General features: G+C 39.6%; 2 protein-coding genes across 4 annotated transcripts; one reads left to right on the forward strand and one right to left on the reverse strand.

The window, feature by feature from the left end:
* Nucleotides 1-3,971: 3,971 nt before the first annotated feature.
* On the forward strand, nt 3,972-7,916 carry tcea2 (transcription elongation factor A (SII), 2). Its single transcript, XM_042492122.1, is given in 11 exon segments — nt 3,972-4,329; nt 5,132-5,194; nt 5,763-5,868; nt 6,077-6,170; nt 6,319-6,329; nt 6,332-6,406; nt 6,409-6,477; nt 6,830-6,886; nt 7,223-7,377; nt 7,582-7,728; nt 7,818-7,916. Coding segments are annotated over 11 exon segments (930 nt in total). The 5' UTR covers nt 3,972-4,260; the 3' UTR covers nt 7,902-7,916.
* Nucleotides 7,917-16,964: 9,048 nt separating this feature from the next.
* Nucleotides 16,965-51,401, reverse strand: rgs19 (regulator of G protein signaling 19). 3 transcript variants are annotated; one of them, XM_042491626.1, is made up of 6 exons: nt 51,156-51,206; nt 43,697-43,807; nt 25,909-26,081; nt 23,779-23,865; nt 22,659-22,893; nt 16,965-18,158 (listed from the first exon to the last, which is right to left on the reverse strand). In XM_042491626.1, the coding sequence occupies exons 2-6, from the start codon at nt 43,709-43,711 to the stop codon at nt 17,970-17,972; spliced, it is 699 nt and encodes a 232-aa protein (XP_042347560.1). In that variant the 5' UTR covers nt 43,712-43,807; nt 51,156-51,206; the 3' UTR covers nt 16,965-17,969. The 3 variants fall into 3 exon arrangements, with proteins under 3 accessions (XP_042347560.1, XP_042347559.1, XP_042347561.1); XM_042491625.1 differs by lacking the exon at nt 43,697-43,807 and having other exon boundaries at nt 51,156-51,401; XM_042491627.1 differs by lacking the exons at nt 43,697-43,807; nt 51,156-51,206 and adding an exon at nt 41,163-41,317.
* Between the last annotated feature and the right edge of the window lie 20,688 nt (nt 51,402-72,089).

Below are 72,089 nucleotides of genomic sequence, written 5' to 3' on the forward strand. Positions count from 1 at the left end.
AATCTGATCAGTTCATTGCTGAGTTCAAGTGGACGTTTGTCCCAAATTTGAAGATAATCCCTAAATATCTTGATCAGGAGAATGTTAAGGACGGGCAACCCGACAACTCAATGGCTCCGGCCACAGCTGAGGAGACGAAAGATGAAGGAAAGACGATATGAAAGAGGGAAAGAAAGATGAAAAAGAAGAATGATAAAAGACCTCATTGAAGAGCAGATGAGCAGACGATTGGAGGTAGAAGAAGGAAAGAGGAAGAAGAAGCTGCTTTTGTTTCTTTTCAATCAGCTCTTGGATCAGTTTCTCTCCTCTGCATCTTTTTCTGCCCCGAGCTCCTCACACACACACACACACACACACACACACACACACACACACACACACACACACACACACACACGCACACACACGCAGCTATCTCACTCAGCAGCTGCTGATGTCGCTGCCAGCTCGGCTCTGCAGCTCCTCAGCTGGAGGAGGTTCTTGGCTGCAGTCATCAAGCAGCGAAAATTCATGAGACCGAAAGAAAAAAAAAGTTTCTCTAAGAATTATTTACTCGTCTGGAATGCAGAGAAGACGGTCTGACTTAAATTTAGAGGGAGAGAGAGACGGGACCACTGGGTTGAGTTGTGGCTGGCAGGCACTGTCGGGGAAGTTTGTTTAAGAATGTGATCTGGACTCGATTACAAGACAAATATGGGACATTTCCATTTATATTTGCTCTTCATTGACATAAATTAATACCCTCTGTCAGCCAGGATGAATCTCTGGCTGATTTCAGAGCCGTGGCTTCAAACCCTTTTGGGTTGAGACCTCTTTAACCCTTTGAAATCTGGATCAACATCATTTTTCTTGTGCTGCATTCAAATACCGTCACAAGTATTTCAACCTTTGGAGTGACGGTATATGTGTGTATATATATATGTATATATATATACATATATAATATATATATACATATATACATACAGACGTGGACGTAGCCTTCCATGAAAATAGAAGAACCAACAAATTTTCTCTGAAATAACTTGACACTGACAAAAGTAATTGGCATCCATTATTGTTAATTCCATATTTAATGGAAATCAGACATTTACTTAAATTTTTTACTCTATGACATACCAAGGGGACACAGGTATACACACACACACACACACACACACACACACACACACACATCTATATATATATATATATATATATAAAGAAGGAAATAAGAAAGTATTAAAATAATAACAAACAGACCAAAAACAAAGGGGTAATTACAGACTATGAAATACACATAAAGTAAAAAAACATGGCCAAATACATAATGACTTTATGTATTTGCTCCTCTTCTCAAAAAGGAGCGAGAAGAAGTAAAAACGTATTTAATCCCACCCCTTCCCCATAAGTAATGGCATTTTATTCATTTAAACCTATACTACAAGTAATTAACTATATACATAAACCCACATACTCAAAATTACATTTCTACAGTTTCCATCATTATTTACAGGAAAAGGAGAAAGATAAAGCAGGTAAAAAATGAAAACACCCAGTGAATGTCAGAGCCCCTCTCCATCCCTGTACCTTGTCAAAATACCTTTTTCATATATATATATATATATATATATATATATATATATATATATATATATACAAAGTACTGTGCAAAAGTCTTAGGCCAACATAGATTTGTTGTTTCAGCAAAGCTGTAATGTGGATATGTATCTATACATTATTATCTTTATTAAGATATAAACAAAAAATACAGACAAACACAAACACCCAAAAAGTCAGAACAAATCGGACTCTTTGGACTGAAGTCAATAAGTGTGAATCATGGAATCGTACAACCATAGCAAAAGGTAGCTAAAACAATCAATATTAAGCTTTGGACGTGTCTTGAATGCAGCCTGAGTTTAGTCATGTAAATCTCATATTTTCTCAGGAGTTCAAGGCATGCTAAGTGGATAAGGAGGTCACACTAAAACTTGCAACTTCAACCTGCTGAAGTCTTTTTACTCTGAAATATTTGTGTTTTTAATGCTGAATACAGATTTCCTGTATGTTGTGGTTATATTTTTGTAACAAGACTACTGGGAAATAAAAAATTACTGCTGTAACATTGCAAAATAAAGTTTAAGATGGCCTAAGTCTTTAAAACAGTACTGAGTATTTAATTATTATTATCATTATTATATAAAATATAATAATAAATAAAAATATATATACAAAAAAATAAAAATAGAGGAAAAAGTATTCTGTGATAAAGCCAATATTCAGTGACTGAACCTGCATCAGGTTGCACTAAAATCTTCTTTTCTCTAACTGACTAAAACTTTCTGTGAAATCAACTTGGAGACAACAAATGGTCCAATAGTCTCCAAAATAATGGTGTGTTTGCATAATTCGGTCTCTCACAGAAACGCTCACACTCGAGTACACAATAATGAAAAGTAAATAACAACACTGACATCTAGAGGAGGCGGCGAGCAGTAAGTACATGCAGGCTGTGATATTTGGGGCTGCTCCTGTGTGACTGTCACACTGACTCAATATGAAAAGACTTCAGTTAACTGACAAATGCGTCCAGACATCTCAGATCAGCCCGGCTGGTGTTGACGTCCTGATTTCAACTTTCTCAGAAACTCCATTCAAGTATTGATTAAATTATTGATGAAATTATTGATTAAAATGCTCTAAAATCGGCCGGCTTGCTCCTAATGAAGCGTCACAGCGGTAGCTTGCCTGGTGTTTGACCAAATTAGACGCATGTCTCCCACCTGTCCACCACACATGTAGGATCCCTCTAGTATAAATATACATCAAGATGTGTGTGCGTCTCTCCAGTCCTTCACCCTTCAGTTTTCAATAGCCGGCCTGGACATCAGCATCTACACATTTTTTATTTATTTATTTTTATTAATTAATTAATTAATTCATTTATAATTTCTGATTATTCTTATTTTTATGTACCAGTACTTGCACTACCTTTATTAATGTTCTGTCTAAGATTATTTTTATTTAATTTTCTGTTATTTTCCAAATTTTTACTGTACATTTACTGCTTCATAATTCCACTGTTTCTACTCATGAAAGAGGTGTGTGGGATGGGATGGTGTTGGACTGAATATGATTTGATTCAACTGTTTATCCCTTTTTTTCAAAAAACAACATCATCATGTTGAAAATAGTAAAAAAGTTTACCAATTCAAAGGCAAAAGCCCAGAATGACGCCCAGGAATAATAAATGCACGTAACCTGAAAAAAGGCGCAAAATTGAGCAAGAAATAAGCAAAAAGTTACAAGTACTTTTAAAGAGGCAAAAAAGAACAAAAACAAAAACAAAAAAAACACAAGCAAAGTAAAAAAAAAAAAAAAAAAAAAAAAAAACGTTTTTCATAATATCTAATAATTACTACTTAATAGTAATAATAATTTAATAATTTTGCAATTTATGGGACTTTTCTTCTTTTCTATCTTCAATCTTTCCATTTTCTCAGGTGTCACAGCTTTCACTCTTTAAAACCTGAGCACATTTCTTTTTTTAAAAACACATGGCGAGAAGCCACCGAGCAGCTTAAAAAGAAATGTAAATTACCTTTAAATAAACAAAAATAAAATAAATAATAAATAAAAGCAAAGTTTAAAAAAGAGAGAAAATGATAATATAATTATAAGAATTATACATGTAGCTTTTCTTTTTTGTAATAATATCTAATAATTACCCCAAAGCTAACTGTCAGGTCACTTCTGTGTCACCTTCAAGTGGTCTTAAAATTCACTCAGGTTTCAGAGGTTTAATGGTGTCAATGAAAGGGGCAAGAAAGTCCAGATCCAGGTGTCAAAGAGTTAAAAAAACAAACAAACAAACAGGATCCTGATGCAACAGCCTCCAATAATCCCTCCACAAATTCTGTCCAATAATATGGCAGATTCATTTTTCCAGTCATCGCTTTTAACGATGAATGAGGTGCTCACCTGGAAATCAGATGTCTCCCCAACAGGTGTCCTCTGTCTGCAGGACTGCTGAGTCTCCTTTAAAAGTTGTCCAAAGTTGTCCCAGGCTGCAATTTGGGGTTTAAAAAAAACTACATCTCCCAGCGTCCCCCAGTGACACACAACAACAGGCGAGAGGGAGGCAGCAGCCGGCAGAGAAGGAGACAGACAGACTGCGTAAAGACAAGGACAGAGTGACACGGGCAGAGTTTTTCCTCCATCCATGGGGGGTTCACACCGCGCGGAGGAGGACAAGTGACGGACAGAAAGCCGCGCAACATGCCGAAGAACCAGGAAGTGGAGCGCATCGCCAAAAAGCTGGATAAAATGGTGCACAAGAAAAACACGGTGAGCGCGACACAGTTGCTGCATCCGCACAAAGCGCGCGATCAGGTGATGAGCTGTGCCTTTAACTGCTGAGAGAGGGAAATTTCTGGAAACCCGCTGCGTTTAAACTCTGCGCGAACATTTCCACTTTTCTGCTCTAATGTCGCGCAGAAAAAATCCCGATGCTGCTGGTTTGGGAGATTTTTGAAGGAAAAAAAAAAGTTTGGCAGTAAATCAGTGCAGCTATTGGTCAAGAAGCTGCCAATTAAATCAGCCGCACCTTGAATTCATTATCTTGTCAGCTCACTGCAGAGTTTGTTAACCCTTTGAAGCCTGGACATCACTTTGTTGTGCTGCTTTCAAACGCTTTAGGTATTTAAACCTTTTCACTTGCAAATTTCTTTTTAATTTTTAATAAATGGGAAAACAGACAGTGAGCAACTTGAGGAGAAATGTTCGACAAATTGCTAGAAAAAAAACTATATTTATAATTATAACAATTGCATGTTTAAAAACATGTTACAAAATAATGTAATTTCAAGCACTTTTTTCTTTGTGTTATTTGCCCTGTTTAACTTCCTTTTTTCTTTTTTTAATTTTCAATTTTCAGGTACTTTTTTTACTTTTTACGAATTTCCTGCTAATTTTTAAGTCACTTCTTTCGTTGCAAAATAAAAAAAAATTAAAAAGTTATCTCACTAAAAAGTTCCCTTCATTTGCTGATAACTATTTACCTTTTTCTGCACTGAATATTAAAATATGACCAGCGAGGCGTTCTGGGTGAGACGGTGATGTGAAGGTTCGCCTGTTGTTCTGTGTGCAGGACGGAGCTCTGGACCTGCTGCGGGAACTCAAGAACATCAAGATGTCTCTGGAAACCCTGCAGGTAATAAACTCTGTCCCTCTGCATCAGGGTTTGACCAGTATTCAGGGCCAGTACACATACCGCTTAATAGTACTTAATGCCAGCGATAACTGATATTTGGAACCGATATGCATTTACAAAAACAATGAAAATATTTGTCGAAATGTAGGATTTGGAATATAAGAAAACTCTGACACAGAACTTTGTTTAAATGTCTTTTTGCATATGTGTAAAATTCCCAGAAACATTTTTTAAAATAAAGTTCAATGAAAATTCCAATAAAAAATGAATAAATCAAAATATCTCCCTGAGGTTTTAGAGTAGCAGGTCCTCCCATGCTGACATTTGTTTGCATGTTTTGCAGACAATATGCAAACTTTTTAATTCATTTATCGGCAATCATTAAAATAAAACAGATTTTTTTGTTTTGGTCACAACCTCCACCAAATACATGAAAACAAACTCTAAAGTTCAAGTTTTTGATTTCTTGGGGATGAAAATTTCTTTCAGGTGAAGTTTAAATTTTTAAAGAGGAACTCATGAACCTCATACCAGTTTTTCGTGGTTTTTATTCGTCCCTCCTGCTCAGTCGACCAGAGTCGGGATGTCGGTGAACGCGGTGAGGAAACACAGCTCAGATGAAGAAGTTCAGACTCTGGCCAAAGCTCTCATCAAGTCCTGGAAGAAACTGCTGGGTGAGTCCTCGTCTGAGCTGTTCTTCTGCCTCCATGAGAAACGGACTCATTCGAGTCTCAGCTCACGACCGTCAGGAGAAAGTTCGGCTCCTCACGCGTTAGAACAACTCATTTATCAACATGTTCGTGAATCAGCCGGTGGCGTCATCATACTGTGAGCCACAGATGAGTCTTTTCGGCTCGAGCTCATCGTGTTTTGTGTCTGCAGACGGTTCAGAGGGGAAGTCGGAGGAGAAGAAGAAGGAGGCCTCTCCGGTGAGGTCATCGTCCACCTCCAAGGACTCGGGCAGCAGCGAGAAAAGGTCTGTCGCACGGTGACGGTTTGTGAAAGTTTGTTTTTCTCACGTCACGGCGCTTTTATTGACAGAAGAGGATTTAAAGTGGAATTTTGTCGCATTTGTCTCACTCCAAAACTAACTTTTTCATGTTTTTCCTTCTCTTACTCGGCAGTAAGAAGTCCGCGACGCCCCCACCACGCCCACCACGCCCACCTCCCTCACCACCGCGACCCTCCCCCCTCGGGTCACTTCCTTCCCCCCCCCCCCGTCACCACCGACAGCGTGCGGAACAAGTGCCGAGAGCTGCTGGTAGCCGCGCTGCAGACTGATGGTGAGAAAATACTCTTTAAAAAATAAACTGTCTGCTCAAAGTCACTGACTGTGGCGGCTCAAACATACACTGAGAGCGTGAAAACCTTTTAAAAAATCTTAAAATGATTAAATTAATCTAAAAATAAAGCCTTAATTGGTATTAAAATGGCTTAAATATATTTTTCAAAAGTCTTAATAATGCTCAAACACAGGATGTAGAATTTTATTTATTTTTTTTTTTTAAGTGCACTGTAAAATCTTAAAATTTCTCTTCTTAAACTCGTCATGATGAGAATCGAAGAGGTGGAATCTCACACGATATAAAGCGTTTAATTTGCAGAAAGCTAAACAAACGTTTGTGTGTTTTCCAGACGACCACAAAAGCATCGGAGTCGACTGTGAGCACCTCGCGGCACAAATTGAAAGAGGATATCCTTTTCTGTCATCAACAGCTTTAACCACACACACACACACACACACACACACACGTGAACAAACACACACGTGAACAAACACGACAGGATTTCACACCTGAATGAAAGATCTTAATCTGAGTTTGCCGACAGGGCGTGTTTCGCTCCTTTAGATCAACACAGTGTGACTCCGTCTGCGTTCTGGTTCGACATCTTGTTCACCTCATTCACATCAACGTACAAACGACACTCAGATTAAAAGCTTTCCGTCTCCTGATGTTATGAATGTTGGATTCTGTATGTGTCGTCATCCATAGTGGGTTTCAGCCCTTGACTGCTCGTCGCGCCCACAGATCTTCCAGGAGTTTAAGTCGACGGATATAAAATATAAAACTCGTCTACGAAGCCGAATCTCCAACCTCAAGGACCAGAAGAATCCTGAACTGCGCCGCAACGTCCTCTGTGGAAACATCTCTGCTCAACGCATCGCCTCCATGACCGCTGAGGTCAGGCATGATGAGAGTTAAGAGGCTGTTTGAGCCAAAGGGCCTGATTTAGAGTTTGACGTGTGTGTGTGTGTGTGTGTGTGTGTGTGTGTGTGTGTGTGTGTGTGTGTGTGTGTGTGTGTGTGTGTGTGTGTGTGTGTGTGTGTGTGTGTGTGTGTGTGTGTGTGTGTGTGTGTGTGTGTGTGTGTGTGTGTGTGTGCGCAGGAGATGGCGAGTGCAGAGCTGAAGCAGATGAGAGAGGCTCTGACTAAAGAGTCCATCAGAGAGCATCAGCTGTCGAAGGTCGGAGGAACCGAGACGGACATGTTCATCTGCAACAAGTGTCACGGAAAGAGCTGCTCGTACACACAGGTACACACACACACACACACACACACACACACACACACAGAAGCGTGTGTGTGTTTCGATGTGAATGCATCATGTTTGGTGTGTTGCAGGTGCAGATCCGCAGTGCCGATGAGCCCATGACCACCTTCGTGGTGTGTAACAGCTGCGGCCACCGATGGAAGGTAAAAAAATAAATAAATGTTTTTATAAATAAATATTTTTTATATATTTTATATTAAATACAGCGGAGACGGCTTATATGGACTTTTGGACAGAATAATTCGTATACAATGCTGTTTCAGTAAATCACTGATACTCATCAAGCAGTCCATCTACAGAGTTCATTTGACAACAAACATCAGACATGACAACAAATTTTAAAAAATTAACTACGTAAATATAAATACTTTTTTCTAGACCTACTGTACTCGTGTTACTTTGCCTCGCAGTAGATGGCGATACAACAGTGGATTAAAGTAGCCGAGGCAGGAACAAATTACAACCAGGGAACAAATAATGTGTGATGCAAGACATAAAATGTCAATATAAAATTATACAAAGAAACAGACAGAAAACAACAACAGACGCAATAAAACCACAAATAAAAAAAATTAAAAAAAAAATAGGTAAAAGAAATAAAAAGATGCTGTATGTTGTAAGAACTAGACACGTGTCTCAATGAGATTAGCCGTATAAAGAACCGAAAAAAAACGAATAAAACAACAGAATCTTTCAAACCTGTAACAAATCAAATGGACCTACAAATATAATAACGTCCCGAAATATATCAAATTAAAAAAGTAAAATAAACTCAATCTATAGAATAAGGGTATACAGGTTGCTGTCTAAACACATCTATTAAATAAAATGTGAACTTTCTTAATCAAAAGTTCAACACTTTTATGTTGAAAGGCACTCTGGGATACACAGGAAATGATTACTGAGGTAGACGTGCACGAGGCTACAAGAGTTAAAGAGCTTCATATTTCAACAGGGCTTTAAGGGTTAAAATAATGGCGCTGAATGTCAATAACAGACTTTCACCACGAGATGGCAGCAGAGACCAGACGCTTTATTTCTCCTGCAGTGCAGCTGCTTCGTTCACCTTTTCATGTCCTCTTCTCTCCCACCTGCTTCTCTCCTTTCACAGCTTTTTCTGTTTTATTTTCTTTTTTCCTTCTTCACTTCTTCCCCTCTTTTCTTCTCCCTCCTTCCTCAGATTTCACCCTCCCTCCCCCTCCTCTTGTTTACACCTCCTCCCTTCCCGCTGCCCTTTTCACCCTCCTCCCTCCCCCCGTCTCACTCCTCACCTTTCCTCTCCACATTCATACTCCCCCCTCCTGCTGTCGTTTTCCCCCTCCCCTCCCTCCCTCCCTCCCCCGTATTTGGCTCCTGGCTCTGGGTCAAGGTGAAGCCACTAATTTGAGAAGCCGATGGTTTGTGTGTGTTTTTGTTTCAGCGCGCTGAGAATGTAAAACATGGCAGGGCGCTCTCCGACATTTTCAAACAAAATAATTCAGTTTAGGAAATAAAAATTACGTTTTTTGACCTCTTTGACCTCGGAAATCTTTCAAACGTTTAAAAGTTTGGACAAAATTTTAGGAGATTCTGACAAAAATGACGCACATTCTTAAATTGTTGTGTGAGTTTTCATTGATGAATCTTTAATCGCCATGTTTCTGTTTTTCTTTCAGTTCTGTTGAAGAGTGACGTGTGTGTGTGTGTGTGTGTGTGTGTGCGTGTGTGTGCGCGTGTGTGTGTGTTATTCTATCATGAAGCAAACTGACTAAAGTAAATTGAATTTTGATTTAAAAAATCTAGTTTTTTGTTTTGTATATTTTTTCACTATATATATATATATATATATATATATATATATATATATATATAAAGTAAAAGCTGTAAAATATTTGGAGAAAATTATGCGAGTTTCATGTTGTCTATAAGTTTCTTTTGTTTTGTACGGAGCACTGAAGAGTATTTTTTTTGCTTTGAGACGGATTGAAATCACATTAAGGCCTTGTGGAAACAGCAGATGTGCCTTTCTTTGCCATGTTGTGCTGCCACAATATTTTGCCTTTAACATTTCTAATAAAGTTGCTCTTGGATCAAAAACACAATAACTGAAGTTTCTTTTCTTTCTGGCTTGTTGGGTTTCATTAGTAAGCAATATATCTTAATTATTTGTCTTAGAGGACATGTCTTGGACATAATTCTTTCACATTCATAGATAATGGATCGTTTGTGGGTTTTTTGTATGTACTTAAAACAATAAAGTTTATCATCTGGTGTATTAACCCCTTTAAAACCTGAGCAAATAGGTTTGATTTCTTTCAGAAACATGGCAAGAAAGCACTGAGCAACTTAAAAAGAAATGGCCCCAAAAAAGAGCAAAATTAATAAAAACGTTACAAGAAAATTTCCTCAAAAAAAGCAAATAAAAAGCGTTTTAAAAAACAGAGACAAGAACATTACCTTAAAGTGTGAAAACAAAAAATTTTTTTTTGATGGAACACAATTTGAATATAAATTTTAAGAACTATATATACAGTTAGTCACCTTTTATTTATTTATTTGCAATTTTCTTTCCAAGTTGCTCATTGTCTTTCTAAACAATGAAGGTTTCAGAGGTTTAAAGTCTAGTGAAAATCGTCTGAACGCAGCACAACACAACTGAGGTCAATCCAGGGTCTGAAGGGTTAATGACACGATTCATGAAATCAATATTTGCATCAGAGATTTGGATCTGGTTGCAGATTTTCTTATATTAAAAGAACTGTTTTCTTTGCAGAAATTTATTTTTTTAAATTGCATTGCTGCCACGGCAAAAAAAACCCAAAAACCTGCCATTTAATAGGATAAACTTTGAAGATTTTGAGTTTTGTTTGCGTATATTACGACAGTGACACAAGATCCACATGATTTTAAAATCAGAATTTTAGGGCAGGTTTCATTAACCTTTTATTTACACATTAATATGCCTTTTATATTTATAATCTTATTATAAATATTTATAATATAACTATAAATATAAACTTTATGATGGGAATATTCCTGCAACATCACAGAGTTAAAGTTGAATCAGAGACACTTTCAACTCTTACTTCGAGTCAAACTCAGAGAAAATATAAATATGATCTCTGTTGATGATAACAGCGCGCTGAGTGTCACCTTTACTGATTCTGAATTCATAAATCACTACAGACTCAAGCGTAAACCAGAGTCTCTGTGTCGGTTTTCAGACTGACGCTGGCGGCGCGAGCATGTTGACAGAGGTGATGAAAAGTGGTGAGAAAGCCGAGCAGAGAAAGCTCCTGTTGTGTTTGTTGTGGAAACACCGCTGAGCTCTTTCCATACATGAGCTAGCGAGAGAGAGATGGAGGAGAGAGAGATGGAGGGAGAGAGTGATGGAGGAGAGAGCGATGGAGGAGAGAGAGCGATGGAGGAGAGAGCGATGGAGGAGAGAGCGATGGAGGAGAGAGACTGCAGTGGTGTTTCAGACAGAACGCAGAGCAGCTGGATCTGACAGTGAAGTGGTTACTTAGTGAACTACCAAACAGGTTACAAACTGACCGTGCAGTTCTCTCTGAGTCTGATTTTGACCAGATCTGGTTTGCAGCATGGTCGGAGTGAGAAATCATCCCTGAAAGACGAAGTCAAGGAAAATAAAAGCTGATAATTTGACCATAAATTAAAGAAAAATTCTGTTTTACAAACATTTAACTAGCTGCCATCATTCCCAGCTGACAGCGGACGTCTAAACGATGTCAGAAAAGTCTCTTTTGTTTGACGGACGATCAACTTTGGTTTGAATAAAAATCGGGTTGACCAAATGTTAAATGTGTAACAGAATATGTTCGAATTTCATGTTGTGTGGAGATAAAAAGCCTCCAGAAACTCGAATCACAAAAAACTTTCTTAATATGTAGTTTGAGGTCTTACATGCAAAATAAAAACCCTAACACTAACCCTACAAAATGATCAGAAGTTAGCTTCAGGCCAAATTTTTGACAACTGGTAAATGCGGAGCGCTGGATGGATCTGTTCGGTTATCCAGAGCACCGCACTCTGGGAGCGACGTCAGAGTGACCGCACTCTGGGAGCGGCGTCAGAGCGACTCTGGGAACTCTGTAATGCTACACTTTGCTGCCTTTGTGATGAGGTAGAGTGCTGCAGACAGCTGAAAGCCAGTGAGCGTTTGGAGGTGTTTTTGCAGTCGAGTGTGGAGCAAGATATTTTGTAAAACAAAGGTCGAGGGCGCAGATTTATTTATTAAAACTGAGGGTTCAAACATCCTTTCTTAGAAAAATTTGTATCTGTTGAAAGGGCCTTAAATGTTTAAGTTCAGGAAACTTTGAAGCAGTAAAGAGCTAAAACAGAGCCATCTGCATGTTGACAAGAAACCGCAGTTTTGAAAGAGTGATGTGCAGAAGAAGTGATTATCAGGGTTCATCAACTGAAAACTAAAAAGTGGAGTGCATGGAAAAAAACCTGGACCGATAAGGAACTGTCAGTGAGTGTGGGAGTCTGTGTTTGTTTGAGGATATGGAGGCGTGAGGCAGCGTGTGTCAACATATACTTCATATATATGTCGGCATGTATGTGTCTGTGTCACACAAAGAATTTCTGCCAAACACAACACACACACGAGTTACACACACAACACACAAAAACACACCACACACACACACACACACACACACACAAAATCAAGTGTTTCACAGGTTGTGGGTGTGTGTGTGTGGTTTCCTTTAGGAACTGAGTGTTGGGACTATCAACACAAACAGCTCTGTTTGTCTCTGCTCAGTTCATGTTCACTTGCAGTTCAGGAAGAAAACTAAAGATCTGTTTTAAAAGCTCTCAGCGGTTCTAAATGTGCAAAATAATTAATAAAAATAATAAATAAGTGTTTGAGCAGCAGCAGCAGCAGCGTCAAATAAGCAGAACAAAGCAGGACAGGCTGTTTATGTAGACTCACACACTCATCACAGGTGATTGTGATCTGCATGATTGGGAGTCAATCTGGAGCTGGATCAATCATGATCCCACATGTGGGACAGAGCATGAAAGAAACTAGAAACATTATATTATACTGGCATTTTTTAAAAACATTTTATCTCTGTTTTTAAATGATATATGCCTTTAAAACATTTATCTTGTGTTTCTGTTTTCTTTCCGCTGAGGCACACTCTGTCCACCACATGGGAGCGTCAGTGTCGTTCAGCTCAGCGCTGATTAGTCCAGCTTGAGACTGACTCTCAATCATGCAGATCACAACCACCTGAGTGAGAACTGTGTTTGTGTCGGTATACAGGGATCCTAAAGCTGAACCCTTTTAAACCTGATTTCTGCCAAAAAAAAAAAAAAAAAAAAAGAGAAGAAGGCAAATAGCAACAAAAAAATGACCCAGAAGTTAGAAAGGAATTATTTAGAAGAAAAATACCTGAAAATTAATAGAAAAAAATAAACAAAAAAACTAACATCTAAATTATGATAATTACAAATTTAGTTTTTCTGTTTTTTTCTCTTGAAATTTTTCCCTAGTTTTTTTAAGTAATTTTCTAAATGTACATTTTTTGCAGTTTGTGAGAAATCACATCAATTTGCTTAAATTCAAACTTTTAAATACTTAGAAATTGAAAACTTTTCCTTTCATTTCACTGCAGTTAGCATGCAGACAAATCACCAAAATGCAATTAAAAAGATAAGCTTCCAAATACGTAAAAACCATCAGTCTTGTGAAGCAAGTACCTCACAAGAGTGAGGGAAGTACGTTAAAGATGGACGTCACGCCACATTAAAGCAGCACTGACTTAGTTTCACAAAGGACAAGAAAAGCCAACACATTCTCATCGCCACAAATCATTACATATTGCTGCTTTGCAGCGGACTTCCACGTCTACATATTACGCTCAGCACACGCACTGAAGTCCGTGACAAAGTATCTGACGACCTGGGAATTAGAACGGGCTCATCTACCGAAAAAATATTGTCTCAAGACTGTTTATTTTATTCATTTTTGTCATAGAAGCAGAAATCTTTTGGCTGATAAATATCAGATTTTTTTTAAGCTCTCTAATATCGATATTCACCTCAAAAATCCAGTATTAGTTTGGTTATAAAAGTAAGACACAAGTTGTAAAACAATATAATTATTCTGTCTTTAACTTTTTGTTGAGCTGGGAAAACTGCATTTTTATAACTCAAAATAAAACCTACTTATACACAAACACTGAACAAATGAAGCAACTTCTCGTTGGATGTTCAAGGGTTTCCGTTTATATATGTACAATTAAAATCACAGTTTTAACAAAATATAAAATAAATAACATTAACAATACTAAGATAAATGCATTCTGAGCGACCAGTCTGGTAAAGACCGAGGCATCTCTTTTTTTAAAATCTGTTGTTTCTGCTTCCGCAGACAACTACAAACATTTGTTTTCCTCAAACTACATTTCCCATGAAGCACTGGGTGTAAGCATCTCATCTCACATAACATCTTTTTTTTCTATATAGAATTTTTATTAGTTATTTTTCATTAATATATCTATATATATATTTTTTTTTGCACCTGGGATTTCCTCCCACCCCCCTTCCTGAATCGACCAACCACAGTTCAGCCCAGCAGCCCCCTGCAGCCAATCAGGAGCAGGCTTCCGAGTGGGCGACAGACAGTGGTGAGGTCAAAGGTGAGAGGTCACAGAGGCAGAGGTCAGCAGCAGCAGTGCCCAGGTAGGCCACCCTGGTGTGTGTGTGTGTGTGTGTGTGTGTGTGTGTGTGTGTGTGTACAGTATGTGTATATATTTGCATTACTATACTTTTAAGGACAACTTTGACATCTAGATTTCAAATTTGAGGATCTGAAGAGAAAAGAGAATACTTTATCTTCTTTTGTCCTTCTTGACCATTAAAACTTAACTTTAAACTGCAGGATGAAGGAAAAGCAGCAAATACTGATAACGTTTTACCCAGCGGCAGCCTAAATTCATGTGTCGGGCAAAATCAGATCATGAGGGAATCTTAACAACACTGTCCGTCAAAATATTGAGCGACGAGAAAGTCAAACGCAAACACTAGGCGGCTGTGTTATGATGAGCGTCAACTTTCAGAGTCTTCGCTTTGTGCAAAATACGTGATGTCTTTTTTGGCTCACACAACCGTCGAGCCAGTCACGACGGCATAAACCTAGCTTAGTAAAGAGAAGTGCCACTGAGGCATTCTCCAACCAGGTCGCCTGCAACTGATGTGGAGCTTTCTGCTGAAAAACTATTTTCAAATTTTGATGATAAAAAAGGCAACAAAAGGGTTGACACACACATCGATGCTACGCCACCACGCTGTAGTCCGGAGTTTACCCCTGGCTGTTGGTCAGCCCCACGTCAGATTTCGGCGCTCTGGTTGGTTGCAGAGCAATTCAACTGCATCCAAGATCTTCGTCTGTTAGTAACATCTCTTGGAAATCAAAAATAACTCAAGTAATGCGTAATTACAAATTGGTTTGGCGATGCCACGGTAATAAAATTCTGATATGGTAGCTTTTGTAGATTTGTGGGAACTACAAATACATCTAGCTGAGGGCTGACGGTTTGGACGGGGAAGTAAGAAAGCTCCCCTGAAGTATAGTAACACAAATTTTGTAAATGTATGCTTGTTTGTGTGTGTTTTTCCAAACTCCAGTGTTTTATTGCACCTGTGTGTGGTGTGTGTGTGGTGTGTGTGGTGTGTGTGTGTGTTGTGTCGGGTGGGGATCAGTACAGTCTCAGAGGAAATCTCCTCTTTGCAAAAAAAAAAAAATCCAGGAAGGAGAAGAGAGTGGGATAAACCAAACAAAACAAAAAAACAAAAATCAATATAAATTAAAATGTTCCATATAGTTTTCTCTTAAAAAATAGACGTCTCGTCTGTTTGTAAATCAGTAGTCGGAAGGAAGTGACATCCATCCATTCGTCCGTTTGTTTATCACAGGAGTGAAATGATTGATCCAGCAAACAAGAGTGGATAAATAAACAACAAAATAAGAACTTTTTTTGCCATTGGCGGGGGATGGAGAGAGCACCCTGTGTTTTCCAGTTGAAAGAGAGAAAAGAAAGAGAGAAAGAGAAGGAGGGAGACAGCATCCATCTATTTCTTTTGCCTTTCTGTCATTCTCAAAGTAGAGAACCGCAGGATGTAAAACAAGGTGATGAGGTGGGCGGCGACATCCACCTTTAATTGGCTCTTAAAGGTGATTGGACGGTCACGAGGAGCAAATTGGTCAAAGTCCTCTAAGACTCCATGGCACCGGTGAATATGTCTCCCCTTGAAATGCATTAAAATCTCCCAGGTAATCATGTGCATCACACATATCCCAAAGAAATACTTCAGCAGCCAGATCGCTTTCTTCTCTGTTTAGGAGTGTTCGAGGTGAAAAACGGAAAAACGTGAGGTAATGAGGGAGGAGAGGAGGTCTGAAGGTAGAAAAAGATTTAGGATTTACAAGACAGGATGGAGGCTTAAACTCAAACTGACACCAGCAGATTTCTTAAATACAGCCTGACTGATTCATCATCTCTAACTGTACGCCCTGCTTCATATAGATTTTGGTCAAAATGTGTTAACCAACATATAGTAGTAGGACCTACATTTCAACGTAAAGGCCAAATCTAGAGCCTTTGTTTGGTTTGTCCTTTCTGGGCTACTGTAGACACATGGTGGAGGAATATGGCCGACTCCTCGAATGAGGACCCATAGAGTGGTGAAGAAATGAGTCCTAAAACGAGGAAGTCCGTCAGCATTTTTGCACTTCCGGTTCCCTCGTCTCAAAGTCTCTGGGTTTTTTAAATGGGTTTTCTAACTATATTTAGACGCTTTGTTTTGCAACAGAAAATACGTCCGTAGAAACCCGATTTTTGAACTTTAAAGGTTTTGACTCGTCTTAAAAAAGGCGGTTGCTAACAATTGGCTAAATCGGACTACAGTATTTGTTTGACACAAGACGTCATCACACCGAAAAAGAAACTCATTCAACCAACTCGCCGCCTTTACAGCTTTACAGCAACAATCGCTCAAACATGTAGATTTATCGGTTAATAATATTTTTCAATCGTGTTTTAACGTGTTTTCACAGTGTTTGTAGTTGTGACGTTTAGGTCGTGCGACCACAATGTAGTTCGTTTATAGCCTAACGACAACTTTTTGTTTCCGGCGATTTCATTTATGCTTCAAAACACACAAAGTGAAGTTCATCTGTGAAGATTATCGTGTTGAACAAAACCTGTAAGTATCATAAACTGGTGTTCGTCACAGAGCTTATTTCTGGCAATAATCGAAATTCCCATTCAAAAATCCCATCAGGTTTTTAACGAGGAAACCGGTGCGATGCTAACTTCAGGGTTGGCCGACAAAGATACGTCATCCCTTCGCTACTCTATTCCCTATGTAGCTAACAAAAACACAAGGTTCCCCCGTTTCAAGAGATTATACACCCATGAAAACATAGTTAAGTATATCATTTTCCATAATATATATATATATATATGTATATATAGATATATCTAATCATATACCATTTTTGCCAATAGATTTTCCTAAATCCTACCCACTACTCCTTCAAGATTTGTTGTTGAACTGTTTAAAAATGTTCAAGTTATTACATGTTAAAAAACACAATATTGGCCCATGTATAAATGTATAAAAAATAAGAAATTGTTGATTAAAATGGTTGAATTTAATCTTATGTCCAATGATGGTCTTTCAGAGGCTTTACCATTCTTAAAATATCAAATTATGGACTTTTTTAGTATTTATAGGTATAAAATGGTTAGGGTTAACACTTAGAGATATTGTTGTTTATGCAATTATTACCAGGCAACTATTTTTAATCAATTACGTTATTTTATGTTGTAAACTGCCTGAATTTTTGGAGTGAAAAAGAATGGAACGGAGGAGACTAAATAAAGAAAAAAGGGTGAAAGGAAGATTTAATGAAAACAAAGAGACAAAAAGAGGAATGCAGAAGTCATAAGTCAACTGGAGGGGGGAGACAAGAGGAGGACAGAGAGGAGAGGAGGGGCGTCTTGGCAACAGGACAAAAAATTGATGATATGAAGTAGAAAAATAAAGAAGATATGAGAAGAAGGTCTTGGCAGTAATCGGAGCGATTTGGGATTCGGAGAAGTGAACTAAGGAGGAGTTTTGTACCGGGAGGAGGGTGCTGGAGGAGTGATGAAATGATCTGGCATCGATCCCGTGAGTGCGGGATCAGAGGAGGAGATTTGGGACTAGGATTCGGAGGAGGTACGCGAGCCGCCGTGTAAGAGCGACTTGTAGATGCTGGAGGAGAGGAATCGTGGGTAGGAGTCCCTGTGCATCAGCGTGTAGATCTGTAGCTGGGCGTCTTCGAACGCGTGAGGCGTTGGGTCCTGCATCTTCCTGTTGATCACCTCTCGAACCCGGGCGTCCAGACTCACCTGCAGGGAAATTCAGTTTAGTTTACTGAAGAAAGAAGACAACAAAAGCCGAATCTTGGTTTTATGGCATATCAGACGCTCATCTTTCTATTAACGTCATACTGGAGAGGCTGCAATGAGGATATATTGTATGCAGTGCACATCAGGCACCACTAGAGGTCAGTCTCTACTGGTGGAAGTAGGAACTGAGCTGAGAAACAACTCTGAGTATTGGGGACAATGTTACAGGACTGTAAACAGCCGGCCAGCAACAGCAGAGAGAGAGGGATAAACAGCATGTTTTCACATCTAACTCGATTATTCAGGTTTTATATAGACAAAGTAGATGATTGTTTGAACTAGAAATGTCAATGTTGGTTAATTTTGCTGTCAAAGAACACACACCCATTAACTGGTAATGTCCAAGTTATTTTTTAAGAAAAATAAAAAGATGTAAAACACAAGAGGCCTTTTTTTATTTTTAGACTGGCACTGCATTCCCACATTGAGCTTTTGAGCTTTATTTCGAAGCACTATATCTAGAGGTGGTGAGTCACATCTTTTGGTCTCAGGGTTTCCCACACATTCATTTATTTGTGGTAAGCTGCCACGACTAAAAAGTTTTGTTAGCCGGTGGGCACGTGAATAACACAATCCCACGGTGAAATTTATTAAAGGCAACTAGGCCTGGGCGATATGGAAAAAAGTCTTATCACAATAGTTTTTTTCATATTAGTCGATATCGATATATATCACGATATACATCAAATCACTATTTCTGTCAAGCTTAAAGGTTCCCTTTGAAGATATCATAACCAGTGATGCACGATAATGATTATTTCAACCGATACCGATAAACCGATGATTTCCAGCTTCTTGTGGCCTATAAGATACCAATAACCGATAACTTCTTTTAGTTTGTTTTTCACTAACTGAGGGTATGAAAGGCTGAGATGTGGTGAGTACAGATGAATTTTAATATGTGCATTTTCATTGAAAAAACATTTCAGACAAAAAGCTGGAAAATCGCATTTTTGTAAAAGAGAGTCATTTTCAAGAGCAGAATCAATTTCATTTTTATATTTTATATATTCCCCCCTCATCTTTTCATGTCATCTTGAATTGTTGTGATCTCTGCATATTTACATGTTTTTCTGCTTGTTGGTGGAAAGAATCAAACGTCAGATATCAGTTTATTCTCTCAGCATAACTCACTACACCTGAACTCAAACCACGTCCACCAGCGAAGACACCAGCAGAGAATGAGAGTGGAGCGGACATTCGGAGACACCAGTGGAGAATGAGGACGGAGCGGACATTCGAAAACATCAGCGGAGACACCGGCGAAGAGTGATCCATATTCACTCAGACCTCACACTGGCTCACACTTCACAGGCTGAAGTGTAAAGTTGTTTCGGGCTGTGTAGTTTTGTCATTAACTTTAACTTCCATAGAGCCATAAATACATACTGTTACCAGCACTGGAACACACACACACACACACACACACACACACACACACACACACACACACACACACACACACACACACACACACACACACACACACACTCACAGTGGCCCCTCAGTCACAGCACCAGCAGATATTTATAGAACGACAAGCTTTCTCTTATGTTTTCACTCTGCTCTTATTTAGGAAAGACACACACACACACACACACGCACGCACACACACACACACACACACACACACGGAAAGAGGGATAGGCATCCTACCAAGGTCAGACATGCAGACAGACAGCCAGGCACGCATTTTCTCTGCCAAACTTACACGTCTAGGTATCTCTGTATCTTAGTGTATGTGTGTGTGTGTGTGTGTGTGTGTGTGTGTGTATGTGTTTATAAAAAAGCCTCTATTGCCAAAAGGTGATCGGAGCAGCAATTTATAGCTTCCTGTAAACACACTGTACGCGCACACACTAACACACATGCAGACAACTGCACTTACAAACACACCAGTGTCTAAACATGCCAACACACACACATGCATGCATGCACACACATTGGTGATGGAGCCTGACAAGCAAAGCCTCCAGCGCTCATACTAAATAAAGCAGCCACTGTTAGACACACACACACACAAACACACACACACACACACACACAAACACACACACACACACATACATACATACACACACACACACACAGTCAGTCACAGACAATACTTTGTCCATGTCTCGACAGAAAAACAGTGTGTGTGTCTAAGTTTATCAATAACAATATCACTTGGTCCATCAGCAGGATTCACATTTCTTAAGGTGGTATTGCTGTGGTGTTGCTATATCACTGCGCATGTGAAAACAGCTGATGAATCAAAACCTGTCTGCAGCAGGCAACAAAATTTACAAAATATGCAGCAGAGAGATTTAATTTAAAAATGAATGAAATGAATAATATTGATGTAGAGCTGAAGCTAGCAATTGTTTCATTCTAATTTTATTAATTATTTGCCAATCACAATGTTTAATTTATCTTTTGGTCTCAGGATTTCCCAAACATAATTTATTTACTAAAAAGTCAGCTGCCATGTACTGATTTTAGATTTTTGAAGCTGGACTGTTCATTAGGAGCACTGTTGAAATATAAATACCTTACAGATATTCACTACTAGGGATGTCGATGCTTAACTGTTAACCGGTTCACCGCTAAAACTATTTTTTACCCGTTACACATCAGTCTCTAGGTTAACTTTGCTACTTTACAGTTTACTGCAATGCATCCAACCCCAGTCTGGTAGGAGCTAGCGAGCTTTACAGCGCAGCTAATTACCGCAAATAATGTCATGCAGACCCAACAACGTTGGTGTGGAAACATTGTGCCCGTCCTCCAGTCACCGCCCCAGGTTGCCCCGGTGAGTAAGCAGCTCCATTTTGAGCTGTAAAACCCCCTTTAGCATTGTTGATTTATTTCTGTTAGCTCTCTATGAACTGCCATTAGCAGTATAAGCACAGCACTGCTAACAGTTAACGATGCAAAATTATGCCGCTTACTCACTATGGCGAGCAGAGGGGAAGGGGGTGTATGTATATAATGTTCCTGCAGCAATGCATTCTGCCACCAAGATGGCGTTACCAGCTAATTGGCTAATGTGCACCTCCATTAGCAAGCTATTGTTAGCTCCCACCCTTCCAGGGTGGTGTGCACAGCAGAGCAGCTGAGGACAGTAGAGAACGGAGGCTGGGCAGCTGGCATGAGTTTTACATGATAACACAGCAGGCTAGCTGTATGTCAGAAAAGCCAACTGAAAATAAAATAAAAGTCAAGACGTTTACATCATAAAACATCAAAATTTCACCACCTCTAAATGGACAGACCTTTGAAATGCAGCGCTAAAGCTCACTTATTCAATGACGCGTCAACTAAAAGGAAAGGCTGTATGATAATTCACACCTTATTATTTTCTTAAAAATGCGCCATTTAGTTACCAGTTAACGAGTGACGGCCTTTCAAAGTAAAATTAACCACAATTACACCGCACTCTCAGAGTGCAGGAAGCACTCTGGACACAGACAGAGCAGTGGAACATCAGGCACAGTGAAAGTGAAACTGAACCTTTTATTGCAAAGGGTGTATAAGTTTGCCTTAACTCGCCTGTCATACATCGATCTGATCAGCTCTGACCGGATCCAGATCAACAGATCATTATCTACCCACGACTAAAACTGCTGTCGCAGAAAAAAAAACAACTAATGCCTGTGCTGCAGTCACGGACTGCAAAAACGGTCAAATTTGGACAGGGGACACAGAATTATAAAATAAGGACACACATAAAATGACAAACAGTGGAGTTTGCTGAGGAGCAGGAGCATCATCAGTACATTTCATAACGTTTTCCATTTTCCAAAACATTTTCACCTGCTATTGAGCTCTGGGGACCATAAATATCCATACAGAACATGTGATGGATGTGGCTGTTTAGATTCTGTTGTGAATCAAAATGTTGGACAGATGGAGAAACTAACTGGCTGTGAGCGGAAAAAAAATGACGCCACAATGGAAAAGAAAATTCATCATCCCAAACTCACATAATAAAATGTTTAGAAAACATCATAATTCCCCAAATTAAATTCAGCTTATTTCTGAGACAAAGGAAAAGACTTCGAGCAACGTCCGCCTGATGTCAACATCCTGAAGTGATTAACTAGCGGTAATCTCATGGAATTTAAACAATGACAAAAGCCTGAAATCTTCATCTCTAAAAACAGTTTGAAGCCTTCTAGGGACTCCCCCCCACAAATATAGTAAAGAAGGAAGTCTCTTTTAGTTTACTGACTAGAATTCAAAAGGGGAAGTGATCTCTAGACTGCGATGTGGCCGAAATAGGCAGAACGTAGTTGGTGCATTCAAGGAACATTCAAGAATTGATATTTTAGCTGCCAGAGAGCATTTTGAGCTACATCACGAAATCAAAATAAACTTAAAAGATTAAAAAAATGTCCTTCAAACAGTGTTGTTACTAACAGCGATGTAACCACAGTAAAGCAACAGCCGTCTTACCTCTTTTGGCGACAATATGGAAATGTAATCCTCGTAAATGGAGCGAGCTTTCTCCTCAATGGCGGTCTTGTTGATTTCTTGTTTGAGGTCTTCGCAGGCCAGCCAGAACAGCATGTTCTCCTCGCTGTACTCCGTCCGCAGGAACTCCCGAAAAACATTCCGACCCGCCGGGTTCCTCATCAGCTTGTCGAAGGACTGAGACCACATCCGCATCTCTTCCGTTGTGGGTTTGGTGCTGAAGAGGAGACCGTATTAATTTTGTCAACAAAACGGTAAGTATTCATTCAAGTCCTTGTATTTTTTAATGACTGAATTGCAACGTCAGTGCAAGTGAAAAAATATTGTGACAAAAAAATCATGTCAAAATCTCGTTTCACTACGCCTTGACGTGTCTGTTTAGTAATCCAACCTCAGTTAGATCACAGTAGAAATCTCTATAATTATTTATGTTGGCGATCAGCTTGCCTGGCTCCAACATATTTTTTTTTAATTTAACAGAGCTAAGACAGCTTACGGTACACATCTACTCCCTGCTCTATCCTCCTAATATATTGGGTTAAAGCAGTGATCAAAGTTTACTAAATCTGATCCTTAATACACAGCGAAAGAAAATCTGAGACGTGTGACTTCATCGTCCCCAGAGGATGAATCCTTATGACCGATCTACCACCACCAGTGACTCAGAGGTCTTAATTTAAACATGCTAAATGTCCCCATTGGATATGCCAACATATTTAACATAACACACATACTAAATGTAAGCTCATGGATATTTGTGCTACATGCATGCTGCTACATATACAAAAAAAAATGATAATCGAAAAAGAAAACATGCAGTTTTTGCTGACTGTAGGGACATTTGCAGCCAATGTATTATTAGTATTTTACATTCATCCAAAAATATTATTTTCTGCAGTATAATGAACATTACAGCTATGAACTTTTAGATGGTTGTAAATGAAAGGCAAATGTTAAAAAGAAAATATAAGAAATATTTGAAATGTTATCCTTAAAATAAAATAAAAAAAACACTTGCCTAACTGACAAAAACTTTAGAATTTTTTGTTTTTACAAACTTGAAACCAAACTAAACGAGTGTGTGTTTGCGCTGCAGACTCACCAAGCTTCACAGTTTGGTATGGTTTCCATCTTGGTGTCCTGTGATATTCTCTTCCTCCTTCTCCGTCTCCGTCTCTCCTCTTCATTCCTGATGGTGAGACTGACAAGGTAAAAGTGCTCTCACACACACACACACACACACACACACACACACACACACACACACACACAAAACCACAGCTCACAGAAGAGTAATTGCTCTCACAACTATAAACACATGTACAATCACCTACTACCCCATTTAATGACAACACTAACCACAGTTATGTTAACAGCAGGGTACAGCAGCAGCTACAGGCGTCTACACCTTCAGAGTGTGTGTGTGTGTGTGTGTGTGTGTGTGTGTGTAACAGAGAGACCTATAAATAATGAGTTCCACTGTGGGAACTATAGAGACCTAATCACTGCGCAGCTACTGTCTGACTAACGTCTGCAGACTCAGTGTGTGTGTGTGTGTGTGTGTGTGTGTGTGTGTGTGTGTGTGTGTGTGTGTGACTGTGAGCAGGTCTGTCCGGTGAGTATGAAACCTCAGTTATGCTTTCTGCACGGACGGTCACACGGACATGAGCTGACACAGAATCGTGCAGAGGAAAGGTTTGGGCCTTCTGGGTTTCTCCTTGTGGTACACCAAAATTTTCTCAAACTGGAGGGGGGCAGTGTATCAAAACCTCATGTCCATCTGCGTCTGCGTAGCTAGAAAATGTCGGAGTTTGCACGGCAAAAAGAAAACTTGTTCCAAGGGACCCCGGCGTCGGGGCGTATGTGATGCTCTGAGGTCACTTTGGCTATGCGGACCCTCCCAGCTGCCTTAAAGTGATATTTTGGGATTTTTGAAGTGGGGCTGTATGAGATGCTAATGTATAGTCAGTGTATTACATACAGTGGCTGCCGGCTGGCGCACTCAAAGTTTGCAGAAACAGACAGGGTGCGCATCCCACAGAGGTTGATATCAAAACATACTTTAGCAACTTTAAAACAGTGCCCACCTAAAAAAAATCAGCATCAGCGGACGTTATATTTAGAGTATTTCACCGCTTTACCTCGCTGTCACACAGCCTTTTCGTTTGGCACAACATTTCTCATAAAACAATCATAAAACAAGCTTAAGTCTTTGTGCACGCACACTGGGATTAAAAACCAAACGGCTCCGGAGGGTAACTCAGATTAGTCTACCACAGTTTTGGACTGGCTCACTACACGTTTAAAAATATTCAAAACTTTTTTTGCATCAAAAGACAACATTTCCCAAAAGTAAATGTCCTCGTATCATCAGAGAATAATTTTCACAGATGAATGTCAAACTAAATCTTTTGTAGCCCACAAACAAAGATCTCCAAACACTAAAGGCTCCACTGAAGCTGACCTGCACCTCATAATGAAAGGATGTGTCAATACTTGGGTGGCTGAAGGCATGCTAAGTGGAAACCACAGAAACTGCGATTGGTCACTTTGGTCTGCTTATGTTTCGTCATGCAAGTCTCTGAGGCCGGTAGAGATGGTTGCAAACGGAGACGAGATAAAACATCTTCAAAATTCAGCAAGCCGCTACTGTTGAGCAACATTAGACTATTTTATGATCCAGTGAATTTTTCTTCAACTGCAAACTGTCTGCACCTTGTGATCACGAGAACAGAAACACAATGATTTTTACTTTAATGACTGCACAGCAATAGTCTTCGAATCATTAAAGAGACGGAGGAGACAATGAAACAACTAAAAACCTGTGTGCAATGCATGCATCTGCTGCAGGAGGCCATATTTCAGTGCTATTACTCACTGCAGGGTTCATATACATTTTAGCAATACATACAGGAAGTACAAACACACACACACACACACACACACACACACAAACTCACAGATTACAAGTCTTGCTGACACACTGCTGAAGTTTAACTGACAGAATCACAAAGTTGTGAAGTCACGTCGAGCTTCACAGACATTAAGTTTACTGCAGCACTGATAAGGCAGCTGTGTATCATGTCTTTAACTGCTGTGTTAACAGGCCGCAGTCCTTCCAGAGAGCCGCTCTGCCAGTGTGTGTTTGCTTACATAAGAGCTGCACATGTGTTGGTTTGTGTGTATTTGTCTGTGTAAATGCAGTGTGTGTGTGTGTGTGTGTGTGTCCTACCATGAGCAGCTGCAACAGCAGCACCAGCAGAAGCAGCAGGCGTTGGGCCGCTGGGAATTCTGGGTAGTGGTCATGCCCCGCCCCCCTCCCGTCCCACTCAGTGCTGAGGTCTCACTGCGCCCCCCCCCCATGGCCAGCTCGCCCCCTCGCTCGGCCGGGATCGGACCTGTGTACTGCAGACAAACACAGAGAGACAGAGAGAGTAAGTAAGTATAAATACCACAATGCAGAAAATACTCAATATTCATGAACTGATGTCCTGCTCTCAGCCTCTAATTTAAGTAAACGCACAAAATGTACCAAAAGTAAAAGTACAAAAGAAAATTATATTACCAAATATTACACTGATTGTTATTAAAGATGCATTAGTGCATAAGAAGTATTTTGCTGTTACAACAGCAATGTGAAGGGGGAGCTACTGCAGTTTTATTTCATTTATATTTTATTAGGCAATTCTGTGGTTACCAACCTAGACTGTAAATAAGGATGGACGACATGACAGCTCCCTCAAAGTGAGGTTATTCGACCTTTCTAATCACCCTGATGTTTGTCCCAGTGTTTGTTTTTATAAGTTCGATATTTTAATGAGTTATTAAATTAACCAAAAGGGGCTTTTCTGCCCTGACTGAAATCTATGACAGCCAATCCAAGCACTCACATTCAATGCTCACTGTTGGTTGGACGGGTGTTTTGGCAGGAACTCAGATATCGCTATGACACAGAGCAGGCTCTCAATGACATCACCTATCGCCCGTATCTCGGATATTTTAGATAAACCAAAAAAGAGAGCAAAGTTCTGCCTCACGCATCTGTACTTAATTTTTGCACTTTTAACTCAACGTTTTGTGTGTATTTTACCTCTTTGGGTCTTGAACAAATGAAACAGTTTGAGAAGTTTGGAGGGTTTGGTCTCTTTGGAGGAACATCTACCAACTCATAGACATCTAAAACTTGACAAGAGGCTTCAATTAGACACTAAAGCTGTAATCAACCAAAGAAAATCTGAAAATCTACCCACTCTCACTGAGTGCACTCTACCTGGTAGCACCGCTTCCTGCCACTGGACTCGACATTAACACGAACTCAGGGCAAATAAACTCTGTGTTCAGGCAAGTGAAATGTCTCCAGTGAAAAATAAATGTGATCTCCAGTGTAATATTCTCTGAAAATAAACTGAGCACTGTAGAAGCTGCGTGTGCAACTTTGTCTCACCACTAAGTGTTTAACAGGACTGATGAGAAACACCTGAAATAGTAAAGAAATTAACTCTGGGGTCAACAATTACTACAATTATTTTTTGGGAAAGGTCACAAGCTGAAAGTTTAAGAACCACAGGTGTAATCTTGAATAATGTAATGGGATCTTTGTTTTGAGACACTGGTAAGATTTCAGAAAACCGGCTTTCCTGAGAATCCCAAGAAGTCAGTCAGCTTTTTTCTGCATTTTTGCATTATAGAGCTGAGCTCAACCCTAACATGCTGTATGTTTGCTGATAATAAATGATTTTCAGGCGTGACCAAGAAGAAAAGAACTCTTAACATGTTTCAGATGTTCCAGCATACAGAAATGTGTCTGAATGTGGAGAAATTTGAGCCCTAACAACACCACTGGTGTTATACAGCGGCTAAAAACGGCCTTCACGTGATCGTCTTTGTTTACCGTAAACATACCGAGGTAGCAGAGTTAATATGTGTGCGGGGGTGTTTTCAACACGCAGCAGGTTTGCCTTCAGAGATGATTGCTGATTATGAGTTCACGGTAAAGGATCTGAAGTATAACAACAGCAGAATAAACTTGTTGGTTGGGGGTCTGGATTATAAAATGTATGTTTTTATTAACCTCTATAATAACATTAGTCCCTTTCCTGGCAGACAGTGTTTTATGCACTGATTAGGACGTACTGACACTGTGATTCAGACATTATAAATTGAGATGGGAGGAAGAGAAAAAGCAGAGTAGAAAAAAAGAGGGATTTGTCAGTTAAATGAAAAAGCAGGAGCACATTTGACTTGAATGCAAACGTACGAGCTCTTCTCTGCAGTTTAACCTGCTTTAAGTTCTTAAAGAAGGACAGAACAACATAAATCTGCATTAAGATTTAGATAAGAAGTGGGAAATATATTGAATCCTGTGTTGCACTATGACACTTATCAGTTCACTCCTTATTCATTTTACTTCTTATTTTCTATTATACTTAGATACAGATTCGGCTTACACTGCTTCAGGTGTTTAAAACTTGGATTAATGTTAGAAAAGAAAAACCTTTGGAAGAGTGAGATGCCTTAAAATTTCCTTTTTCTTGTTCTGAGTTACACAATGCCATTTGTAGTAATACAGTAACTATGTACTGTGAATGAATGCTTTTCCAAAATAAAAATATAAAAAAAGAAAACTGCTGATTTAAATTAAGATGGAAAAAAAAGTTAATAAAAACAATGATTCAGTCTTTGCCAACATTCAGCGTTCAGTTTTTTCTTCTCAAACAGTGAGCGAGATGAGAAAGAGGGAGAGACCGAGACAGAAAAAAGAAAAACCAGAGGGGCGGGGTTATCTGATTTGACACAGTGAGAAAAGAGGGAATAAATAAGTGAACTGGGAGCAAAAGACAGAAAGCTGAAAGAGCGAGAGATGTTATAAAATGCCAAGAAAGAGATCATACAGTAAAAGAGGAAGAGAGAAACGAGAGATTTACAAATTGAGAGAGGGAATGGAAGAGGAGAGACGGAGAGACACACACACAGAGAGAGAGAGAGAGAGACCATGTAGAATAGAGGAAGTGAAAGAGAGCGGGTATGGAGACAGACCGGGCAATGTGATGCATCATGTGATTGAGCTGTGATCACACACAAATACACATAAAGAACATCACACAAACACAGGTTTCTCAACTTTGGGCTCTGCATTAAAGACCCTCCTGCATCGCCTGACGTGCCGAAGATGTTGCAGGAGCTGCATTGGCGTATATTCTATCTAAAGCACCGTCCGTCCTCTTGAAAGCAAGATTATAACGGCACTCAAAGCTCAGATTCAATTCCTAATCCTCTGACGCATGGGCCGGAAAGAGTTAAGAGGCACAGCCATAGGGTGAGCGTACACACACTGTACAGTCGCACACAGTAACACATGTCTGAGCACAGAGTGTACATCATGTCCTCACAGACACATGCACAAAAGGACAGCAAATATACACACATACATAATAAAAAAGAACACGGGGACATGTATATGGACACATAAAGGTGCATTCATATGTACAAAGAAACGTACGCAAATACACACGCATACACACATAAATACACAATGACAGTGTGTGTGTGTGTGTAGGTAATTCCATGTCGATGCTACCATCATTAGATTGTGTTTGTTATTTTTCCATTTCTCAAAAACGGTGAAACTACAGCTCAGCTAACAGTAGCCTCCAGCTGTCGACTGTGTGTGTGTGTGTGTGTGTGTGTGTGTGTGTGTGTTTGATGCCAACACTCCAGAGAGCGGGTGAGCATGGTGGGATGGTCGGTGATGCTGGTCAAACTGTAGATTAGTGAATGAAAGATGTAACCTGCAACATTTTCAAGTTGCGCAGCCTGTAGTGGCCGACTGATAAAACACCGCCATCATTCAACATAAAGCCGGAACATGAACTAAAAACGAATTATCCAGTTACCACCTCAGGGTTGTAGGCCTCCACCCACCAGTCAAGTTACAGTTTCCACCCATGTCTGTCCAGGCTCACATGTAGCCATGACAGTTCAAATATGAGAAGCTACAGTTTCTAAAAACATGGATGTTTCACACACGTCTTTAACCCGACAGCAAAGAAGATTCACACAATCAACACAGTTTCAAGGTGGACACCCAAGATTAGTGTCACCTCAGCTCAGTATCTGACCAAATGTCTCCCCTTCTGCTCCTGAGACATGACTTTGAGTAAAGGCTGGAAAAGTATTTTTGCAGAACAGTATGATGTCACAGTGAAGTTGACCTTTGACCTTTTTGATATACAATGTCATCATTTTATCCTATTAAATATTTGTGTGAAATGTTGTCGTCATTAGCATATTAATTCTTGGAAAAGGTTTTGAGAGGCCACGGTGACCTTTGACCTTTAAACCACAGAGGTCTTTTCAGTTCAGTCTTGGTGGACATTTGGGCCAAATTTGAGGAAATTCTTCAAAGGCATTCTCGAAATATTGCTTTCACAAGGACAGAAGGAAGGGACGGACAGACGGACAACCTCCAAACATAATGCAACTTAAAGAGTATTTCACTGCTGTAAAGATGGCTTTTTCATAAAACTGGGAAGTCTATGCAGCTGAAATACACAAATACTCTGAAACACTCTGAAACTGGTGCTACATGACCAGAGAAACCTACAAGTACCAGAATGCACTGCACCACACTCCCGCTGGTGGGTGACGTAATGCAACCTCGTCCACTCAGTACAAAGGCTGGTAATAAACGATTTCACAATACAGTTGAACTGTAAGATAAAACATGTTTCTGAAAACATTTGACTGTTTTTCACAATAAAGGAAATAGTATTTAGGTAGAAGATAGAAATGCACATTTAATCCTGTCTCTTAAAACCTAGCTTTCAATTATTACATAATTTTCCCTTAAAATAAATATTCAGGTACAGTGGAAGAAACTTAGGTATCTCTAATGTGGAGCGAAAACAAAGCGAACATTAAGGCTTTACGCGACTCAAAATTTTGCACCTCGAATCAGATTTATCTGTTCAATACGTTTATTTGATGATTCTGGGTGGGTTTTTTTCATATAAAGCGTTAAAGTTTGCAGCAGGAAGTTAAGTGTGACAGAAGCATTCGAGTAATATAGTAGACAAGCTAACAGCGCTAACTACACTGGATATCAAAAGCACAAATGCAGAGACTGTACTGCATTAAGTTGCTGTGAGCTGTAAATTCACCATTTCTCAGCAGAAGAGAGAAGATAGTGTTGTCTGACAGAGCAGAGCGTCTCTTCCTCTCAGTGCCGCTGCATGATGTCCACTTCAGCTTGTATCAATCAGTATCAAAAAAGTAAAGAAAGCTCACTCTGCAGCAAAATCTAAGAACCAAAACATCCTCTGAAGCACACTGCTCAGCACACTGACGAGCTAGAAAAACAAAAAAACGACTGCATGGCTTGAAGCAATCTCAATTAATTAAGGGGTCTCTGACTGATGATCTGAATCTCTGACTTTCAAAGGGGCAGCCAGAGAAAACATGTTTAAGTTTTTACTAAGACTGGTGAAAGAAAATCTTTTTGACCAAACCATGGATGTATCATCACATCTGGATACTGTCCTCTATGAACACACTGTTACACTCAGTACAAAATGTTGTCACACACATTAACAGATTTTCTAGGCTTTGAAAAAAAAACGGTGGTCTATGGGCAAAAAATACTTTATGAAAACTTTATGTCAACGGATATTTTTCTCTGTGACGTGTGTTTGAGCAAGGCAGGTGTACAGTGTGTGTGTGAGTGTGCTCACTGCTGAGCAACCACACACCCTTAGGAACACACACACACCCACCCACACACACTGTGCTGATGCCACAGTTTACCTACAGCGTCACAGCAAAGACAGGAACACCTCCCTCCTCTCTTTTATCGCCCGCCACATCTTTTATAGCACAGTGCAATTACGCTTCTGCCATTGTGTGTGTGTGTGTGTGTGTGTGTGTGTGTGTGTGTGTGTGTGTATATGAGTGTGTGTGTGTGGGTGTGTGGGAAAGAGAGAAAGTATAGGAGAGAGTGTGTGAGAAAAGGCAAGTTGGTACAAAAACGTGTGAAAATGCATGTTTTCCAGGAAGGTGACTGAACACGAGAGGGTTCCTTTCCACGTTAGTTCAGAATTGAAGAATTGAAGAAAGAAAGAAAGAAAGAAAGAAAGAAAGAAAGACAAAAAGAAAGACAGAAGAATCGCACAGTCCACAAAGAAAAAAAAATGAAGAAAGCAAAACGTTAATGTGGACAGATGTCTCACTTCCTCTTGTTCCACGTTTATTTCAGTGTGTGTGTGTTTGACAGGATTCAGGTCAGAGTGTAAATCTGATTAAAATGAGATGACATTCGAAAGAAACCAAAAACACACACACACACACACACGCACACACAACACGAGGTAGTTCACTTCCTTCTCATCTTTAACTTTATCTCTGTAAATATTTTTTAACCTTAATTTATTCTGGTAAGTTTGAAGGAGACCACATGCTGTTTACCGTCTGCGACGCCCTGCTACACAACACACACACACACACACACACACACACACAAAAAAAACACACAAAAAAGAAAACCCAAATGGACTGGTTAGGAGGACAGCACAGCAGCATGTATTTTTCGTCCAAAATGGTCGCATGTTTAAAAGGCAGTGCAAACTTTGCTTTACACACACTGACACACCAATCATTATTATTACTATTTTGCATTCGTCAAAAGCATTTTGAGAGTTGTTTGACCAAGAAGCAGCGAAGAAAATGTGGCGTAACCTGTGAGACACATATGCAACAAGAGAGAGGAACAGGGCAGAAGTGCACAGGGGGGCAGCAACAAAGTGGAAATATACTGAAGTAATGCCTTTACTGAAATCCCTCCAAACAAAGAAAAAGTAATGTTAACCTCTCCTAAAATACTTAACAGCAATTATGATGCTTACAGCAAAGTCCACCTTAAAAGCGCCACTGTATAATTTCCTTCGTCTGCTAGCTGCGGTGGTGAATAAAAGTGGCAACAGCCAGGGAGGTGACCTCAGGAGAGAGAAGCAAGGGAGCAAATGTGAATTTCCATTTTGCCTCATATTGTGAATTTTTGCCACAAATAGAAAAATAAAGTGCATCTCATTCACTGTGCGTAATGATTTTTATCTAAAGACAGATTTAAAAAAACGCACATGAAAAAAAGGGACTTTGTCAGTAAGGGTCTTGTCCTATGAGGAAATTCCAACATTTAGGCTGCCAGTATCTTTTTAAATAAAGATTTAGTGCACGGTCGTGGTGACACAGAGTCTACTTGCAGGATCTTTCAAAAGCTACAGCTGGTTACTTTCATTTGTATATGGCGAGGTTAACTCTATTAGCCCTGCTTTCCCTTAGGAGGAGGAGAGCGAAGGCCATAAAAAAAGGCTGTGGGTGAGTTTCACAGCGTCAGAGTGCAAAAAGCAAAAGCTCCACAAAGGAGCTGATTCATGAGTAAAAGTTCAGCTAATCTGAATTTACCTGCAAAACCACTGCACATCTTCTCCATGGTAAGCGAGAAGATTTTGCTGTTAGCTTGACAAACCCCACAGGAGCTTTTTTTTGCATTTGGGGAAGTTACTGTAGCATTAGCTTCGAGACACTGTGGACATGCTTTAGCATTGGTGAGGTCACCAAAAGGTCACCAACAGCTTCTGTAATGTGAACTTAGGTCTCCTGCTTTCATCAGACTTGTCATTATATAATCATTGTTTCCTATTTGACATTTGTGTGAAATTTTATCACAATAATCATATGAATTCTTAAGGTTATGGCCAAAAACATGTCTTATGAGGCCACAGGAACCTTGACCTTGGACCACCAAAATTTAATTAGTTAATCACTGAGTCCAAGTGAACGTTTGTGCCAAATTTAAAAACTAAATAAATAAATACTGCGTTCACAAGAATGAGACGAATGCAAGGTCACAGTGAACTTTGGCCTTCAAAATCCACCAATCTAATCAGTTCATTGTTAAGTTGAAGTGGATGTTTGTGCAAAATTGGAAGAAATTCCCTCAAGGTGTGAGGTATCTCGTTCACAAGACCATCAAAATCTAATCAATTCATCGTTGAATCCAAGTGAACATTTGTGCCAATTTTGATGAAATTCCCCAAAGGTGTTCTTGAGATATTGTGTTCATGAGAGTGAGGCAGAGAGAGAAGGTCACAGCAACCTTGACCTTTGGTCACCAAAATCTAATAAATTCATCACTGACTCCAAGTGAACATTTGTGACAGATCTGAAAAAAGTCCCCTGAAATGTTCTGAGATAAGATGATCAAAAGAATGATACTGACGAGGTTACAGTGACCTTGACCTGTGACTGAAGACCACCAAAATCTAATCAATTCATCCAAGTTCAAGTGGGAGTTTGTGCCAAATATGAAGAAATTCCGTCAAGGCTTTCCTGAGATATCGTGTTCACAAGAGTCGGACGGACGGACAAACCGAAAACATAATGCCTCAGGCCACTGCTATCACTACCGCAGAGACATAAAAATGATTTTGTCCGCTAACACGTTGTCAAGGCCTCACATGAGCAAACCTAAATGTGAAACAAATGACAAGCAATTGCATTACAATCTTAAAAAATGAATGGAGCTGATGTATTGGTGTAAACACAACCTATTTTTTGTGCCTGTGATGTTTGCTAACTTTACTGACAGTGTTAACATGAAATTAGTGTGATTCCATGCATACGTGATAACATGAATGTATTAATAAAACAAATCTAATGTAGACTGTATATGTAGGGTTAAATGCATTTCCACTTTCATCTTCTTTTTACTGTGCTAATTTGTCTCTGCATGCTTTGGCAGCACAGATGGACTCACATACCATGCCAATAAAGCAAGATGAAATTTAAATTCAGAGCCAGACACTGCCAGGGCTTTTGTGTACTGTGTGTACGTCTACTAACACACACACACACACACACACACAAAAATACATGTACACACGCAGCTGCACCTGCCAGCAGGGTTTAAGTAATTAAGCGCTCATTTTTAAGTATTAATCTGGGAGATTACCGCTCCGTAATCTCACCACTTGATCGCCAACAGCCCCCTGTGTGTGTGTGTGTGTGTGTGTGTGTGTGTGTGTGTGTGTGTGTGTGTGTGTGACAAAGAGGTGGGGTCACAATGATAGATCAAAAGACAGGGAGATGAAATGAAAGAGAGAAATCTATTTATAGAATACATAGGATTTGTCGAGGACAGAGCTACAAAGTCCTGGACTTTTTGCACTGGGAAGGAAAAAGGGACAAATGGAAAGATGAATTTATAAGCGATAAGAGACAAAGACGAAGACAGGGACATGTGGACACACTTCCCAATCTTCAGAGTCCTGAGGTGAGGAGGTTTAAACAGCTGGAAGTTAATGAATTCACTTTTTACTTTTATAGTATAAAATAAAATAAAATAAAATACTAATATAAATGCAGATGTGGATCACATCTGTGCACCACCTACAGGCAATGACAGTAAAAGTGCCTGTATTTTGACACTTTTTGCCATCTGCAGCAAACAACTGCAATAACTACTGCTTTTTGTTTACAGCTGCTGCTTGTCACTGTGTGCCTAGGGTTTAATATTTTACATTACAGAACCCTAAAATGTAAGACTTTTGTTAACTGTGGCATATTTTTTTGCTGAATACTGAGAAGAGTGCAGAGTTCAGTCTGCACTCTGTGTCATTGAGGACACAGAAAACACTGCTGAAGAAAGGAGGGCATCCTAAACACTTGAAATTACTGTTTCTTTAAAATAAATGAAGAGAGAAAAGGAACATTATCAACAAAAGTTTTGTTACTTCTTGTTGAATGCTGCTCTGCAAACAAGAGTTTGCAGAGCAGCATTTGTTTTAGGATGGAGGTCTACATATCAGATTAAGAGAACTGTTGAACCGCCTTCCAGGTTTTGCACTCTGTTTCTTTTCTTTGTCTTTTTTCACAGCTGAGCTTTAAACTAATATTTTAGCATGAAAAAAGGAACAATTGGCTGCAGGTGAAGTTGATCAGGTTATGGTACCATAATTTCAGATCAGACTAGCTGTTACAACTCGGTGGAGGCATTAATGAGGTTTAGAGAAAGTATCTTGGTGTCATCTTAAATGGACAGTTTAACGCCAAATCAAAACTATATACAGTACAGTACAGTAAGTGCTTTTTTATCAATCCAGAGTGTTTTGGCGTGAGTTGCAGAGGGCTGAGTGAGGCCGCCTTCTCTTCAATATATTTGAACTAGCTAGCACTCGACTTGTGAAGCTCAAAGCGCCAAAAATACATTTGAAAAACTCAACAGCAATGTCTCTTACCAGAAATCATGACCTGGTTACTCAAGATAACCCTTGTTGTGAGCAGTTTCATGCAGAAACTACTTTATCTCTATTGAACTACATCCACTAACTGTTCCGCCACACAGAAGGAAGCATGCATCTACTCATCGAAAAGGGACTCATGCTTGTGACAGCGCAAGATGTAAAGATTAATGACGTCTTCCCCGGCTGAGCTGTAACATTAACTCAGCGGCGCTATGTCAGTTTTCAAATATATTATTGGCACTTTGAGCACCACAAGCCGAGCGCTATCTAGTCCAATTATATTGGAGAGAAGACAGACATCTCTGCAGCTGACACTCGACAACTCACACCACAACTATCTAGATTAATAAACAGCATTAAAGGTAAGAGGAAAAATATGTATTTGGGATTTGGGGTGAACTGTCCCTTTAAATATGTAAATAAACACACACCTAAATATAAATATGCTAAAAATCCTGGGACCCCCTGTGGAAAAGGGACCAAATTTTGGTGAGAATTTCCCCCAAAAAACAGGATATCGCCTCCTTTTTCTCAATCTGCTCCTACTGAACAATAAATTACAGATAAAGATCTGTCTTCAGCCCACACTGCCTGATCATTTTTCTTCACAGGCCGACTTTCTGACCTGTGCAACCTTGTTTTTGCATAAGTTTATCAGGCAACATCAAACAATAAATATCATACTCCCGTCCACCTTTAGGCATTATTACCTCACAGCTGGAAGTGAGCGGCCCATTTCTAACCGACTACCTGCCATGTTCTCTCATGTTTTGCAGATGATTTTATATTGTGGGAAAAATTTCTGTGAAGTTACAGCATTAAAAAAAAAAGCCCTCAGGAGAGGAAACACCGGTTTATCTCTTCCAAAAGAGACTTCAGCTGAACCTCACGTTATCAAAGATTCAAGGCGAGATTAAAATAAGCCACAGTACAAAACCATAAAACAAAAACACTTCAAATAGGGCTGCAATTAATGATTTGAGAAAGCAATCTGTTAATTATGTTCTTTTCTTGTCTAATCAACAGTCCAAAACCAAAAGATAGAGAATTTAAAAAAACATTAAACAGAGAAGCACCAAATTTTCACATGAAAAGGTTTGAATGAACGACTGTAACGATAACAAAATATCCGCAACTCAGGACAAAAGACCTTGTGTGTCCTTACTTATGTCCAATTCTATTTAAACTAGGAATGTCAAATTTGTAGTTAACCGTTAACTGCCAAGACTATTTTTGTTCAGTTATACATGATGCATGACTAATAGGTTTATTTTGCAACTTTTTAATTAACTGCACTACTGGTCGGTCAGGACAGCTTTATTAGCAGTATAAGCCGAATGACCAGCGCTGCTAGCTAGCTAATATTAGCTCCTCTTACATGTTGATGAGTCGGCCTTTCGAAAGAAAAATTAACCAACACTGAAATCCCTTATCATCACACCACAGTCCTGAAGCAGAGGGTACTCTGGGCACAGACGGAGCATTGGAAGGTGAGTCGCAGTGAAAGTGAAACCTAAGCTTTTATTGCAGTGTTTAAAAAAAGTCTACCTTAACTCCCTTAACATTTTACATCTTTCTTTTTTAATCTTAAAAACTAACTGGTTAATTAATGGGTGTCGACCTAGCGAAAGCAAAATTTACTGACATCATTATATCTTTTATCTGTAGTGCCTGGAGTTACCTTTGCTTTGCTTACTTTTCGCCTTCATTGTAAAGTAAATTTTCCTTAAACAAATCCTTTTCCTACTAATTCCTCAAAGCAGCACAGGTGGATTTCAGTGAGTCACACCCCAGATCCGGTGCAGGAAAGAAGGGAAAATGTTTTATGGAGAAGAGGAGCTTCACCAAGCTCCTGCCCTGACATGTTAAACACTGCTAAAGCCTCGCTAATGCACTGTTTAACACACACACCCACACACACACATGCTTTGTACAATATGTGTCTCTCCTCTCACTTTTGATCTGTCTCTCTTCATTTATTCTTTCTCTGAAAACCTCACATTCACACAAAAACTCTCTCTTACTTTACAACACACACACACACACACATACACACACACACACACTAAGTGGGTCTATAAATCCAGCCTAACAGCGCTCTGTGGTGACACATTCAAGGTTTTTCACCAAAGGGCTGCGCCGACAAACTGCATCAGTCCCCAAATTCATCTCCTCTCCTCACCTTATAAGGACAGGCTTGTCTAAACACTCAACCGTGCTACAACTGCTCACACGTGCATTCAAACTTACACTACACAAACACACAACTGCAATTACATACACACATTCACTCACAATCAGCCCACACACACCACTACACAAGCAGCAACATGCCTCCCCTCAAGAGGACCTCCCTGAACCTAACAAGAGGATGCTGACATCCCATTAAAACACTCTGAACACAATTTCTGTCTAAAAATGAGCAAGAAGAAAGTAATGATGTCACAAGAACCAATAATTTGGTACCAAATCTGTTCCAAATTTCTGAGAACATGATGATCTTGTCCAGTAACGTAGGTATCGGGGATGCAATTTGCCAAACGAAGAAGAAGAAGAACGTCTACCAGAATGGAAGAAGGACAACATGTGGAGGACGGCAGAAGGGAAACTGTAACGTCACCACTTATCAATACAGGAAAAATCTTGGCAATCGGATCATCTCGTCTCAGTGCTGCACGTGGTTGCCGAGAGTCTAAAAATGTTTAACTTCTGGTAAAACACTGCTCTCACCCCGTCACTTTTTACTTAGCTGTCCAATCATAGTGAAGAAGGGAAACCTGGATCGAAATCAATTTTCTTTGCAACCTGAGCAGACTGATTTTATTTATTTCAAAAACATGGAAAAAAGGTAATGAGTAACGAAAGAGAGAGAGAGAGAGAGAGAGAGAGAGAAATTAACAGAAAAAAGTGTGGGGGGAAATAAAGAAAACTGTACAACCATTGTATGTATTAAAACAAAAAATATAGTTTGTGTCTTTTACTTTTCTTTTGTATGCAAACTTTCATATAATTTTCTTGTAACTTAAAAATTCTTGCCAGTATTTTCATTTTTTGTAAAGTTACTCATTGCTTTCTTTATATGTCCTTGACAAGAATCAGGCCAATTTTCTCAGGTTCTCAGGTTTCTCAGTTAATAAATGACCGTATGTTTGGGATGTAAGTATTGTTCTTATTTTTATCCTGGTATTGAATTGTTTATCAATAATTGTGAAAATTCACTGGTATTGGTATTGATTGCTAAATTTCTAGTATAATGCCTAAAAGAAACATACGAAGACACTTAGAGGCTCCAGTGTGTGGGATTCGGTGGCATCTAGCAGCGAGGTTGCAGAAATGAAACTTCTCTGATGTGCCAAGCGTGTAGGAGAACTACAGCCGACAAAGTAAAAAAGCAAATGCCCCTATCTAGAGCCAGTATTTTGTTTTGTCCATTCTGGGCTACTGTAGAACCAGCATGGCAGACGTGGAATAGGACCCACTCCATAAATGACTCAATCTAACGTAATGAAAACACAACAGTTTTTATTTTCAGGTGATTATAAACCAATGAAATCTTAATTATAAATAAAATATACTGTTTTTGTAAGGAAGCACAAATCTTAGAGATGAATCGAAACAAAACTCCATTTCCGTGACTGGATGCAACTGAAGGTGAGCTGATCCTTCAAAAGCGATGTTTTTTGTTGTCAGCTCACAGGTTTGATCCCTGCACTGTGTGTTCATCAACAGCTACGCTTTCTCTAAACCCTGATGGTCTACCTGTTCATTCTCGGGACAATTTTAATCGTGAAAAAGCCATAAGCAGATCTCAGACACCAAAAGAGCAGCTGTAGTCTGATCAGTCCTCCAAAACATTCAACATGTCAACACGTTAACATTTATATGCCAGTACCAGCAACACATACAAATTACCAAAACTTTACATTTCAGCTCAAACTTTTCCATTAGTGTCAGCAACTACTATCATTTTACTTCAGAACTAAGGCCACATTTAGACAAGAACAGCCCATATAAAAAAAGGCTTCCTTTACAGATTTTCGCAAAACTCAAGCAATATTTTCTTAATGTTGATAAAAGACAATTGCGAGATGACTGCGTTTCCAGTAAGTGATGTTATGTGACTTCTCCTCTGGTGATAACATCCCAGTAACCATGGTGATAGATATATATTTATATATTCATTTCTATTGCAGCCACCGCAATAGCCGTCATTATTTCGTATCAAAGGCGACATAGGCGTGTTATGCGAGCCATAATGGAAAGGCAAGCCCCTTATACGTGGGAGCGACCACGTATGAGGGATTTCTGGGAGGTGATAGTCCACGATGCTGCATCATGCCAGTGCACAGCCATGGCATCATGTGACCTATAACAGCCAAAAATGTTTCCATTGCAGTTGCATTGCATATGGCTTTTTTGAATCACCTGAAATACCACCTCATGCGTGCGTAAAAACTTTTTTTAATAATAAATGGGAGGGTTTTTTTTTTTTCAAAACTGACATGTTTCAATTAGGCGTATTATATTCTCACTTTCAATTTGCGCTTTTTGAGGGTTAATGGGAACCCACTGAGTGTTACTTTGTTATTTGCTGTTTGTGTAGTCAGTGTAGTGTAAAGATTTGCAAAATCAAAATCTTCTTCATATTTTTATATAGATGTTTGCCAAAAGAACTTATGGAGATCCAAATAAATGATTACCAATGAACTAAAACCAACGCATGCCTGGAAACTGTGAAATACATCTGACATCCTCTGATATGTAACATATAATATATTTAATAGGAAGTTTATTTGTCCTTTATAGGACAACGAAAGCATAACTGCATATCCCTCTTTTCAGGAACTGAGACAAACAGTCTTGTTAAAGCTTGATGACGATGCATTTTCCAGTTTATCTAACGGGGTGTTGAAAGAGTTTCATCAGAGAGACAACAGAGAATGTCCTCAGTAACCCACAGAGGCGTTGTTAAATCACGTAAATTTGAGCAATGAAGCATAACTCAGTTTGTTCGGCACTCCTCTTAACTGCAAGGGGAGCTGGAGAGCAATCAAACCACTAACCTCGACACTTCCTATCTGTTGAGCTGTGAAGTCACAACTTTTACAAGCGTACAAAAAAACCAAACCCTGTTCAATAACCGGCACATAAAACTGTCAGCACACAGAAGCCTTTCAGCAGCGAAGCTCACCAGAGACGAGACGATTCAATGGTGGATCAACGACGGACGACTGAATGACAGAACAAACGGCTCCTTCTTTTTTATTTTCTCTCACTCCTTTGCTAATAGCCACGGCGTTTCCATCAATCAACACGCCTTTGCTCCGGTGAAGGAGGAAGAGAGACAAGAGGCAGACCAATGCAACAGGAAAAGATGGAGCGAGAGAGAAAGAGAGAGAGGCAGGAAACAGAGTCAGAGCTATTGTGACACACAGAGCTTCTTGGTTTCTTTCTGAAACTTGATGAATCAGACCTGGTGTCTACACACACACACACACACACACACACACACACACACACACACACACACACACAAAACCCAACCCGTCATGATTGCATGGGCCTATTCATGCCATGATGGCTTAAAGGGAAAAGCTGCTAAAACCCAACATTTACATTCCTTCATCCTCTAAACTTGGACACCCCTGGAGTCCAGTCGAGACTTGTCAAACGTCTTCCTCTTTCACAAGAACACCAAACTTTACAAATCTGACTATGTAACCCCCGGGCTACATAAATGCTTCAAGCATCCATGCATGAGATACGAACGTTTCAGCACGGCTCTGCCATGCCTTTCTACTTATTTTTTGACGGAAGGACAGTAGAAAAGACGTCAGCTCAGTGCAGGACTGTTGACAGAAGCTTTGCTGTTGTCTTGCTTTCTTCTGATTGGAGGTGTACATTTCATGGAAAACAGTATGCTATCTACAATGGCGGTCTGCCTGGATTAAAACATTTGAAGCCATGTATAGACTTCATATTTTTGGAGCTGGACCGTTCGATTAATGATTGCACCACACTCTCGCCGCCCAGAGGGCACTCTGGGCACAGACAGAGCAGCAGAACACCGGGTGCAGTAAAAGTGAAACTTAACCATTTCCTGATTTGCTTTCATTGAACTCTCCTTCTCTCATCCATGATCTAATCATAATTGACTACATCGATAGATTAATTATCCACTTTGCAACCCATTTAAACTGCTGCTCAGACGAATAAAAACTCTTGGCGAGTTCTGCCTGCGCCACATTCACGGACCCACAGAAACATCTGAATTCAGAGAGGGGACAACAAATAATTTAAAAAAGGCAAAAACACAAGAAATACAAAAAAAAGAAAGTTTGCTTTTTAAACTTTTAAACTACTCTCGTGGGAACACTCATCTATACAGAAGCTATACAGGAGGTTTCCTACAGACTACTATCACACAGATGGGTTGCCGGACATAAAGACATAGTTTTAGATCACTTCAATGAAGGCCAAAATGTACACACACACAGCTCCACTGTACTTCATAACCAGCATACATAGTTCCCTTAACAGCATCCTGGCGTGAGGAAACACTCAAATGAAAGAAAACAGGAAAGTAAAGCTGAGATAGAGAAACAGGCGAGTATAATGGATAGGAGAGGGAGAGTGAGTAGAGAGAGCGAAGGAATCTGGGGGAGTGGGAGGACGAACTGGGGAAAGAGAGAGGGGGACATGAAGAGGGAAAGTGGCTGAGAGGCAGAGGTATAGAGAGAAAAAAGAGTGCAGAGAATGGGAGGAATGGGGGAGAGCGAGATAAGAAAACACATAAGGAGGAGAGCAAGAGAAAAAGTAAGAGGAATATGTAGACAGAGGGAGAGAGAAATGAAAATTCGATGTGAGGGAGACGAGCTGACAGCAGTTATATATAGTCAACAGCGGCAGCGACATGTGGAAATTAAATGACAGTTTAATTTAGGAGAATGATCAAGAGGGGGAAAGAAAAACACTGAAATGACAAGTACAGTAGAGTCCAAATGATACTGGATCTCTCAGCCAAATACAAATATTCATATTAAAAGCTATAAATATATACATGTTAGATTTTGCTGATTAAATAAAGTTATGCAATGTAACATTCTCTCTAATATGTGAGACGTTTTGTTAACCATGTTATTTTCTAAAACTATATTGATATGTTTCAAAAATGCCAGGCTAGAAAAGTCATGGAAAAATTCATCTATGATGGAGTGAAGGCAAAAATCTCTACGGCCAATATCTCTGACTCTCAGCAACTCACATTTAAACAACAAACTGATAAAAGTACTGCAGGTAAGAGGAAAGATAGGTAATTTTGATTTTAGGGTAACTGTCCTTTTGATCTATTAAACGTCAGATTTATGAACCACGACCTCCAGAATGTGGATCAAATATCAGTTTAAGTAGCTACAGCTGTTATTTTGGCATGTCCAATAGATATTCAGTCAACATTTAGATAAAAATCTTAATTTAATACCATGTATCAAAACACTTGATCGAGACAGCCCCACTCGATACAGAATAGACAGATCTGCATGAACGCAAGTTTGTTGCCATTTTTGTTGGCTTTAATTTCTACTATTTCCTTTGGCCCCTTTCTTTGCTAGCAGATAGGTGTTTCAACTACAAAAACATTTCCCACAAAGCGAAACAAAGAAATTCAGAAATTCAGAAAGAGTTGTACACAGAGAGGAAAAGCAAGAAAAGGTGCAGTTGGTTTACCAGTACGTCCGTCATGTCGCGAGGGCGGGCAGTCGGTTAGTGCGCGAGTCGTCAGCGATGTTAGCAGGCCGGACACATGCATGTCATCCCCCCTTCTGCCTCGGACCTCTCCTTTATAAGTACACACACGCGTACACAGACACGAGGAAATTCACAAATGTACGTTCAAACGTGCATTCATGCAAATGTGCCACACCGAAGCACAACACAAATGCATCACAAATACAAACACAATCATCCATGAGCATGAGTGGAGAACATGCAGCCGTGGACCAAAAACACAATTTGCACGCATGTAAAGCACACACACAACACAACACCCACAAAATGCACCAAAAATCCCAGGGGGAATGTAGAGTTATCCACAAAAACAATAAATGTACACAGGAAATAGCACACACAGACATATACACACGCACACACACACAAAAGAGAGAAGGGAAGCCATAGTGAGTGTGTGCGCCAATCATCAACCTGTCAGCTCAATCTTCCATCTATTACACAATACACTGAGACAGACATTTTCAAAAATCTGATTATCATCAATTAAGTTTTAATTTCCACATTTTCAGAGAAAGAAAAAGTGAATGCGTTTCAGTGAACTTCTCTTATGCAAACATTCTGAGGACGTCCTAACGAGATGATTTAATCAAGAGCGACAGAAAGTCCTCTCCCGGTACATTATGGTAGGTCACTGCTACTTCCCATCAAAGATGACGTGCGTTACATTCACACATTAAAACTCCATGAAGCAAATGATTAATATTAACTCTGAATCAGGTGCCTCCCTGTAATGTGAAAATGCACTGGATCGTTTCAGCGCTCATGCTGACTTTATTAAGCGAATCGGGTCTCAGCCATGACGTGACAGATTCGCATTAAATACAGACTCTTCATCAATGTCATTATGAAAATCTGGGTTTCAAATTCATGAAGTCACTTTTGGCTGCAGACTCAGTTTCTAGTGCCAGAGAAGTCTGGCTTAATGTTACCTTACATAAAAATAATTTAAATGAGTTCCATGCAGTGAGGTACAGATTTGGGAAAAAGAGAGCACTAGTATTAAATTGGTATTCAGTATTGGCAAATAAAATGAGTTAAGGTATCAGGAAAGGAAGAGTTGCATCTATGCATCCCTGGCTTTAACACAAATAATTCATCACTGGTCCAACACAGGGCGAAACACCATTGAATAATGGATAAAACAGGAGTTGAACAATAACAAAAACGAATACTTGACCAAACTATTTTTAAAAAAGTGTAAATATTAGAACAGACCAAGGCTTAAGCACCAGGGGATATTGAAAATCAATGAAAACTAGACCAAACTTGGACTAAATAACCAGTAAATATTACACAGATGCAAGTCGGACTAGGTACTCAATACCTTTCTGTTATCAACCAAAATAACCCATATGGTATCGAAACTACTCCAGTCGAACGATATATGCATTTAATCTTTTTAGCCCTTACGTTTTGATCCCGCACCATCCCAGATCAGCTAACCTTCTCTTGCTGCTTTCTCCGGAGCTGTCCTCCTCCCGTTATACAGTCATCAACTGCCATTCAGGACCAGCTAACGCAGCAGCAGCGGCGGCAAACATCCAACATCCTGCCATTAACTGGTCCCAACAAACTCACAACCACACCAAAACGGCTTGACTCTGCCTTTAAACCTTTGGCAATATTAGCTGTGTGGTGCCAACAGTTAGCCCTGTCACTGTGTGAGTGCAGGTGGACTCTCAGCCCGCTAGCATGGAGCTCACACTCCTGCAGCTAAAGCTGCAATAAGGGATGTTACGGTTACCGGTTATCACAATAATCAAAGTGCAGCTACCGCTCATGGCTACATGGTGCCAAAGTTGTACATTTAATATGGTTTTCATGTTATTGTTTTTTTAGATCAATGTTATTATTTTAATGTTAAAGCAAAATGTGCATAGTGCTGCTGCTTATTATGTTTGTGTTTAATGCAAATGTATCAGTGCTATTTGAACTTTTCCAGTACATTTCGACAAAAATTCTGATAATGTTGATAACCAAGATAATTTTGGTCATAAGAATTGGGATATGAAAATGTCAGACTGTTACATAGCTACAAGCCAAAACACTCAAAAGTATGGCTATGTTGCACGCCACTCCATTCACATTATGGTAATCGAAATAAGTACTCTTTTGAAATGCGTATTAGTATTGTACAAAAAAGGGCTTTATCACTCTTACATGCAAGACCAAACAAGTGCTCAAACACCACCAAATATTGGCCAGGGCTTAGACACCAATAAATGCTGGACCAAGCAAGGGCTACTATAACCAAATATAAAATGCGCAAATATTGAGTGAATGGAAAATCAAATGTATATAAATATGGTCTACTAAATATGGTCTACTAAGAAGGAATACAAGTTTCGAGATATCCAAAACAATATAAAGAAGCAGTTTAAAAACTAAGAATAAAAAATAAATAAATACAAGTACAAATTACTGGAGTTGCAAGGCTGTCTAGTAGAAGTTTTCCTTTGAAATTCCCTTCAAGTGAGTGACTTGAATTCCACATTGAAACCATGAGATAGAGATTAGTGGCAAGCCTGTTGCTCATCATGTCAATTAGTTTCAATAAGGAAAGCTAATGATGCTAAGAGGTCATTTTGGACAAAGACAAAGGACTCATTCAGTTTGCCCTCCGACCTGACAAGTGTTGCAGTAAAACAAGACTTAAAAAGCTGAGATTTTATGTTAATGTTATATACGGAGATTCAGGTTAACATCCAAATAAATCATGCATTAACTCGCTTAAAGTACATTTAACTTGTGGACACTTACATCACCATGAGGAGCCCCTTACCTCCCATAAACTCTTTTACACAATATGAAGCTGAATATAAATTTTGATCTTTTATTTTTATCTTTTCAGATGACATATATGACATTACTATGGATTATACTGGCCAATGTATGGTTTGATTATAATATTGTCCAATCTGAACAGGGCATAATAGAAATAACAATGTTTTTTTGATAATACAACTGCATAGATATCTGCCCAAATATATTAATTGTTTGTTTTAGTGGAGATTATTATTAGATTAGATTATTCTAATATATTCTATTTCTGCCAGTAGCTCCCCTATATCTCTAATTTTAGGCCTTTTTTTATACATACATACATATCCCTTAGAGCTCCAATTTTGGTGACTTTTCATTGAGTTCATATTATTCAAAGAATGACACAGTCCTCTGAGGGCTGAGAAAACTCTCCGACCTCTTGATGCGACCCTTTCAAGATCCCTCTGGATGACCTAAAAAATGTGTCGTGATCAAACTAAAAAAAAGGTTCCCAAACATTTGAGATTCGGGAGATCTAAGGTTTCCAGCTGACATCGGCGATGACATGGGAATGCTAGTTTTGTGTGGCTTTTTGTGGACTTAAACCATCAAACCAGCAACAACAAAAAAGAAAAGCGACCAATAAAACCATCACACACTTGTAACACAAGATGATGGCAACCGCATACAGAGACACAAACATACATCACTACAAATGATGAGACAAAAGGAAAAAACAAAAAGGGGAGACAGAAAAAGAGACAGAGACAGAGGAAGGGAAGGCGATGACCAACTTAAAAAAAAAGAGGAAGTAAGCAACAGACGCAATGAAGAAAGATGTAGGAAGAGGAAGTGTGTACCAACTGGCAACAAGGAGAAGGAAAAAAACTTCTAAACCCCTGATCGGGTACAAGTCACTATCTGAGAGGCTGTGCACTTCTTAACCCTTTGAGACCTGGAACAACATCAGTTTTCTTGTGCTGCGTTCAGACTCTTTGCACAAGCTATAAGACCCTTTGAAACTGGAGCGAATTGGTTTGATTTCTTTCAGAAAAAAGGCCACTAGCACCTTGTTAAGAAATGTCTCATAAATTGCAAGAAAAAGTAAAATGTGAAAAAAATTAACCTAAAATTAGTTTTAAAACGAGAAACGGATTAGTAAAAAAATTAACCAAAAAAGTAAAGGTAAAAGTTCTCCAAAAACTGTATTTTTAATCAAATATTATATTTAAAATTATGTTACAGAAAAACATATACCAAAATCTATATAAAAATATTTACTTTTTTTTTTTTTTTACATTGTCTTTTTTTTTTTTTTTTTACTTTTCTGCATAATTTAAGGTAATTTTTTCTCTCTAATTTTTGTGCCATGTCTTAAGTTGCTCCTCCTCATGGATTTGAAAGAAATCAAACCAATCTGGAAAGGTTTCAAAGGGCTGATCTCAGGGTTGGGAGCCCTAAATTAGCCACAGATTTCTTTCTCTGACAGTTGATACTGTTTGATCCAGTTTTCCACAGTGACAGAGTGCTGCTTTGGGTTTAAAAAAATCCCCAAATAAGCGACAGATCATTTAGAAGAGGAATGTGGCTGCCCGGGATTTCTGAGGGCGTTCTCACACTTAAAGTGTTTGAAGCTGTTTAATCAAACTTTTCCTCCTTCAGCTCGGTTTTGCTCAGTCACGTGAGGAAAAAAAAAGGTTTTTACACCGAGACGCCTACAAACAAATCTCACTTCTCTTTGAAGAGGATTTTCTCTTTTAGAACAGAGTGTGTAATTCGAACCGGCTTCAAGAAAGGACCTTAAAACATGAGGATTTATGAGGATAAAAAGAGATGGATGTTGACATTTCGTAGCCTGCAGTTCCACATGCTCGGACACATGAAATAAAAAGCAGACAAGAAATGCAAAGAGCCGAACGTTCAAAAAAACCGACATGTCTGACACCTCCTTCCACCTGTATTCCAAAAGCACCTCCCTGTGCAAAACCTTCACCCAAAGTGCTCCAATATGATTCAAGAAAAGGGATTTACTACACAATGAAGGGATGAGGACTCTGAAAAAAAGAACGGGGGGGGTGAGTTGTAAAATATTCTCTGCTCAAATTAAGTATATACCAATGCAACAGCACGCCCATTTCTGCTTTTTTGTGCCTCTTCCTCCTAAAAGTGCCTAACCAGTGGTGACACCGAATATGGTCATAAATAGAAATTATATAAGACTCCTGAAAGTCCCAAAAGCAATATTAAAGTGGTACTTTAAAAAATAATGTATATAACAAGACTAATAGTGGAGTGCTGTAGGAGCAGCATGGGAACTTATGGGAACTTCATAGTGTCAGTTTATGCATAAACATACCATCAAGTACGGCAAGGTCACTATAAACTCGGCACAAAGACACTGCAGGAAAAATAAAGAAATCTCACTGGGATTTTTTTTGTCTTAACTTTCCTAAATATTAGGCTGAATTCTCTGTCTACAGGTATCGCATACCTGTAGACATATTTAAGACTTATTAAGACTTATTTTGGACAAATATTTCTTTTATTCAAGTATTGCAGGTATGTATAACAAGACATACACAGAGGTAGTTTTTATGTAGAAATCTGATAATTACAGTAAGTTACGTTAAGCTACGTTTTGCGAACAGGTAGGAGCAAGTATAAAGTAAAAAGACAATATTCGGGTTCAGTCGTAGGTTTAAAGATAAGAAATGTGGATTTTCACACCAAAGAGTTTGGCTCATTTGACAATTGATTCATTTTAATTTGATGGCAGAGACCGTGACTTGATGTATCAGAACTGGTTATCAGAAGAGAAAAAGTCACTCAGGGCATGTTACGCCCGAGACAAAACCTCTAGGCTGAAAAATGAAGCCAGTTTCTGTAGTACTAGTACCTCCAATGGCCATTTGAGTTTAAATGTTTAAATGCCCAACTTTGCAGCAAAAATTAACCTCATCAAGAACAAAAAAAAAACTCTGTGCACGGGAGTCTGTGCTCAGTGCATCCAAATATAACAAGAATGAGCTCAAGCTATAAAAGGAACAGCGCTCTACACCTTCAAATGATGCGACATTATGTGTTGCAGCCAATGGATTTTTCTAATGTTTGCTTTGCATGGACAAAATTGAGGAAAGTTATTCTCATACAGAACAAGAACCCTTTCCATGTTGTCGAAGTTTGCATCCAACACCAAGAGGTACCTCTAAAACTAACGAAGTGCTAGTCAGTGAGCTAATGAATTTGCAAACTAAAAACAAAAACGCATATTAACAACACTGACTGAATGCAGAGCAAACGGACATTGCAGGTCCTTAGGCTGGAGATATACGTGCTTTTAGCTACATGTTTGCATGCATACGTGCATGTCTGCAGAAAAGCATGTTGTGAACACAGCTTCACATGTCGAAACTATGAGCTCATGAGTTCCTTCTGAATGCAGCATCACACATTTACAGAAAAGAGAGCTCGCTGCAAAAAAAATCCCATGTCAGAAAGTGGTAATAGAAACAAGAACCTGTTGCAGATGTACTGAGAATATTTTATTAAATAAGACGGTTGATACAAAATGAAATTGTCATACCAGCTAGTTTAAAATGGACCTTAACTGCTGACCTGTGTTACAACCGAACCCGGTTTCCCCTATGAAGCTTCCACAGTTACCAACAGCAGAAACGTTAAGTTCCACTTGAATTGAAACTATTTATAAAACTTTTTATACTACAGTTATTGTTCTTAGTTTGGACAGCCCTTTAGCCAGAATGCACAATTGAGGGGCACAAGGATGCAAGTGCGATTATTGGGACAGGGCCAAAGCGTGTCGTGTAAACATCTTCCTATGTCTTAACTACACGTTCACAGGTTTCATTTGAACGCAGCATTACATGTTTACAAAAAATATAAAAAATTTCCATGACAAAAAGTGGAAATAGAATCAACAACCTGTTGCTGATTCACTGAAAATGTGTCAATAAATAAATGAGGTTTGATACAAAGATAAACTGTCATACCAGCTAGTTTACAATGGGCCTCAACTGCTGACCTGCGTTACAACTGAACCCGGTCTCCCCTATGAAGCTTCCACAGTTACCAACAGTGAAAACGTTAAGCTAACTGTCAGTTTACTGTCTGTTTTCTCCCCAAAATCGACTTACTGGACATGAAAACTGTTAGAATAAAACACAGAAAGTGAGAAAAACCCTTTTAATTCCTCCCTCGGTTTTCTACCAACAAGCTGCTTGTGTGTTTTTTTCGTCCTGTTTGATATTACAGGTAAAAGAGGAAAAAAGCAGCTACAGAAGGAGCTAAAACACCGCAGCTGGAGTCATTAAGAAAACCGTAAAAAAACGGTGACAAGACAAACTCGACTCCTATTCCCCCTCCAAAAGACTGCCTCCTGTTCCTGAGAGGGAGGCAGGAGGTGAAAAAGGAAGAAGGAAAGGAGGGGAGAAGAGGAGTCACGGAGACCGACCTTTTCCTCAACACCGCGGAGCGGAGCGAGGAGAAGCCCCGCCGCTGACCGGAGACCAGCGGGGAGAAATTAAACTGAAAGCAGCCCCCCTCCCGCACCTCCTCGCACCTCCCCTCTCCTCCCCGTGTTCAGGCTCGTTTCTGCAGCCGATCAGATACTCACAATCTTGGCATTAATAAGGTCCGGAGGGCGGTATCCGCTGCGCTTTCGGAGGCACATCCGTGTGCTGTTTCTCTTCCTCTGCCGCTCCGCACCGGTGGAGGGGGGGCTGGCGCGTGCGGTTTTTTTAAATTTATTTTCCCAAATATCCTCCTGCCGCCGCTGTATCGGAAGAAGAAGAAGAAGACGGAGTCCGCCTCCTCCCCCCTTCTGCTGCTCTCCTCCTGCTCGGGTTTTTCCCAGAGAGGGAGAGAGAGGGGGAGAGGCGGGGAGAGGCGGCACTGCGCATGCGTGGATTCACACGTTCATCCAGGCAGGAGGAGACCTCTAGAATAAAACTTTATACACTGTAAACACTAACTTTATTATTATTATTATTAGCAGTAGTAGTAATAATAATAACATATTTCTCATTTTAAACGTCATATAATATAATAATATTATTGCATAATAACATATATTACTACTACTAATAATAATAAACTTTATTTGTACAGCACCTTTATACAAGAAATGCAACCCAGCGTGCTTTAAAACAAAAAAAATTACATGCACATAGTGCCTCACATGAAAACACAGAAAACATAAAGATGATGAAACCTGCATGTAAACAATAAGATAAGATCAGAGCAGAATAGAGAGCATCTTCACATGGCGGAAAACCCACTTGATAATACTAGTAAAAGTAAGTCCAAAAGTAAATGCAAAGCAGTTGAGTCAGAGCTTTAAAGGCTTAAAACAAGATAAAACAAGGGATATTTGTTGTACATCCTACAAAATATCATAATTTTTTAAAACCAGAAATTAACTTTACTGGCATACATTTATTTTTTTTAATCTTTGCACCTCCTGTCTGCACTTTTTTTCTTTTCTTGTAAATGTGCGTGCTTTGTGTTCATATTTAATTGATCTGTAAAGCACTCTGAATTACCCTGTTGTATGAAATGTGTTTCACAAATAAAGTTGCCTTGCCTACATTATTTTTCACCTTTTATAATAATAGGTTATATATTTCTTTGTAACACACACATACGTAATGAGAATTTTAATTTTTCATGCATGCATATGTAACTTTTTAAAAGCATGAATCTTAAAGATAGGCCATCTTTTTGTTTTATATTTGCATATTATGGGGAAAAAATAAATTATATTTGGCAGCTGTTCATATATATAGAATGCAGGCCGTATTTTTTAATAAATATGATAAACATACAACACTGCAGCTTTGAAAACATTTCACAGTAAGTTTTTAATCAACACTAGACTATGGACTGTTATAAGAAAAATTATAAGTTAGAATTTTGGTAAGTGAAACTAAATCAGACAAAAAACTATTTGTACAGTTTTTAACTTTTTTTTTTTTTTTTTAATTTGCCTTAATGTTTGTATTGATGTTTAACTCAAAGGATGCCGTGCACTGAGAGAAGCTGATGAAACGATCAAGAGAGAAGTGACCACAAAATAAAAGTTTTCAGCCATATCCTGCTTTGCATACTCACCACAGATCAGCATGAGATATTTCTGGCCGTACGCTGCAAACCACACGGCCTCCAGCTTCTCTTCTCTTCCCCTGCTGAGGATATTTAGATAAGAGTTAATTTAGGGCTAATTTTCAAAAGACTCACATTGACAGCTGGATTTTCAGTATTATGATTTGTTTTTTTTACTGGACTCTTAAAATCAACCAAGAATGGACAGACAAGAGAAAACAGTGACTGAAAAATAACACAGATACCTAGAAAGAAGCAGAATAATAACACCTCCATTAACTATTTCCTTCTTTTCAGGAATCTTAAGATGATGAGACTTAGTTAACTACAGTAGCCACCAATGCTATTATCCATCCATCCATCCATGCATTCATATTTCCTCAAATAAAAGGCGATAATATTCCACATGACAAAAATATTCTTGCATATTAAAAGAAGACAATATGTTTTCTTGGGTTCAACTGTATGTAATTGGGGCTCCACAGGCCCTAATTTGACACTAAGTGAGTGCCTGTTTTCTAAGATTTTTTGAATTTATCTGAAAAATTTGGGTTCTTTTGATCCTTTGCATGTTGCCTTTTGTATTTAAGCGGAAATACGGACTTTTTAATGTGATGCTACAAGGGTGAAACTAATCAGTAAAATGTAAAACTGCAAAAATAAATAAATAATAATAACTATTATTAAAACTAACAAGCTAAATGAATAAATAAATAACCCATTTCCTTGAAAATCAGTTTATCCATGGTTATAATTACTCATATAGAGATGCACTTATTTTGTTTTTTGGTTATAAAATGAGATAAAATCACAAATGTTAGTTTAAAGGTCCAAATTGTTGCGCTTTAGCAGGAGACGTTTGAAATTTCTTTGTTTCAGTGACTGCTTCCAGAAATGCGGATGGACCAGGAGCATCAGGAGGGGGCGCCAAACACCAAGCTGAGAGGGAGCGCGAGAGCGAGGGGAGGGGGGACACAATCATGCAAACATGGGGATGAGTACCTGATATTTAAACTATAGCATAATAAAGCAGTCCTAGATAATACCCTGCCCCACATAAACATGCATTTCCATGCCAAGATTTCAGTAAAAAAAAATGTCAAATATGCACATTAACATTCCATTAACATCTTTATTTTTCTTAATTTTTTGGAAAATTATTTTGCCTCATCTCCAATCCTGAATATGTAAGACATGGCGAGCTCTCTCAATGATCTGTTATTTGCCTACCCCCCACCCCCCCAAAGGCATATCTCTCTTAAATCAGTATCCAATATGCTAAAGAACACTGTAACCATCAACATTTCACCTCCTTAAGTCAAGTGCATGTAAATTTGATCAGGGTTTTGAATTTTAAAGAAATAACCAGCAGTTGACTTTAAACACTGGAGGTAAAATGTCTTCAGTTGAGCGCCCCCTGTTGGAAAATTGTGGCTAACACTGGTTGGCTTCAGTGTCCACCAGCATACCTTATCAGAGGTTAACCTTTGATCGGTTACACAATTCTGAATCATATCTGGTGGCGCAAATCTCCTCTGATATGTGAGCGGGGCCTGAAGTCTGAGCAAATGCATTTCAACTGCCTAAAGCATATCTGCCGCTCAGTGTGAAGGCGACATGAAAACACTGAGGAAGGCCGTAATTTGTTGTAAATCTCACTAATACAGCAACACAATGAAAAAAAAAACACAATAATGGGTAAAATGCGTAATTTCTTGCATGTCAATATGTATTCACTATCCTCCACAGATGCCAAAAAGCTGTACGGAATAGGAAGCATGTGGCTGTTCATGCATGAAACACACTAAACCTGCCACTTGTTGAATGTCCTGTGCAGTGCTTTCTGTCACCACAGGGGAGCACTAAAGCTGCATATCAAGTCGTTCACACACACACACACACACACACACACACTCACTCACAGCATTTGGAGGTTATGTTGATGGTTTTCTCACACACAAATATTGACCAGCAGTTGCATAAGACACATTTGCTCTCTCTCCTCCAAACATTAAATTTGTCCTCAAAGAACCTGAGCCGAGTGCAGCTTGTGTTGGTTTTTTAAAAATGGGTGATCCAGCTGAGGTCGACTGTTTTATTTTGCGTTCACGTGACCAGGCGTCACCGCCTGAGTGCAGCCTGTGAAACCAGGATCTCAGAGTGATTAGTTCCACTGGAGGAATTAGGGTTTAATTGCTCAACCTCAGGGTAGGAGTGGTTTCTCACTGAGTTTCACGTCAGGTTAATTTCCCTCTTCATCAAGTGTGTCTCAGAGGACGTCACAGACACGGAGCCTGCAGAGATCTGGCGAGTCAACAAAACAGCATGAGGCGGAGGATTCTCAGGTGGAATCAAATGGAAGGAAACAAACAAGGAAACACAAACTGACACAATAAAAAATGTTTTATGTAAACAAAATTTAAAACAACCTTAAGCAAAGTAATCCAATTGAAAGAGGGAAAGCAGAGTGTTCGGTTGGTCCTTGTATCAGCCGTTCATTCAATTATTCAATTCTCACTGGCAAACTAAAAAACAAAAAAAGGAGTGAGAATTTTGTGTTTTTTTTTTTTTTTTGTAGAAACCAAATATTGAAAAAAGATGTGTTTTCTTGTTGTTTGCTTGAAAGGAAAAATTAAATAAACAAGAAAACAATACCAAAGTAACTAGTCAGTTTTACGTTGTTCTTTGTTTTAAATTATTTACTTTCTCATTTCCAATGGTTTCACTTTACTGCGGCTTCACGCATGTGCAGCTAGCTGGTGCTCAGAGTTTAGGACAGGTGAGACGATTTCAGACATATTTCAGGTATCAGAGTGAACAAACTGGACGAACAGCTGCTGTAAAGTGACTTTAGAGCTCAGAGTTACGACCAACTTCATCCTCTGATGGAGCTCCAGTTAGACAGTATGAAGCAGCCGTAAGCTGGAAAGTGAAACAAGTAACCATGGTAATGAAAGCAGCACACACCCAAAAAAGAGACAGAGAGTGGCTGCGCGTCTTGTGTGTCTCATTAAAAGGACAGTGGTGGGTTTTTTAAGTGGGGCTGTATGAGGTACTGATGTACAGTCTATGCAGCTGGTGGTCGGCGCGCTCTCGGTTTGCAGAAACTCACGGGGCGCTCAGAATGTGTTTTAGCCGCTTAAAAAAAAAACTACCAAAAAATCAATGTCAATATCTAAGTGGACGTTGTATTTAGAGTATTTTCACCGATGCTGTATTTTTAGTTGGACATTTTTAAAGTGGATGCAGCCAGAGCCGGCTATAGACATTTTGGTGCCCCATGAGAGATTGGGATTGGAAACTGGAAAGACACCAGCGGAGAATGAGAGCGGAGAGGACACCGGTGGGGACACCGGCGGGGACACCAGCGGACAATGAGAACGGAACTGACATTGGCGGAGACACCGGCGGAGAATGAGAGATTATTTTATTTTATTTTATTTTATTTTATTTTATATAGCCCATTATCACAAATCACAATTCACATGGACTAAGAAAAAACTAACAAAAAAACCTTTCACAGAAGAAAAAGGGGTAGAAACCTCAGGAAGAGCGACTGAGGAGAGATCAGTCTTCCAGGACAGACAAATGCGGAATAGATGTTGTAAAAAACAATTAAATTGCAGAAGATTACAAAATGATATGTAGGGAAGACAGAGTGAGAGAAGAGAAAGAGAGAAAGACAGAGAGAGAACACAGCAACAATAAGACAAACATATAACAACAGTAACAGACATAAAAATAAAGAGTAGTTATTTAGCATCTACCAGTTCATGTATGAACAGTCATATGTGTATATTTATAGTGGAGGCGTGACTAATAATGATGGCAGTAGATGTTGGCGTTGAGTAGGATCAAGGCATCAATGCAACCAAGAACCACGACACAGGATTTTCACTGCAACTGTCCTCCTCTCAAGCTACATTCACCAAAGCTGAGCTCAACAGAGAGTTTGTCTTCTGTGTTTATTCCTGTTTTACCTGCAGATTTTTTCACATAAAAAGCGCAGCTGGGAAGAAGGAAGTGAAACCCTCACTCATGTCTGCAAAGCAGGAAGCGCAAACACACACCCACATGCAACTTACAATTTTATCCCCATACATGAATTTATACTCTAGTGATCTTACAGCTGTGAAATTTCTGATGTTCCTTCCTTGTTAATGACATTTTCTAATGCACAACTTTATCCTGCATTCAGTGAAGTCTGCTGTCGATTTGGGAACAAAGACTGGAGCAGAGTGTACTGCACATTGCTGATAACTGTCCACTTGAAGCAGCAATGCACACACTCTTAGAAACAGAGAGAAAGTGTAGTGACACAGACAGATCAAGAGTCCCCAAAGGGAGAAGACCTCATATATGAACTTACTCAACTGCAGTCTTCTGCATCCAATCAGACCCCATAAGTGATTTCTGCCCATCATCTCTCTGAGACATGAAGCATTTAGAAAACATCATTTAAAGTGCCAACAGTCCATATTTTTAGTGACATTGATTGAAATGTCTAATAGGGATTAACAGCTTGTAGTTACAAATGTGCAGGTAATTATCTGCAGCTCTGCAGCTCTTCTTACCTTTTGAGCTCATAGTTTGGTTTTATGGCACATTCATAGTATGGTTTAGCCTCAGTGCTTTCATCAACCCCGTTTCCCACAGCAGCAGGCTTTTATTTGCAGCTAATGAGCGCTGGTAGACGCTCTGTGCATCTCCTGCCCAACAACACACAACAGAGAGACACAGTGAGCAAAGAGCTGCTGACGAAAATGGGGAAGAGTCAGATATTTTTGTTAGAAAATGGTTGAGACAAAAAGGAGACTTAATATTGCACTTGCATCTATTAGGACACAAAAGTTAATTTCAAGTAATTATGTTCACTGTTTGTTTATTAGTTCTGCTGCCCCCCTAAGGGCAAAAAAAAAAAAAAAAATGAATGAATGTCACGTTGTCCCTAAAACTTTATATATATTTTTTTGACAAAGCTACTATTTTGAAACTGGTTTTTCAATTTAGCAGTATAGTATGTGCACAATGAATACTTTTAAATCCAAAATTACAACTACAGTCTAGATACTTTGCTAATTCCCTTAGGTCATAAAAAAATGTCAAATTTCCATGTGTTTGGTTTTGGTTCTCAATTTCACACAAAATCTTTGCCATCTGTTCAAACATGCTGAGATAAGCAGCTAAATGCAGCTGTATATCCAACACGTTCTCATCTCATCCAATGGCGGTGCTCTGCCAGTGAACCTCAGCGTCTTCTTATGACGTTTTAGGCATCCTTCTGCATAAGTTGTTTACGCTCTGGGATGCAGTTATCGTTATGACAACAAATGCACATGGTGAAATGGAGCAGCACGGTGCTTATGTTTCACAGCAGCGAAGACTGTCAGGATGGTTGAGATTAGGCAACAAAGTCAAAAACACACACACATCCACACAGAAATCGAAATTCCGACTCCCCCAAACAAAAGTAAGTTGTTTGTGGTACCCATCCACCTCCCCACCTGTCCGCCTGCCCTGTAAGCACAGTCTTGTATTATGTGGTTACCGGCAGCGTTATTACTTGAAGCTTCCCTAAAGTGTTTCATCCATCTGGCCGTGTTCTTCAGTGACGCCGCCCATATGCGTTGTGTCTGAGCGGGTTCTCATCTGGATGTGGAAGGTGGCTTTTGGCGTCATGCTCGTACGGCGAAAGCACTGGCAGAGCGACACTTTTTCATAAGTTTGGAGTAGGAACAGTCTGGTATATCAATAGACCAAAGCACAAGGAAGACAATACAGCTCAGCTTTTAGTCACCGATGCTGGAATTGTACGTTTCTGCAAACCACAGATACGTTGCATGTTTCATACATCGTTTCTACAATGATGCAGTATATGAGCTGACTTTGGCAACAGGAGCTGGAGGAGATGGTGGCTGGTGTGACACCTGCGCAAAACACCTGAAAGACTACAGACCAGAGTACTGTCCTAGACCAACAAATAACAAAACCAGCTACTTGTTGTGTACTGTGAATGTACTGTGCGCATTGTCTGTTATCTATGAGTTGTTCTTGGTGGCAAATGACTTTTCCCGTTATGGATTAATAAAACTTTTTAATTGAATATATTTTAGTGAATTACCACAGTGTTTCTGGATGATTTTTAGGCACTAAATGTGGGTGCTTTGTAGTGGCCTATTGCTCTTTGGTCAGTGGGGAGAGTGCCACAAAAAGTGAGTGTTTTTTAAAGAGACATAGCTACTTATAGCCATGATCTTTCCCCAACCATAACCAAAGGCTTTTTGTGCTTAAATGTAACCACACATAAATCACTGCGTAAAAAGTTTCGACGTATCTGGTAATTACGTGCAAATTTAAAATATCTGAGGTTTGCCAAAACATACAAAACCAACATTTTTTCTGGCAATTGGTTTACATGACATCTGGCTTTATCTTTTAACTTGAAATTCATGCAAAATGAAATTCTATATTTAGCCCCCCCCGACCACCACCACCACCACCACCAACACTACACACACACACGCGCACACACACACACACACACACATTCATTTTAAATGCAGGTTTACATAAGATGTCTTTTGATCATGCAGATGAAAGACTAGTGAGCTCCAGTTTGAACTCTCCTCACAACCGAAATGCTTTGATTCTCTCTCTGAATTAATATAAAGCCAAAAAATGTACAGGAATATCAAGTTTGTGTTTGATCCCATTCAAACAGGTTTTGTGCTTCAACGTGGGGAGTAAAATCAAACGTATGGATCATTGCTGATCATCCACTGTAGGAATCAGATCCTTATGTAACAGACACTTTGTAGAACTGAGCAGTAAATATTCAGGTCACCAAGAGGGAAAATATTTTTTATCAGCACTGGAGTTCAACATATTCTTTCCAAATACCTCACATCAGAACTGAGTAGCCCATTACAACAATCCACTAGAAAAGTCTTGAGTCTGAACATAAAATGCAACTTTTGGCCATTTCTTGTCTGCTCACCCCCCTTCTCATATAATTTTGAAAAAAATAAAGTCAATTTGCTTAGGGTATGAAAGGGTTAATTTATTGGCAGAATAAAGGTGTCTGTCTGGAAAGTGCAGATGTTGTAGAACATTTTTTCTCTGCCTTCTTCCCCCTGGTGCTGGTTAAATTCACTGTGAAAGCTCAACATCCATATTTCTGCCATCACTGGTGTCCAGTTTGGTACATATTCTATATTTCCAGCTTTAAATTCATCGTGTTGCTCTCAAATACCTCCTTCTTTGTTTCACTCTCCTCCTGTCCTGCTCTCGTCTCTTCTTGGTGCAAACTTCTGCTCCTGCACATCTCTTATGACGCCGTCCAGTCTTTTGTTTGTTCCATTAATGATTTGAATAAAGTATTTGAGGTTTTCCTTTTTGCTCAAGTAGAATTCTCTCTGCTGTTCCAGTAATGAGTACACCCACTGAAACCACTGAGTCATCCTCACAAGAAGCTGCTTTAATGTGTTTAGGAGGCATCATCTGTCTTACCAGGATGCACCAGCACTTGATAGAATTTGGAGATGATGATATCCAGTAAGGCCTATGTGTCAGCCTGTCCAAAACTGCAAACAGGTCTTTGAGAACCATTTGTCCTGCATGTTTTAGGTCTCTCCCTGCTCCAACCCCAACAGCTGATTCAAATGATCAACTCGTTATGAACTTGTGAGGCTGCTTGATTACAAGTTGATCATTTATTTCAGCTGTGTTACAGCAAGAACAGATCTAAAACATGCAGGACAAGTGGAGCTGGAGAAGTTTAGGATACACTGGATTAGTAAGCCCATAAATCATCAATAGTTGATATAAGATAAGATACGATAAATGCACAATATTACAGCAGCTATGAGGTACAGTATAAGCAGTGAAAGAACAATACAGTAGTGAAAAAAAAAAAAAAATATGATAAATATACAAATATTAAAATGTTAGATAATAAAAAAACAAGGTGCCAAGTATGATGAAAAAAACAAGGTGCAAAAACAGTAACATAAAATAAGATAAAATTACAAGGTGCCAAATCAAATGGTCTAGAAAAATTTTTTTTATAAATATATATATATATATATATATATATATATATATATATATATATATAAAAGAAAATACGTACAGCAATTGCACATGGAGATAATTGCACTTGTGAAAAAGCAAAGATATAGTCTACAATGTTGAGAGTGGAGCTGCAGAAACTTCATTAACCTGCAGAGAAACAAAGTTTAAAGACTTCAGGCGGACAAGTTTACCCTGACAAACTACATAAATGGCAAACTAACAGCAGGTGCAGGTCGTTTGTTAATTAGAGGCAGCTTACTGTGAGGACTTGATTTTTAGGGTGCTCATTCAAGTCCAAACTTGAAAAAATAATATTTTGTTTCTTGTCCATTTTGCCCACCTTTGATACTGTAATAAAAACATCTATAATTCCAGCAGCTTTTCAGTTTGTCTGCACACAGCAGGGGGTTTAGGGCTGAAGAGTCTTGAGGGCCAAAGTGAAAAAGACAGAAACGACTGATCCAGACAGGATTAACACCACCGCTGCAGAAATGAAATTACCTGACCTCTCCTGCAGACATTAATCCTGCCTGAATGAAGCTCATGATGTGGCACAAAATGACACATCAAATCACTGACGCCACTGCAGCTTCTTCCAAAGAAAGTGTAGACAGTTTATCAGTGTTTTTGTTGGATGTGGACAACCTCAAAGCCAAAGGGATGAAATTTCTACACTACATTTTTTAATACTTAAGCTTCAGTCACGACTTGGATCTGATCAATCAATATATATTGCTTTTTAGCTGAAAAAATGGTTTGGGGGGTTTAGTTTCTTTTTAAGCAGATGTGACTTCATTAACCTTTTGAAAGTTTGGGGCCTTTCAGCCAAAAAAACATGATTGTTTTTAGCAACTGTGATTGCACTGGGACTAGTGCCACAAAAGTGGTTGTGTTTTACCAAGACACTGCTGTGTTTAGAGCCGGGACTGCGCCATCAAGCTGGGTATTTTTTAGCAATAAAACATGATCTTTCTCATCTCACCATAACCAGGTGTTTTTTTGTGCCTAAACCTAACCACACATTAAACACAGTCTTGTTGAAATGTAAAGTTTCAATGTATCTGTATCATAGTAACATACATCAACATATCTGAAATGTCCATGCTAATATGTATTCTGGCAACTAAGTAAAAAACAGTTATGCACTAGTTTTCGGCAATATAGATTTAAGAAATGTAAGGAAACCAATCTACAGCTAAGTATTAATCTTGAGGAAAATAGAGCCATCTCTGTGAAGTGAAAAGCATCTTTGAAATTTCAGCCTGATTTTTCTGCCCCAAAAAGCAGCCCTGCTTACAGATTAATGTCCATGAATTATTAATTTGACCACTTGATCTTGGAACAGTTTCATAAGTGCTTGTAAAAATGTCCACACCAAAAGAAGAAGGAAATAGAGACCATGAAAATCACCAATGTCTCATCACCGCAACCCTGTTTGTTTTGCTCTTTGTTTGTGCTCCATCGATGATTTATAATGTCGATTTTTATGCCCGTTTTAGCTGAATGTTGAGGGCCGGTGTCTTATTTCTTACACTTTATTCCATCTGCTGTTCTGCTGTTTGTCACAGCTGGACATACATTACTCAGAGCAGCCTTACCTTGGAGAGCCGAGCTAAGCGGAGTGCTGTCAGTGTGACTCAGTCAGACCAAACCACTGTATGTGCGTGTGTGTGTGTGTGTGTGTGTGTGTGTGTGTTCATCAGCTCTGAATCGATGTCAGTCCTTTGTGATGCTCCTTCCTCCATTATCTCCTCCAGTTTCTATCTCAGGAGTGAGAGAGCGAGTGAGAGAGTGGGTGGTGTATGAGGACGAGAGCGTTGGAGAGGAAGAGTTAGAGACGGAGAGAGAAAGTTAATTACCGTTACAAACGGATTGACACACAATGCAGTCGGCTGCTAAAGTGGCAGAACTAAATGGACGTCTAGACAAAGTCTCAGTGCAACATGTTTCAGTCTTCAGGTCGAATCAGCTCCCACAGTTCAGACTTGTGGGACAGCTTGTGATTTAAAAGGGTTGTTGGCTCTTAATTTAATGTACTTGTAAAACTGCTATTTTCAAATTTGAAAAATGTAAATTGGAAGTGGTGAGATCCACCTTGACATTATTGCATCACAACACCTGAAAGTTTTAAATCCACAAATTGTGGACTATCACCACCTGGAAATCCCTTGTATGTTGCTGCTCCCACGTATAAGGGACTTATCTTTCCATTATCGCTCACATAACACGCCTACGCCATCTTTGAATGGAAATAACGACGGCTGGTGTGGTGGCTGCAATAGAAATAAACCTGCTTATATTTTGAACATCCATCATCGCGCTTCTTTGATGTGAAGTAAAAAAACATCACTCAATGGAAACGCAGTAATAATGTGACTGTGATTTACTGACATTTTGAAAATACCGCTTAAGTTTTGCACAAATCTGTCGTGGAAAGACGTCAGGAGTTGTGAAGAGTGTTTTCAGTAAACTAACATGATTTTGTTTCAAATTCTTATTTTACATTTCAGCTTTTTAAAAAATACTTATGACAGACAGGGGGGATGCTGAGGTGCCTGTCACAACAGAGGAGAATCAGTCGAGTTATTGTTGTTGTATTTGCGTGACAGAAGAAGACTTCAAAACTTCTGAAAGTAAAACTGTTTGCCTGACCACCTCCTACAGGGGCTAAGCGGGTTGCATAATCTAAGTGCAGCCTTGAAAGGTTGATTGACAGGAACTCAACGACTGACAGCCCGGTTGGTGACAAGTCCTGGTGATGCGTTCTGTCAGGAAACGTTCATCACACCGTCATCATCCTGTAACACTGTCAGTCTGTCGCGGCAGGAGTCTCTCTCTTCATTTTGTGACATGATAATGATATGGCATGAAAAACCCAGCGTGTGTTGTGTTTATGGTCCTGAAATAGAAAAAATAAATACACTGACTGTATTTCCTACAGTATACGGCAAAGGCCCTGCTTCTGTTGAGGAAGTCATGCCATCGTTTCCTGCCCTTTTCTTCTTCTCTGTTGGTTTAGCATGTTATCGATCGATGTGAGACAGCGGTCAAGGCAGAGACCAAGTCATGAAGGTGAAGAAAGGAGGGAGCGATAAGGCACAGAGAGAGCGAGTGTCCTCTGACACAGTGATGATTGGATGGATAACACTGCCTTCAGTCACACATCAGTCTATCTGACACCTTCCCTCACTTCTCTACTCTTTTTCTGTCTGTCCTGCCATGGAGTTCAAATATTTGCTTGTCCACCTGAGGAATGTAAGTTGTGCTGGTAGTGTTGTAGTCAAAATCATACTAACTGAGACCAAGACGTGACCAAGACAAGAGTGTGTCGAGACTGAGACAAGACTGAGACAAGACCAAGACTTTAAGGGGCCTAGACCAAGTCAAGACCAAGACTATACATATATATATATATATATATATGTATGTATATATGTATGTATATAATATATATATATATATATATACACAGGATAAATGAAGAAGTAGGTTTTACATCTAGTCACAGTAATTTAAATCCATCGTGGTCTCAACGGGTCCTAATTAAAAATCTAGAATCCGCTATGTAAGAGACTGAGACAGGACCAAGTCAAAATGCGTTCGATTCTGAAACAAAACCACATGCAGCTTCATCCCAACATTTGCTTGTGTTGACGCCACAGCAGCGGCATCCTGAGGCGTCCACAGCAGAAACAGAAGGATACCTAGAACATAACATGTAGACATGGAAGTCCACTGCAAAGCAGCAGTATGTGACGGCTTGGGATGAGAACGTATTGGCTGGAGATATCACTGTCAGCAGATACATCTCCTTCCGTGGAGTAGGCGATGGACGGTCACGCAACACTTTGTCAAACTCGTCATAAAATGGTCAAGTTACGGATTATTAGCTTAATGTCACTAAAACAAACACCATGTCCTGCACTGATGACGTAGTCCTCATCAGGGACACATCAGGAGACATCAGTGTTTGCAAGATGATTGTATGTTACCTGAACCACCTCAGCATGTGGTTTGAGGGTTTGATCTTGGATTGCATCTTGGTAGATGTTGTGTTTACTGATCCAGTCAAATTCACTGATTTGCTTATCTCTGATATCCATACACTGCAGCGATGCAGACGCTCTTACCGTCATCACCTCTCCTCCCCCCTTCCTCTTCTGTTTTCACTTCCTCCTCTATTTCTCCTCAACATCAATTCATTACGTTCATCACCTGTCCTCTTCACCTCGTCACCTTTCCTGCCCTCTCATCTCCTCCTCTCCATCTCCAACCCTCTCGACCTCCCACTCCCTCCTCTCCTCTCCTCTCCCTCCCTCTTTACCTCCTCCTCTCACTGCCTCATCCTTTGCAGAATTACGCTACATAAAACATTAATGTTATATCTTTATGTAACAGAAATCCTGTTAATTCTGCTGACTGATGGCTCTATCAGCAGCAGCAAACCAACACGCACAAAAACGTTTTATGACTTCAGGCTCATTAACCGCAGATGGTCGGCAAAAGGTTAGCTAGTTGTTTTTTGTTTTTTTTTAAACAATTCAGACCATGTCTGAGCTGGTATCTGCCACAGTTATAGCAAAAGTAGAGATTAAAATCAGAGATTGGTGATCTTACCTGGTTAAACATGGGTTAAATAAAAATTTAAATTCATTTCTTTTGTCATTGTACATTTCTGCAAACCACAGATACGTTTCAGTTGTACATTACTATGTAGCAGATAGCGGTAGAGGTATCAAATGTTTTAATGAACTAAGTTGTGATAAACGTGTGGTTAGCAGCCCGTTTTAACTCTGAAGTCGCCAAATAGTGCCACTCTATCAGTGCTTTCAGCGTATCAACGTGACACCATGTCCAGTCACAATACAGCTGGATGGCATCAGAAGAGACGCCTTAAACTCATCAGGAACTTCATACCTTTTTGTTGCATTCCTCCCGTCTCCGCTTTACTATTTTTGTCAATTAAAGTTTCTTGCATGTTTCTGTTGATTTTTTTTGCAATCACACTGCCTCCAAAATTTACATCTCAATCTGTCAGATGATCATGTTTGGCTTTCAGGGTATTGCATTATCGTATTAGATACAAATATCTTATTAAGTTCACTAAATAACTTTTAATTGACCTCCATTTAGCTCGAATTATTATTAGATGCAAAAATCTTTGGCTGCCATCTTTAAATGGGCTCCAGAGCATCAACAGAGCGACTGGAGGCCAGCAGGAGCATGAATGTTTACCATCATCGAATTATTATTCTGAGGGCCGTGTCCTTTACAAGAGACGGTCTAAAGTGAGACGTGGAACCCGAATGTCCTTGGCACAAATGACGCAGACGCTCCTGCAGTGTGACACCCTCCCCTTAATGTAAAGTGACCGTGACATTGGACCGGCATGAACGTAACGTGTCCTCCTGCACGTTAAACCCTGGATCCAAGGACATGAGCCTGTCAGCTGTGTGTGCGGGTATGTGACTGCATGCCGCGATCTATTTGTTCGTCTAATTTGTAGCCTATGTCGGAAAAGATAAGTCATTACCAGTGGCTCTGCAGCGCGCGCGCGTGTGTGTGTGTGTGTGTGTGTGTGTGTGTGTGTGCGACTGAGTGCGAGCCGACTGATGTGACTGAGGGGAATACTAAGCAGGGCTCCACACAGCACCGTGACTGACGGATGAAGATAAGGGCAAAGAGACATACATGGAAAGACAGACAGAGAGCCAGATAGAGGGATAAACAGGACAAAGAGAAACATGGAAAGACAGCAAATGAGAGGAAGGTGGGGAATATTGATTGAGAGAGCGCCACCTACCAGGACAACCAGGAGCTACAAAATGACACATAACTGGTCATCTTTGTTCGTTCATTTTGTGATGCAGTCGTCTATTTTGTCCAGACAGGCCGAGACAACAGCAAAACTCCGAAAACATCCAAAACTGAGAAAAGCAGACCCGCACAAGGTCAGAAAGAAGAGATGAGGTTTTCACTGGAGCCACAGCTGATCATTTTCCTGCTTCTGTGAAGCAACAAACACACTTTTCAACTAGTGCAGTTTCTGTCCTCAAAATCAATACCTGCTGTGTGCTTAGCTCTATATAAGATATGAATTTACAATACTGCACCATAACAGCTCTCTCTGCATTCTTTACAGGTTTGATCTGCTGAAAAATGCCAAAAAGTACACACTTTTCCAAAACTTTTACTTCTTATTAAATTGTTTTTATCTCAAGTTCAAGATTCTTTGATTGTCCAGCTAGTTCTCATTCTGAACTCGTCAAACGGCGTCGCTCTGTCAGTGCTTTCGGCGTGCAAGTGTGATGTCAAAAGCCACCATTTGCGTCCTATTGGAATGTGGTTGGATGGCATCAGGTGAGAAGCCTTTGGTGGCGTTGTTATCATATGCCACCATGTGCTTTTGTTCACATCACTGTTCCAGCATCCCAGAGCATAAACTGCTGACGCACAAGGATATCTAAAACATCAGTAGTAGATGTGAAGGGTCCCTGACAGAGTGGCACCATGTGTACTACCAGTGTAGTTGCAAACAGCTTATTGTAAGGTAACAAAAACACAATAATTCTTATTTTCAGGTGATTATTCGCTAAAGAAAACACGCTTGTTGTATTGTATTCCATTTCTACCAATATATCCCCCTAAATCCTATACACTGGAGCTTAAAGAGAGGCATTTATCATTGCAAAAAGGCAGAATTTATTCTCCAAAAACCATGACTCTGCAACAAATAAAGTAGCCATCAGATGTGTGTGTAAAGTAGGAACAGCAGGCTCAGCAAAGTAACCCAGACAACCTTCTCTCCATCCACTGACTTCTGGGGGATCCTGAGGTATTGTCAGGCCAGATGGGACATGTGATCCCTCTATCTTGTACTCAGGCTGCTCTGGGATTTCCTCCCACTTCAGCGTACACAGAATACCTCCAGACGGGAGCATTGTGAGCAGTACAAAATGAGAACAAATGATGTTTCTTGTCATGCAGTGGAGGATCATTACAGGTCCAGAATAAATGCTGCTGTGCAATAAAAGATGTCCCGCAGGATCAATTACTTCCTAAGTTCTGCAAAGATTGAGCTGTCGTTTAACCATCGCATTAAATCTAAGGGGGAGACGTGCGGCCAATCAGGTGGCGCCCTTCAGTTCTGTCAGCCAATGAAAAATAAATAAGCGTGGTTTTATTTGTGTGTTTGAGAGAACAGGAGTTATACAGGATAATTAGCTTGGGGAATAAAGATGTTTGCGTAGGGGTGTGTTGAACACACTCGCCAATGTTTTACAATGTTTCAGTCAATTTCTCAAATCAATACGTGGTTAAATTGCATCATTTACTTCTCAACATTGAATAGAGGACGTGAACAAACACACACACACAAACACACACACATGCAAACACAGGTACAATTTTTACATCTTGGACCAGTTACTATTTATCTTGTGTTGCTTTGTGCGCTCTACATGACCAATACACTCCCACCTGCGCTTCCATAAAACAGTGTCTAGACACATTTAATCAGGACGTTCACACTATCTTTTGCATTTTCTTTTTTGTTTTTGCCACAAACCTGAAATAGGTTCCCTGTAACTTACTGCAAAACAGCAGTAAAACGTGAGCGAGAATCATTTCTGTGTTGACTTGTTTGTAGTATTTAACTATAACAGATGGTCATATTAAAAAATGTGCCTGAAAACTGCAAAAAAAAACCTTTAAAACTTTGTATTTATACTGAGAAATAGTAGTACAATGAACTATTTAACCCCTTGACATCTAGATTGACATCAGTGTCTTGTGCTGCATTCAGATGCCTTCTACTAGCTTTTAAACCTCTGAAACCTGGGAAAATTGGGTTGATAATGGAGGTCTTGAGACAACTGGGGGCAGTAAAGTGTACAGCCACACGTGTTGGGGTTTCCATGATGCTCGTCATTTATTACAAACCACACATCAACCTAACAGCCCGGTTGTACAGCTCCTACTTAAAGGAAGACAGGAGCTCGGTTACAGGCATCCGCGATGGCGAGAGCGCCGCTCAGCTAACCTCAGGAATAAACAACTGTTACATACTGTGAGCACACAGAGTGAGCTGAACCAGGCCTTACTGCTGTAGAGAAGCACAGAGCGCCATTCTCTTATTCATTGAAAGTTTGTTAATGTTGAATGTATTGTGTGTCCAAACTTCACCAAATTCAACTCTGCACATCCTTCAGTCCACAGCAATACACCTGCCAAATGTAAAGTCAACTGGATGATCAGCTTTTGAGATATGTGAAGTACACGCCCCCGTAACGTCCGCCAGACACGCAGAGATTTCCTGCTTTTAAAGCGTGATAATCTGCACATCACTGCAAGATGATTGCAACCTCAAAATGTTCTGTTAAGGTTTGGCAGGACAAGAGTCAAAAATGCAGAAAAATAAGAAAAGGGAGCCAGAAGTGCAAACAAAAAGCAAGCTTTAATGCTGAATATACTATACAAAGAAAACCCAACAGATGAACAAAAAGTAAAAATCAAACATGAGCGAAAACCACTGTAAAACAAACCGGGAACTTCAGGTGATGACACAGGGAAACACAGAGGCAACAGGAATATAGCAGGGGCAACAGACGAACTGATGACTTGAACAGAAACAGGTGTGCAGGGGAGACTCACAGGAAGGACAGATGAGACCAATAACACAGGTGAACTACATCAGTGAAACAGAGACAGAGAGACACAGAATCAGGGGAATACAGAGACAGGAAAAAAGACACAGACACACAGAGAGACATGGAGACACAGAGAAGGAGCACAGAGGACACAAAAGGAGTAAAAATACAAAATAAAGCAGGAAACCCCAAAACAAGGTCTGCAGAATAACAAACCCCCGAAACCATGACATGTTCATGTTTTTTATGTAATTTCAGGGTTGTGTTTTCAGCTGAAGAGGTGAATATATGTGAATAGATGACATGTTAGGGGAAGATATCCACAAATTACGAGGATAGTCGATTTTTCAATATATTCCTCAGACAGACACAAAGAGAAAATGACACTTGCTTTATCACTTTGTGGGTAAGCATCAGCCAAACAGCATGTTATTACAGTAAAGCAAGAGCGAAAAACTGTGTCTGTTACGGGAAATCAGCAAATCAAATAGCGAATCTCCAAACATCCACAAAGAAGTGACAATCAACATCAGTTCAGCGCGGCTGTCCTCCAAGCTGCTGTTTCGCCTGTTTAAAAATTCCATCGAATAACAGCAGAGTAATCAATAACCACGCTGTGCTCCATCAGGATGCTTAATTTAGATGCAAATTGTCAGGAAGGAGAAGGAAATAAACGCCTGGAGGGATCGCTTAAATATCAGTGAAGCGACGCCCACAATAAAAAAGTGGAAAAACAAGATGGAGGGCCAAACAGGAAAGTCGTGTTTGATGGATAGTTTTTCTTAAACTGGACTTCGAGTCACGATTAAGTAAGAAGAATGAACGAGCGGCGTGTCCACAGGCAGGCGGAGTAGGAAAAAAAAAAAGGACGGAGAGTGATTGAGAAAGAAATGACAGAGAAATAGATGAGGATGGTAAAAAATGGAGAGGCGGAGAAAGGACTGAGACAACTGTAGACAGAGATGAAAATAAAGTGACACAGCGGCAGAATGGGAAAAATGGATGCGATGTCGAGAGAAAATACAGCGACGGAAAAATAATAAAATAAATAGATGGGATTAATGTCCTGTTAAAGTGTCTCCGAGTATTACAGAAGACATCAAAAACAAAATAATGTAAGAAAAAGCAAATAATAGAGAAGAAAAGGCCTAAGAAATGTTTTATTTTTAATTGGATTAATGCTGTTTTAGCCCAGTACCACAAATGTTACAATGGGAGCGAAGACAAAGCATTTCCTCTTCCACTCGTTTATCTCCTTTACATACTGCAGCTGAGCTTCTCTTTTGTGTTTTTTGTCTGACTTCAGTGCTGCGGCACAGCAGCGTTCAGCGGGGAGAAAACTGACTGAGAAAAGACAACAAATTACAGAGAACAATATGCAAACAGAATGAATCATAGAAAAGAGACTGTCGGACGAAATTAATTATCTCGCTTTGGAAGGAGATCAAGAAAGGAAGTCCTCAGAAATAATTAACACTTCAGAACTTCGAAAAGTTTGAATTTATCCAGTTTTATTACACAGATACATTGTAACATCACATTATCTGAAGCTGGCAAAACACTTCCTCACTGTGCTCACACTGACTTCATTTACAGGACACATCCAGCGATTCTGCGGCGTCACAATCGATTTAATGAGACAGTTTCTCTGCAGCTGATTCGGATATCTTCATTCTTGTCTGATTTTCTTCCCTGGCACCACTTTAATTGTTGCTCGATGGCATTTAATTCCACCACTGACTCATTACAGAAAAGGTCTCTAATGGATTTCATTCAAATTCTTGAGTGTTTTCTCCTGCGGACCAAGCAGTCTCACTTCTAATTTATTCATAATGTAGATTTTAGTGGAACTTTTCTTTCAGTGCTTCCATTTAAACTGAACATGGTGAGATGAGTCCTTCAGTGATTCATGGCCCGGTACTGGTTCTATCCGTCTACGTTCAGTCATGCAGCCTGTGTGCGTAGCATCAGGACGCGCACGGCGCCGTCCAATCATCTGCCAGAATATAATAACAACGCCACCGTTTCCATCTGAGCACGTTCTCATTTGACGTCGTCCAGCTGCATTCCAGTTGGATGTGAAAGGTAACTTATGGCATCACAATTTTTCACCGAAAACACTGACTGATGGGACGTATTTGACAATTTTGGAGAGAGAATGGGCTGTCTTATCCCAAGTTGTCACATATTGTGACTTTGTAGTGGACATCCACGTCTTTATATTACGCTCTCGGTGTCCTTCTGCGTCTGCTGTTGGCGTTCCTGGATAGCACTTCTGATGCCAGGATGTTAACAAAAGCATATGATGGGATAACGCTACAGAAGCATGTGGTGATGTTTAGACAACAAACGCACATGGTAACCAACGCCAGGACGTCACAACAAAACACATCAGGCGACAAAGGTGAGAAAATCACATTCAGATGGGAAGCGATTACCAGGCTCTCACATAACAAACCAAGGTTTGTTAAATCCTTTCACTGCCCCTCCTGCCTGTTTAAAAGGGACCTTCGTTCTCATTATATTTCATCTTCAACCTGACGCTATCCAGCGGCGTATCGTGTGGACGTGACAGTTTCGGTCTGGACGCATTCTCTTCTTATACAGCCACAAAATGAGGCTTTTGGCATCAGGATCTTACACAGAAATCAGTGCAAAAGTGGTGACATTCGGAATAAGAACAGGCTGAACATTCACACACATGCTCACAATTTGGGGCACTTTGA

This window comes from Plectropomus leopardus, chromosome 8 (genome assembly GCF_008729295.1).
Source record: "Plectropomus leopardus isolate mb chromosome 8, YSFRI_Pleo_2.0, whole genome shotgun sequence".
Lineage (NCBI taxonomy): Eukaryota > Metazoa > Chordata > Actinopteri > Perciformes > Serranidae > Plectropomus > Plectropomus leopardus.

Excerpts from the sequence above, each read along its gene's own strand:
- rgs19 (XM_042491625.1), bottom strand. The coding sequence starts at position 51,212 with ATGTGCCTCCGAAAGCGCAGCGGATACCGCCCTCCGGACCTTATTAAT. Across the intron at positions 26,082-51,155 it reads ACCTTATTAATGCCAAGATT|TACACAGGTCCGATCCCGGC; the intron begins GTGAGTATCTGA and ends GTTTGTCTGCAG. Across the intron at positions 22,894-23,778 it reads ATACCAAACTGTGAAGCTTG|CACCAAACCCACAACGGAAG; the intron begins GTGAGTCTGCAG and ends TCTCCTCTTCAG.